The sequence below is a fragment of the Miscanthus floridulus genome, chromosome 14 (genome assembly GCF_019320115.1).
Source record: "Miscanthus floridulus cultivar M001 chromosome 14, ASM1932011v1, whole genome shotgun sequence".
NCBI lineage: Eukaryota > Viridiplantae > Streptophyta > Magnoliopsida > Poales > Poaceae > Miscanthus > Miscanthus floridulus.
In genome coordinates, this window is record NC_089593.1 from 76,561,495 (window position 1) to 76,627,162 (window position 65,668).

At 45.2% G+C, this 65,668-nt stretch overlaps 2 protein-coding genes across 2 annotated transcripts; one reads left to right on the forward strand and one right to left on the reverse strand.

The window, feature by feature from the left end:
• Positions 1 to 4,944: 4,944 nt before the first annotated feature.
• Positions 4,945 to 5,364, reverse strand: LOC136503794 (uncharacterized mitochondrial protein AtMg00810-like). Its single transcript, XM_066498760.1, has one exon. The coding sequence runs from the start codon at positions 5,362 to 5,364 to the stop codon at positions 4,945 to 4,947; it is 420 nt and encodes a 139-aa protein (XP_066354857.1).
• A 25,398-nt stretch (positions 5,365 to 30,762) lies between these two features.
• LOC136503795 (HIPL1 protein-like) lies at positions 30,763 to 57,663 on the forward strand. Its single transcript, XM_066498761.1, has 3 exons — positions 30,763 to 30,884; positions 54,678 to 55,206; positions 57,280 to 57,663. Exons 1-3 carry the CDS (start codon positions 30,763 to 30,765, stop codon positions 57,661 to 57,663), a joined length of 1,035 nt encoding a protein of 344 aa, XP_066354858.1.
• The last annotated feature ends 8,005 nt before the right edge of the window (positions 57,664 to 65,668 follow it).

Below are 65,668 nucleotides of genomic sequence, written 5' to 3' on the forward strand. Positions count from 1 at the left end.
CCGATACTAGTGTATTGTGTTGGTCCAAACAAATCCATGTGCAATAACTCAAATGCTTTACTAGTGCTCATCATGCTTTTCTTAGGATGGGTGTTTCCAACTTGTTTGCCGGCTTGATAAGAGCTACAAAGCTTATCCTTTTCAAACACAACATCTTTCAAGCCTTTAACTAAGTCATGCTTAACCAATCTATTCAATTGTTTCATTCCAACATGGCCAAGCCTTCTATGCCATAACCAACCCATGCTAGACTTAGTGAACAAGCATGTAGATAATCTAGTTTCACTAGCATTGAAATCAACCAAGTATAGATTCTCATATCTAAAACCTTTGAAGATCAAATTAGAGCCATCTACACTTATGATTTCTACATCTACCCCAAATATGCATTTGAATCCAAGATCACACAATTGAGCCACGGATAGCAAATTGAAGTTCAAGCTCTCTACTAGCAACACATTGGATATGCTCATGTCATTTGATATTGCAATCTTACCAAGCCCTTTGACCTTGCCTTTGCCATTGTCACCAAATGTGATACTATCATAACCATCATTGCCATTGGTGTTGATTGAATTGAACATCCTTGCATCACCGGTCATGTGTTGAGTGCACCCACTATCAAGAACCCAATGCCTTCCTCCGGCTTTGTAATTGACCTACAAAAGAAGATCAATTCTTTTTAGGTACCCAAACTTGCTTGGGTCCTTGAAGATTAGTCACTAGGCTCTTTGGTACCCAAATGGCTTTCTTCTTTGAGCCCATCCATGGTTTACCAATGAACTTAGCCTTCACACCATTTGTACCCTTAGTAAGCATATAGCATGAATCAAGCTTTATGAAGGATACATTAGCATTTTTGCTCTTGTTGTTGCATTCTTGCTCTTTATGACCCACTTGCTTGCAACTATTGCAAAACCGACCATTGTTCTTCACAAAACTAGTCTTGTGAGGAGCAAAGGCCGCCTTGCCTTTCTTGGGGGTATAGCCCAATCCCTCTTTGTAGAGAGAAGCTCTTTGGCTACCCAAGCACATAAGCAAGCGGTCCTCACCACCATAAGCCTTAGCTAAGGAGTGAGTGAGCTTAGTGACCTCCTTCTTGAGGTTCTCATTCTCAACCACTAGTGAGGCATCACAAGTGAGACCATCACTACTAGATGAGGTAGAAGTGGAAGTGCTACAAGAAGGATTAGTAGGAGCAACAATGATAGGTATAGATGGTGATGCATCCATTAAATCACAAGTTAAACCTACATTGCAAGTTTCAACATGCTTCTTTTTATTTTGCTCATCAAGCAAAGAGTAATGAGCCTTTTCAAGCTTTTTGTGAGCTTTGCCAAGCTTCTCATTGACTTCCTCTAGCCTCTCATGAGATGCATTGAGCTCATCAAAGGCTTGCTTAAGGGCTTTTAGTTCCTTACGCAAGCTTTTGCATTCCCTTCTCTTGATGTCAAAGTGTTCTCTAGCATCTCTAGCATGTCAATTAATTCATCCTTAGTAGGTTCATCATCATCACTATCACTATTATTTTCATTTTCATTTTCATTATCATCATCATGTTCTTCATCACTTTCATCATCACAAGTTTGTACCTTAGTGGCCTTAGCCATGAAGCGTGATGAAGAGTCAAAGAGAGAAGGCTTCTCATTGATAGCAATGCTTGCTAGAACCTTCTTCTTGGTGGTCTTGTTATCATCACTATTGTCATCATCATCACTTGAGGAAGCATCACTATCCCAAGTGACTACATATGAACCACCCTTCTTCTTCTTGAATGCCATCTTGTCCTTCTTCTCTTTCTTTTCTTTCTTGTCCTTCTTCTTGTCCTTCTTGTTGTCATCATCATTGTCGCTATTGTATGGGCATTGAGCAACAAGATGATCTTTGCTTCCACACTTGAAGCACCTTCTTGATTCTTCTTTGTTCTTGGATGAAGACTTCTTCCTCCTAACACGGTAGCCCTTCTTCACCATGAACTTGCCAAATCTCTTGACAAAGAGAGCCATCTTCTCATCATCATCATCATCCCATGAATCATCATCTTCACTTGATGTTTCTTGCTTAGCTTTGCCCTTGGATGATGTGGCTTTGAATGCCATGCTCTTCTTCTTGTCATCCTTCTTCTCATCTTTCTTCTCCTTCTTTTCTTCCTTCTCATCTTCATCTCTATATGTATCATCAGTCATGATGTCTCCCAACACTTGGTTTGGTGTCATGGTGTCCAAACCACTCCTTACTAGAATAGTGACCAATGTGCCAAATCTTGAAGGTAAACATCTCAAGAACTTGTGGGAGAAGTCCTTGTCCTTCACCTCTTCTCCAAGTGCTTTGAGATCATTGATAAGCACTTGAAGCCTATGAAACATCTCCAGCACACTCTCATCCTCCTTCATCTTGAAGCTTGAAAACTTCTCCTTGAGAATGTAAGCCTTTGCACCTTTCACGGCTTGAGTGCCCTCAAATGATTCTTCCAACTTCTTCCAAGCCTCATGAGCCATCTCAATATTCTTGATTTGCTCAAATGTTCTCTCATCAATTGCATCATGAATAGCACTTAGAGCAATATCATTGTTTTGGAGAAGCACTTCTTCGGCCACAGTGGGATTCTCCGGATCACCAATCTCAATTTTGGTTTCTATCACCTTCCACACCTTTCTATTGATTGGCTTGATGTGTGTGGTCATCTTTGACTTCTAATAAGGATAATTTGTGCCATCAAATTGGGGTGGCTTCTTGGTGTTGTTGATTTGAGCTATTTTAACACCAAAGGTTGTTAAGCCTCAAATAACGGTGACCTCGGCTCTGATACCACTTGAAAGGTCCTAATGGCTAGAGGGGGGGGGTGAATAGCCTAATAAAAATTTCTACAACAACACTTAACAAAGTGGTTAGACAATTATGAGGCGAAGCAAGTGTTGCGCTAGCCTACTTAAAATGCAAGCCACCTACCACAATTCTAGTTTAGATAGTGTCTATTCACACAATAGCTATGACACTACCCTATGTTAGTGTGCTCTCAAAGGCTAACTAAAGAGTCACACCAACCAAACAAGCAAGCTCTCACAACTAGCTACACTAAAGAGCTTGTCAACTAGTTTGCGGTAAAGTAAAGAGAGTGATCAAGAAGGTTATACCGCCGTGTAGATGATGAAACCAATCAATCACAAGGATGAATAACAATGAGGACCAATCACCTCGGAATCAAATAATGAACACAATGATTTTTTACCGAGGTTTACTTGCTTGCCGGCAAGCTACTCCTCGTTGTGGCGATTCACTCACTTGGAGGTTCATGCGCTAATTGGCTTCACACGCCAAACCCTCAATAGGGTGCCGCACAACCAACACAAGATGAGGATCACACAAGCCACGAGCAATCCACTAGAGTACATTTTGGCTCTCCACCGGGGAAAGGTCAAGAACCCCTCACAATCACCACGATCGGAGCCGAAGACAATCACCACCCTCCGCTCGATGATCCTCGCTGCTCTAAGCCATCTAGGTGGCAACAACCATCAAGAGTAACAAGCGAATCCTGCAGCGAAACACGAACACCAAGTGCCTCTAGATGCAATCACTCAAGCAATGCACTTAGATTCTCTCCCAATCTCACTATGATGATGAATCAATGATGGAGATGAGTGGGAGGGCTTTGGCTAAGCACACAAGGTTGCTATGTCAATGCAAATGGCCAAGAGAGTGAGCTTGAGCCAGCCATGGGGCTTAAATAGAATCCCCCACGAAATAGAGCCGTTGTACCCCTTCACTGGGTACTGATCGGGGTGACCAAACGCTCCGGTCCTACTGACCGGACGCTGCTCCTCAGCGTCCGGTCGCCTGATGGCGGCCACGTGTCTCCTGCGTTCAACGGTGATCGTTTGATCTCAACAGTTGAAATGTTGACCGGATGCTCCGACAGAGCTAACCAAACGCTAGACCCTCAGCGTTCGGTCGTTTACAGTAAGGGTCCAAAACATGTTTTTGCCGACCGAACGCGTCCGGTCATGCTTGACCGGACCCTACCAGCGTCCGGTCAGATGATGTCTCCTCTGTGCGCCTTACGTCAGCGTATGTCAGCACTGACCGGACGCACCCTGCCAGCGTCCGGTCACAGAGCGACCCAGTGTTCGGTCATTTGACCGACGCCAGCATCTTCGCTGTTATACCTGACCAGACGTGCCGGTCCAACCGTGGCCAGTGTCTGGTCACTCCCAATGACTTTTGTCTTTTCTGTCTAGGGCGCCGGTGGAGTTTCTTACCCTTGCTCCCAAACTTCACCACCCTTGATCAAATGTGCCAACCACTAAGTGTATCACCTTGTGCACATGTGTTAGCATATTTTCACAACCATTTTCAAGGGTGTTAGCACTCCACTAGATCCTAAATGCATATGCAATGTGTTAGAGCATCTAGTGGCACTTTGATAATCGCATTCCGATACGAGATTCACCCCTCTTAATAGTATGGTTATCAATCCTAAATATGATCACACTCTCTAAGTGTCTTGATCACCAAAACAAAATAGCTCCTATTGTTTATACCTTTGCCTTGAGCTTTTTGTTTTTCGCTTTCTTCTTTCCAAGTCCAAGCACTTGATCATTATCATGGCATCATCATCATGTTATGATCTTCATTTGCTTCACCACTTGGAGTGTGCTACCTATCTCATGATCACTTGATAAACTAGGTTAGCACTTAGGGTTTCATCAATTCACCAAAACCAAACTAGAGCTTTCACTCGCCCAGCAGCCGGTGCAGCCACACAACTTGGCACACCGCTATGGCCACCGCTACGTACTCTGCCTCGCACGTAGGAAGTGCCACCACCTTCTGTTTCAGCGACAGCCATGATATTGAAGCCAACCCAAGGAAGACGAGCACGCCAGAGGTGCTCCGTCGTCCGTCGATGTCCCCCACCATGTCTGCGTCGCTGAAGACAGTGAGCTATAGCCTACTCCCGCCGGTCTTGAGAAAGACGATCCTGTGATCCATCGTCCCTTTGATGTAGCGTAGTAGCCGCTTCATTGTAGCCCAGTGATCCTTTCTGGGATCCTCCATGAAGCGACTAACATAGCCCACGGCGAACATGATGTCCGGCCTCGTGTGGACTAGGTAGCGCAGACTGCCGATGATGCTTCGGTAGAGTGTTGCATCCACCTTCGCCGCGGTGCTGGCCTTCACCAGCTTTAGCCGCTCCTCCATTGGAGTCACGCATGGCTTGCACTCAGCCATGCCGTTCCGCTCCAATAGCTTTGAGGCATACATGCTCTGCCCGAGCGTGAGTTCCTCCCTCCCCTGTCTCACCTCGATGCCGAGGTAGTAGGTGAGCGCCCCGAGATCGCTCATTCGGAAACGAGCCGCCATCTCACGCTTAAAGCTACTGATGTCCTCTACACGCGCGCCAGTGACAATCAAGTCGTCCACATACACACTGACGACGAGCTCTTCCTTCCCCCGTCGCCGTGTGTAGAGCATGTGCTCGGTTACGCACCTCGTGAACCCAAGCTCACCCAACGCGGCGTCAAGCTTGGCGTTCCATGCTCTCGTGGGGCCTGCCGCAGCCCGTAGAGCGCCTTACGTAGTCAGAGCACCCTATGCTCCTCTCCCTTGACGGCGAAGCCTGGAGGTTGCCTAACGAAGACCGTTTCCGCTAGTTCGCCATTGGGGAAGGCCGATTTAACATCCAAGTGATGGATGCGCTAGTCCTTTGCTACTGCCAAAGCTAGTAGCAAACGGACCGACTCCATGCGCGCTACCGGCGCAAAGACTTCCTCAAAGTTGATGCCCTCGTGCTGTACAAAGCCTCGGGCCACGAGGCGCGCCTTGTGCTTGACAACGGTGTCGTGCTCATCCCGCTTGACCTTGTACACCCACTTCAGGCTGATCGGACGGCATCCTGGAGGTGGATCGACGAGCTGCCACGTCTCGTTTTCCTCGATCGCCTTCATCTCCTCCAGCATCGCCCGTCACCAGTTTCCATCACGCTCGGCTAGCGCGAACGTGGGTGGTTCCTCAGCACTAACGAGTAGCAGCTCTGGGTCATTGAGCAGCCTACCCGCCAAGCCTGAGGGATCTGTGCCGCCGACGATGTCTTTCAGCCTGCGGAACCGCACCTCCTCACCTTCGTGGTAGGCGTCCATGAACTCAGTGATGTCACTTGGAGGTGAGGCAAACTCAATCGGCGTCGATGGAGTTCCCTGTTCTGCCTGAGTGCTCGGCGGAGCACCTGGACAGCTCATCACAACTCCTGCAGTGCTCGGCACGACTACAGAAGTGCTTAGCCTCAGTCTTGGGGTTGCCGGTACCACTGCAAGACGTCTTGGCTCCACCACGGGAGTGCACGGCACCCGTCCTGAAGTGGTCGCCGCCACTACAGAACCTCCCGGCACCACTCTTGGCGTGCTCGACATCCCTCTAGGAGTGCTCGGCATCCCTCTAGGAGTGCTCGGCATCCCTCCCGAAGTGCACGGCACTGCCCCAGGAGTGTTTGGCTCTACCACTGGAGTGCTCAGCACTCCTCCCAGAGTGCTCGGCACCTCTTCCCCAACGTCTCCACTCCCGTGGATGACTAAGTGCTCGACGACGAAGGTGCTAGTTCAGCCGCCAGCTTCCCCCGTGCTTGGACTGCTCCAGTCCCAAGCGGCCTTCTCGTTGAACACGACATCGTGTGAGACAAGCACCTTGTCTCCGCGTGGGTCGTAGAGTCGGTACGCCTTGGTACCCTCCGCGTAGCCTAGGAACACCATCGGTGTGCTCCTGTCCTCTAGCTTGGTGAGGTTTGGCTTCGTCTTCCTGACGTGGCCGATGCAGCCGAATGTTCAGAGGAAGGACACGCCCGGCTTCCATCCATACCAAGCTTCGAACGGCGTCTTGCCCATCAGGGCCTTAGTCAGAGCGCGGTTGAGGATGAACACTGCCGTGGTCACCGCCTCCCCCTAGAACCTTGCCGGCATTCCCTTAGCCTTCATCATGGATCGAGCCATGCCGACCACCGTCTAGTTTCGTCGCTCCACCACGCCATTCTATTGTGGCGAATACGGCGCAGTGTGGTGTCGTACCACACCCTGTTCTGCGCAATACGCAGCGAACTCCACCAAAGTGAATTCGCCGCCGCGATCAGTTCTCAGCGTGTGAAGCTTCTTGCCGCTCTCGGCCTTCGCACGCGTCTTGAATATCTTGATCGCCGTCGCCGCTTCGTCCTTGCTCGTCAGGAGTTGCAGCCACATGTAGCGACTGCAATCATCCACGAGCAAGAGGAAGTACCACCGACCACCACCTGAAGCTGGCATGATCGGCCCACAGAGATCGCCGTGGATGAGCTCGAGAGCGTCCGACGCGCGATATTTTGCCGCTTTTGGGAACGACAACCTCCTCTGCTTCCCGGCCAGGCAGCTGTCACACAGCTCGCCTCCGTGCATGATGTGGGGTAGCCCTCGGACCATCTTCTCCAGCCGACCAAGTGCGTCGAAACTGAGATGTCCGAACCGGGCATGCCACAGCCACGGCTCCTCAGTATGCCTTGCCGCCAGGCACACCAGCTGCTATACCTTCAGGTCGAGCAGGTACAACCGGTTCTGGGACCTCTTCACCTTGGTAAGAAGTCTCTGCTCTTAGTCCCTGATCCTCAGGACTCCGTCCTTGATTAGTACCTCGCTACCACGCTCATCCAGCTGGCCAATGCTGATGATGCTCGAGCGCAGCTGTGGGATGTAATATACATCCGTTAGCGCGCGGTGCTCCTCGTTCTAGCACTTGAAGATGATGGTGCCGCGCCCTTGGATTGCCACCCTTGAGCCGTCACCAAACTTCACCGTACCGGTAACATCGTCGTCGAGCTCGAAGAAGGCTTCCTTGGAGCCCGTCATGTGGTTACTGGCACCAGAGTCCAGATACCACCGCTGCTCCTAGTCGATGCTCACACGTCCGAGGTGGACATGGGCGCGTGGTTCGTCGATGTTGACAGCCTTCAGGGCCTTCCCAGACCCTTCCACCGCCATCACCTCGACCCTCTCCTCGGCCTCGACGTCATGCAGTGCACAGAACATCATCATTAGGATAGTGGCCTCATCCTCATCATCGGCTTTTGCTAGATGAGCCTCAGCCTTCTTCTCCTGCTTGTGGTTTGGACACTCCCGTGCCCAATGGCCCATCTTCCCGCAGCGCCGACAGGCGTTGGGGTCGACCTGCTTCTTCTTCTCCGAAGAAGCCCTGCCGCGGCGCTTGCCATCGCCACCACGGCTGGAGTAGGCTGCCTTCCCGGAGCTCCTCCGAGCAGCCCACTCCTCCTCCGTCAGCAGCTGTTTGCCGCTTCCTTCGTTGCTGTCGCCTGCTCCAGGCGCTCGTCCACCGCTCGCAGATAGCCTGTCACATCCTCAATGGTGAGGGTGGACAAGTCCAGAATCATCTCTATGGAGAGAGCGATCTGGATGTACTTTGCCGGCACAGAGTGGAGGTACCTGGAGACCGCCTCCTCTTTGTCGATGGTGACGCCGTGGCTCTTCAGCTTGCTGATGAGCGTCTGCAGGCGAAGGGAGAAGTCCTCCACCGTTTCACCATCCTTGAACTTTAGGTTGGCGTACTCCTGCTTCAGAAGTTGGGCTGTCGCCTTCTTTGCGCGGTCGGAACCGACGCGCATCGCCGCAATAGCCTCCCACGCCTCCTAGCCGAGCTCTTCGCCCCCAACGGCTCCCTGTACTCTGCCGGTACAGCAGCGAGGATAGCCTCCAACGCTGACATATCATCTTCCTCAATATCGGTGTCCTTGTCAACAGCATTCCAGAGCCGTCGGGCTCTGAGCTTGACCTTCATGGTCACCGACCACTCTCCATAGTTGGTGCGAGTCAGCGTCGGCCAACTGGTGCCACTGACCTCCCGCACCGTGCGAACAACGACCTCCGGTCGTGGCTGGGCAGCCACAGCAGGGCCACTGCTGTCGCCCATCTCCGAACCGCCCGTCATCGCCAGCGGTTAGTCTGACAACAGCGTTTGTACGGCTCTGATACCCCTTGTTGGCCCACAGGATCACCGGCTCAGGTGAGTTTCCCACTCACCGGTCTTGCCGAGCACCCGCTAGTGTTGCCGAGCACCCACTAGCCGTGCCGACCACAAACAAGCATTGTCCGCCCCCACCCACTATGGCTAGAGCTTGAAGAAGAAGGGAGAACAGAGCATACACACACAGCAGAGACATCGGCGTTGGCCGGAGCCCTGTACAGGAGATGGCAAATCTGAACTCTCTTTACTGAGTTGCCGTGGTAGCCTATTTATACAACTCTATCCTTCTAGTCCTAGTACAACTGCCATGCTGCTATAGGAACTAGATAACATACAGGGCTGACTCTGCGCCGGCCTCTGCATGTGCCTACAGTGCTGCTGGTGAGCCGTGCGGTGCCTGCACCTACAACAGCTACAGTACCACAGCAGGGAACCCTTTTCGACGCCGCCTTCCCTTACTGTGTTCACACAAGGTAGCAGTGGATTATCTAACATCTAGGGCCATGGCCCTAGGCGTGGCCCAAAAAGTCCCTTATAGTATATGTAGTTATCCGGCTTGGTTCTAGATATTGGGCCAACTGTGTACACCCCAAACGACCCAGCATCTAGTATAGAGATAAAAGAGGCAGAGTATTAGAACCGGACCGGTGAGGCCATCGGTTCACTGGTCCAACCAATAAGAACCAGTTCAACCGCCGGTTCCATAGTTTTGGACCAGACGAATTGAACCGGTCGCGAAATATATTGAACCGGAGCAATATATATACATATAGTTGACTTATAGTATAGAAAAATAAGCACATAAATATTTTAATTGTATAATCACAATAGCTGCACTCAAAAATTAATGTGGCGTTTGAAATCATAGTCATAATATATAAGTTCTTACTTCATAATTCAAATTCAACAAACAGTTTTACACTCAAACACAACTTACCAAGTACTAAATAAATAGTACAGATCGACACCCACAATCACAAGAGCATAACAACTGCAACTCGGAATCAGTCAATTTTAAGGATCTGAGAACATGAGATTGAGAAGTCTTAGTACTATACTAACTACTAGTAGGAGTAAGTACTAACCGTTAGCCATAGTAGACGGGACGGGAGATAGCTGCTGTCGGCGGCCCGACGTCCCTACGCGGCTGCGCCCGCCCTGCAGCCATCTGGGCACAAGCTCACCATTAGACAGCAGAGGGCACCGACTATTGGAGCAGAGAAGCAGGGACCAGGCCACCAGGGAGCACCGGATCAGGCAAGCTGCAGCCTGCAGCAGCCGCGCCGCCGCAGTGCCGCACGCAGGATACGCTCGCCCGCCGCACCTTGTCCTTGCCCACCTCTGCAGCCCTGCAGGAGCAGGATCCGCCCGCTTCGGCCGCCCGTTGCGCGCACCCTCCTTTGCACCGCGTCCTGTGACCCACCGCCGCTGATAGCTGCCTGCGCGCGCCGCTGCCAGGAGCAGAGCCGCCGCCGCCGCCCCGAACCGCGACGAAAAGGAAAAGGTGAATTTTTTCCCTCCCTCAGCCGGTAAACATCACCCATTTTCACCGATTTACATTAATGCCCCTAAGTAGATAAGGTTGTCCAGAGTGCACAAAGGGGTAACTTAAAAAAAACCACCGGTTTGCATGGAACCGGCCAGTTCACCGATTCCTAAAAAACTGGCCGGTTCAACCGGTTTTTACCGCTTTGATTTCATAGATGGTCTTTTAAGTGAACCGGACCGGTCTAGGCTTTGGTTTGGTCTTTTAGCGGTCTGACCGCCGGTCCGGTCCAATCCTAATAACTATGATCGTGAGCGCGGCCGCGGCGCCCGTCTCCACTCGGCCGTTCCTCATCCTCGCTTCCTTTCCCACTCCGCGTTCTGAGTCGCTGCTAACCCTAGCGCCGGCGGCCGTCCTTCACCGAGCACCAAGCGCAGGTCCGCCCTCCACCCTTGCCCATTGGCTGCTGTCCTCTCCCGCGGTCTCGCCGGACGTTGGTTCTCCAAGCGCTAGTCCTCCCGGCCCCGGTGCCACTGCTCTGCCACCCAACACGGCGGCGGCCGCCTGGGCCTGGCCGCAGTTGCATTCCGCACGGCCACACTAGATGGCCCCACGCCTGGCAGGCCAACATTTTGGCGCAAGCAGACGTTAACAGCACCACACAACAGGCAGGTGCAGGCCACGGGCGCCTCTATCTCTATGGTCTGCTCGAGCACAGAGTACTAGTCTGTGCCTCTGTCCTCTGTTAGACTATTATTACTCGCCGATTGCAAGAGGATTAGCTGACCTAAGCCTTATATCAGTTATGTTGTGTATTCTAGCATGGAATTGAGATATCATCTGAATTTATGCATTTATAAGCTAGTTTATTATCTATTGTTGTTAGGTCCGGTGTGGTTAGTATTTAAACCGATGTGGAACATATATGCACTTTAATAGTGGCCCTAGGCATTAAAATCGACGATCTCCGCCACTCCTAGGCGACTTGAGTGGGTTAGGGCGTCGGGATCGCCTAGTGTGCAAATCCTGTCTCCTTCCTTATTCCCCTCCTTGATCCAAGTCCTTCGCTGGTAGGTTTCCGGCCCTGCTGATCGGTCTAGCTCCTTGATGGATACAATACACCTGCCGTACGTTACTCTCTGCAGCAGTACGTACTACCACAGCCAGTGGATGGATGGATCGAGCTGAGATGCATGCACTAATTATTCGCAATCATGACAGTTATTGTGTGCATGACGACCGCAGTGGTGCATGGAATGAATTCGTCGGCGTCTTGCATATCTGGGCACAAAGCCCGAGCCCGTGAGCCCGGCACGGAGCCCGCTATTTAGGCCCGGCCCTAGCCCGGCCCAGCCCGAAGGTCAATGGGCCCGGGCTGGCATGGCACGGGGGTGCAGGCCATGCTTGGGCCGCACCCTAGGCCCACAGGCCGGCACGGCACGGCCCGCAAAATAACGGCAGGCCCGTAGCGGCCCAACGGCAAGCAGGCGGGCGGCCGCCGGCCCAAGAACTCCCCCCTCCTCCCCATATATAAACCGCGACCCCCCGGCCCCCAGCCCCCCACCCCCACCCTAACCCTAACCCCATTCCCCTCCCAACCGCCGCCGCACTCGACACCCGCTCGGTCGCTCGTCGCTCTCGCTCGTCGCTACTCGCCTCCTCTCGTCGATCCATCTTCGGCTCACATGTGGAGATGTCTGGGTTTTAGGCAGCTGACGTTGCAACTTGCTCGAAACTTTCTCAATTTTTTACCAGGGCCTCCACATGTGATAACAAGACACATCGACAAGTTTCGTGATTTTCGGACATCGTTTGGATTTTATATAATTTAAATAAACTTCCCCCGCGAGTACATCGTCATGTTACGACAACATGATGCGCGACATTTCATGCCACTTCCTGCATACGGCCTCGACATAGCCTAAATATCATGAATACTATTTTTTGAATGACCAAATTCCATTATTTCATATACCTACAGTTCAAATTTGGAATAGTCGGAAAAATTCAATGAAACGAAAAAATTAAGGAAATATAGTTAAAAAACTCATAATTGTCCCAAAGTTTGAAATAGGGATATATTTACTGTAGCAAGTCCCCACAAAAAAAATGGGGTCAAAAAAACAAAAAAAAAATTGGCGGGTGCCACCCCGGGCACCCGGCAAAGAAGCCTTTGCCGGGTGCCAGGTCATGGGGCACTCGGCAAAGAAATTAAAAAAAATAAAAAAATTCTTTGCCGGGTGCCGTCATCACCTCGCACCCGGCAACGGCCCATGACTAAAAAGGCCGGCCCACGTCCCAACCCTAACCTATTCCAGCAGACGGTTCGACCCCGCGCCTGCGCTCCGCCGCCGCCGCCCTCGCGCTCCGCCGCGCCCGTGCCTCTCCCGCGCCTTGCTCTGTCGCCCAGTCCCGGCGACCCCGCGGCGCCGGCACCGGCAGCCCAGCGCCCGCGCGAGCCGCGCCCACGCCCGGCGGTGCTCGCCCCGGCGGCCGGCCGGCGCTCCCGCCCGGATCCGGCGGCCCCGCGGCCGCGGCCCCGCCCCGACGACCCCGGCGGCGCTCGGTCGGCGCTCCTACCTGGCCCCGGCGCCCCAGCCTCGCCGGCCGCGGCGGCCACGCGGCCCCACCTCGTCGGCCGTCCCCGACGAGGCCGGCTGCCCGTGGTCCGGCCGCCGGGCTCCTCCCGCCGCCGGCCAGCAGTAGAGGAGGTAGGTGGAAGAAGGGAGGAGGAAGGAAGAAGAAGAAAAAGAAGGGGGAGGAGGAAGAGGAAAAAAGAGAAGGGGAGGAGGAGGAAGAGGAAGAAAGAGAAGGGGGAGGAGGAAGAAGAGGAAGGTGCCGACCCGACCGCCCGTCGATCCCCACGCCGTTCCGACCGGCCGTTGATCCTCGCGCTGCTGCGGTCATCCCCGCCATCGTCGCCGGCCCTCGCTCTTGCCGTTCTTGCCGCCAAGGTAAGCCCTACCCTTGTAGTGTTAGTAGTGTTAGTAGTAGTTAGTTGTAGTGTTAGTAGTAGTAGTTAGTAGTTTTAGTTGTAGTGTTAGTTGTAGTAGTTAGTAGTATTAGTTGTAGGGTTAGTAAATAGTAGTAGTTAGTAAGTAGTAGTGGTTAGTAGTAGTAGTTGTTAATAGTTAAGTAGTTCTTACTATTAGCATTTTTAGTAGTTAAGTAGTTGTTAGTAGTAGTGTTAGTAGTAGTTGTAGGGTTAGTAGTAATTGTTGTTGTACTACTTCAATACTTTCATGTGCATGGAAAGAGAACTAAAGTACATGGCTCCTCTTGATATATTGGTGGTTGTTGGCCTTCGTGTCCATGTTTGGTATATATGTGGTTGTTGGCCTTCGTGCCATGTTTGGTATATATGTGGTTGTTGGCCTTCGTGCCATGTTTTTTGCAGGTTTTGGGAACCTCCCAGTGCAGGGGAGGTGCTGCCGAAATTTTGAGTTGACACTAACCATTTTTGCCCTTTTTTGCAGGAGGAGGACCTGTGGGAGGGACTCGGCGACCCCGATCGTCTTTGTCGGCGTTGCGGGTCTTCCTGCACCGCGTCGACTCGCCACTGCACTGACTCTCCACCGCCCCGCTACCCGGACCTCACCTCCACCCTAGGTATAACCCCTCTATCCGTATGTGGTCTTTGGTCGCGTAACCTAGTTAGGTGTCTCCCGTTCGAAAGAGATACGGTCGAAGATATGCGGACCTTTGCATATCTGCGACCGTATCTATTTCGGATTGTCCACGCTTTTTGGACAGCCCGCGGATGCGTAGTTGAGGTTAGTTTTCATGCTCCGCTCCGGTTCGAGACGGTGTTTCGGCATCACCTCTCCGTTGTTCTCCGGATACACACTCTCCCTTGCAGGACGTGTGTCGGGAGAACGGCGGGGAGGTGCTGCCGAAATTCCATCTCGGATAGGAGCGGAGCATGGAAAGTAACCTCATCTACGCATCCGCGGGTGGGATTAGGACCTATCCTCACCTATTAGAGAGTAGGGACACCGCGTAGATGCAATTGATGGTCACCTGTGGTGATGTTATATATGCTAGAGGATGGAGGACCGTCAGTGGATATACACGGGCCGGACAAGTCAGGGTGATGCCAGCTATGAATGGATGCAGAAGACCGATCGTTTCTTGAATCGTGCATTTGGCAAGGCCGCAAAATTCCTGAAAATGGCTTTGTATCCCTGCAGCAAGTGTGGTAACAGGAGAATGCTAGACAAGGAACTCATGGGTACACATCTGCACAAGAATGGGTTTACGCCGAACTACACCCGGTGGGTCCACCATGGTGAAGCCGATCGTATGAGAGAGGAGGTGGTGAGACAACGCGTCGAGGCTTTTGATGCTGATGCCGGGGTAGCAGACATGGTAGATGACGTTCACCAAGCATAGTTTGCTGAAGGACGTGAGGAGGCAGAGATGCAGGCAGCCGTAGATGCGTTGAAGTACATGATGGACTCGGCACAGAAACCCCTTCACGCTCATTCTGAGGTCTCCCAGCTGGATGTCATAAGTCGCTTGATGGGGTTGAAGTCCGATTTAAACTAGAGTCAAGAAGGCTTCGATAAGGTGTTGGCCGTGGTTGGCACCCTGCTTCCAAAAAACCACGTGTTGCCGAAGACCATGTACGACGCACACAAGCTCCTTAAAGCACTGAAGATGCCATATGAGCAGATACATGCTTGTTCGAACGGGTGTGTCCTATTTCGGGAAGAACTCAAGGAGGCAAAGTACTGTCCGAAGTGTAAAGCCTCCAGGTTCCTGGAGGTAGAGTCTGGTGACGGTGGTGGCCAGAAGACCCAGCTTAAGATACCCGCCCGAGTCCTACGGCACCTTCCCTTTGTGCCGAGGATTCAAAGGCTATTCATGACCGAGGAAACCGCGAAACAGATGACGTGGAACAAGAATGGCAAACGCTACCATCCTGACAAGATGGTGCATCCATCTGATGGTGAAGCATGGACCAGCTTTAATGACAAGCATCGTTTGAAATCCGATGAGGCTCGTAATGTACGTGTCGCGCTGGCAACAGATGGGTTCAATCCTTATGGCATGATGTCTGCCCCTTACACATGTTGGCCCGTGTTTGTTATCCCCCTCAATCTCCCCCCTGGCGTCGCCTTTCAACGACATAACGTGATCTTGACGTTGATAATTCCCGGGCACCCAGGGAGTAAGATGGGTGTGTTCATGGAGCCTGTGATTGATGAGTTGATCAAAGCTTGGAATGAAGGGGTATGGACATACGACCGAGCTACAAAGGAAAGCTTCAAAATGTACGTTTGGTACCAGTACTCCATGCATGACTTCCTGGCGTATGGGTTATTCAGCGCCTGGTGTGTTCACGGGATGTTCCCGTGCCCAATATGCCAGGAAGCTGTGAGGTTCATTTGGTTGAAGAAGGGTGGTAAGTATTCGTCGTTCGATCAACATCGTCAATTCCTAGATTCCAACCCGGGAACAGTTCCTTGAGGTAAATGAAGAAGAATAATACTGATTCGTTTTGAGATTAAGTAGCTTTCAATTGGTCGTCTTACATCTCAAATTCTTTATGACATGTAGATGATTCCATGGTGGTGCGAGTCCTTTGCCGACTGCTGGGAGATGATCGTGGACAGGTGGTTCACAGAGGGTTATATCCAGGAACACGAAGCCCACCGGGAGCGGGCTTTGCAGGCGACATGCCCCACACACCACCAAGGCAGCCGCAGCCTCGGCGCGTACAAGCAAGCTTGGGTACGTGAATTCATTTTTAGTATTCTGACGCTCCATTCTGCATGTTTCTTCTAATCATCTTGTTGTCTTTCTCGCAGTCGGCGTCGCATGGTGGCCAGCCTTTGTCCACGTTCATGGCGTATGGACTGGCCCGCAAGGGAAAGGCGACTTCCGCTGTCACCTTCAGCCTGGATGACCCACCCGAGTCGTACAGCAACCCGAGCGCCCACACCCGCATCAGCTCCTACGCGTCGGAGGCAAGGTCGGTCCAGGGGCCAGACTGGGATCCGAGCACCGACGACATTGATGGCACGACTATCATGAGGATCGGACAGGGCAAGAAGCATGGGCGGTACTGGCTTGGCGATGGCACCCTCGAGTCCGGCTCTGTTCCCTCCCTCTCCTAGATCCGAGCAAGTACCCCGAGCGGAGGCCCGGCCATACGCCAACGGCCGTCCCCTTCACAGTAGCGGGTCGACGCACTCCAGGTTAGTCCAGTTTAACTCTTCGTACATTGATCTTTACATAACTTAGTTACCTTTACATTACTAAAACATTCGATTGAAATGTTGCAGGCCGAGAACGAGAGGATGGCTCAGGAGCTGCGGGACCTGGCGGCGAGGACCGAGGTGGCCGAGCGGGAAAGACAAGCCGAGCGGGAGAGACAGGCCAAGCAGCTGGCGGAGATTATGATGTTCTTGCAGAACTTTGGGCAAGTAAACGGTGTACCTGTGCCGATGTTCGCTCCAGCGCCGCCACCAGTTGTAGCTAGTCCAGTTAGTATGAATCCATATTGCTTCGACTAGTGCTTTCATTAGATGACCCACTCTAAGCGCCTGAATCTCTTGTCCTTTATGCAGCCTCCGTCGGCGGGTTCGAATAACCCATCTCAGGCGCAAGCAGGCGGTGCCGAGTTTCCTTCACCAGGCACTCAGTTTCCTCCCCACCTTTAGTTTGCATCTCTTTTTCACCGCCTGATGGACATGTGATGCACTGTGATCCACTATCGACTTGTTTCGATGGTAATTGGACCTATTATGTTTGTGATGTCGTGTATGTGAGGTATTGTATTCGCGATGGGATATATATGTGTGGGATTGAGTTTGTGATGAGATGGATGTGATATATATGTGCTATATTGTCTTTGTGATGCTTCAGATGTGATATATATCTTTTATATGCTGTGTTCGTGATTATAGAATCAAAAAACAAAATAAAAAAAATTAATTTTTGAGGCTTTGCCGGGTGCCCTGGCCCTGGCACTCGGCAAAGCTGGGAATTCCTTTCAGAATTCCCAGCTTTGCCGAGTGTCAGGGCCAGGGCACCCGGCAAAGTTTTTTCAAAAAAAAAATTTTTTTGCCGGGTGCCCCATGACCTGGCACCCGGTAAAGAAATTACAAAAAAAAATAAAAAACTCTTTGCCGGGTGCCCTTGCGGTGCGACACCCGGCAAAGAAATTATAAAAAAAATAAAAAAATCTTTGCCGGGTGCCTCCCGGCACGGAACCCGGCAAAGAAAATTTGAAAAAAAAATTAAAAAAATCTTTGCTGGGTGCCTCTGACATGGCACCCGGCAAAGCAAGGGATGATGGAGCCGGTGCCGTAACGACCACTTTTCTTTGCCGGGTGCCGGGTTTGCACTCGGCAAAGTCTTTGCCGGGTGCCCGATAAAAAGCACCCGGCAAAGAAATCTTTGCCGACTAACTTTTTGCCGGAGGCTCTTTGCCGAGTGCTGCACCTGGCAAAGGCTTTGCCAAGTGCAAAGTAGCCTTTGCTGGATGCATTCGGCACCCGGCAAAGCGCCTGAATCCAGTAGTGAATCAAAATAAAAATGGCTGGCCCGACCCGAGGTGCATATATAAGAAGGGTTAGGAAGCGCGTGGTGTGGTAGCTAGGGATATTCCGGAAGAGTTTAGAGCCCAGAGGTCAACAGCCAGATCGACACAACATACAAAGTACTACTACTACTTGTTAGCTCCCCTCTGAAATAAGATCGACATAATAATTCCAGATCCAAATAAGCTTGCTCGTTACTACCTGCCTAGCCAAGTCAAGTAATGGAGCGGCGGATGATGATTCCCTCCGCAGCACTAGGACTCCTGATGATCGCTCTGTCGTGCTGCTGCTGCTGCGTGCCCCGCGTTTCATCCGTTTCTTCCTCGTGCCCAGACTCACGTGAGCTTATTTGAATTAGCTCTCCATCTTGTTGTTCATACGATCTTTCTGCTGCCTGCGCATCTTATCATCAGTTCGTTGCAGGCATACCGCACTACCAGAGAACAGACTTTAGAACGATGTTCTAATTTAGCATTAGCATCGGCATTTTTTGCCTCCGGGACTAAAGGTTCCTTTAGTCCCGGTTGATAATATCAACCGGAACTAAAGGTTCCTGCCCAACGGTCGTCCGCGGGGCAGGGATCTTTAGTCCCGATTTGGATGATGCCCCGGGAATAAAGATTAATCTTTAGTCCCGGTTTGGCCCCCTAACCAGGACTAATTATCCCGGCCTATAGATCAGCTCATTTCTTCCTCTCCGAGCCCGAGCCATTCCATTCAAACTCACTGCCTCTGTTCTTCAGCTTGCTTTCTTGCTCTCTCCCCCTCCATTGGTATTGCTCTTCGAGTTTGGAGGTAATAAACTTAATCCTCTTATGTTTTATCAGTAGCTTATCTTATTTTACGATGTAGATGCATGTGTAACTTTATATGTTGGACTTTATTATGATTTTATGTCATTTTTAGCTCAAAATCACATGATGATTTGCATATATGTTTGGATAAACAAAAGTTAAATTAGTTCATCAAAATCACTTGATAGTTTAGTATTGCTAGTATATGTAGTATATTTCATGGTTTAGTTAGATAAATAAATATTTTTATTTTTTTTAATATATTACTTTAGAAATGAGAAATTTACAATAGTTTGCAAAAATAACTATAGAAAGTAACTTGATATGGTGGATTTGATTATGATTTCTATGTCATTTTTAGCTCAAAATCACATGATGATTTACAATAGTAAAATCACTAGATAGTTTGGTATTTTACTATTATACATAGTACATATTTCATGGTTTAGTTAGATAAATAAATAATCTTAGTTTTGTTTAAATATATTATTTTAGAAAATGTGAAATTTACACTAGTTTGCAAAAATAAGTATAGAAAGTAGATGACAACTGGTACCGGATCCTCGGCCTCTCGTTCGGTTGCGAAATGACTGAGGCTAGAACTCCCTCTCATTATCTACGGCAAGTGTAAGCAAAAGATTGTGATGGAGTACCGAGTCAAGAGACAAGGACCCAACAAGGGTCGTGTTTTCTACAAGTGCCCGGATCGCGATGTGAGTTTCTTACGCATTTGATTATTATGGCTAATTGACCTGCTTTTCTTGAATATTTTTGACTAAATATTTTTTGGCTTTAATTTCAGTGGGAGGGCAATGGATGCTATGGTTGGTACTGGGAGGAAGATTATGCTACATACGTGCAGAATTCGGGTGCGCTTGAGGTAGCGGCTGCTGATGATGAGGCAGTGAGCCAGCAGGAGAAGCTTATTGATATTCAACAGACGAATGATTTGTCTATTTTAGTTGCGTACGGTCACGAAATAATTATGTTACTGAAGTGCATTGTAGTTTTAGTTTGTTTAGTGATAGTTGGGATTGCTTACGTTGTAGCCAGGCTTAGTTAATTAATCAACCGTGTGTGTGTCATCTATGTTGTGTAATAAAATACTTAATTATGTTCAAGGTTTTCATAATTTGTCATGTAATGCAGATTATGTCACGCCATTGGATGTACAATGCCGATCGCCGCTCCCAAGACTTTATTGAGGGCGTGCACTATTTCTTAGGTGTGGCCGAGGCAAATAAGTGGGATGGTTTCATGTGCTGTCCATGTGCCCTATGTAAGAATTTAAAGGAATATTCAAGCTCAATGAGTCTTCATTCACATTTGCTTAAGTCAGGTTTCATGTCAAACTATATATGTTGGACTAAGCATGGAGAAAGCGGGGTCATGATGGAAGAAAGTGAAGGAGAAGATTTAGACATTGATGACATTATTGCTCAGTATGGTGCCTTTGATGATACTACAATGGGGGGAGATGAAGAAGAGGTAGCGGCAGAAGATGATCTCGGTGATGCTCTTGGCGATGCCATTCGTGATGCACAACAAGAATGCAAAAGTGAAAAAGAGAAAGTTAAGTTCGAGCGCATGCTTGAGGATCATATGAAGTTGCTATACCCAACGGCCGAAGAGGGGCAAAAAAAGCTGGGTACAACACTGGAATTGCTACAGTGGAAGGCAAAGAATGGTGTATCCGACAAGGTATTTGGGAATTTATTGAACCTCATAAAGAAGATGCTTCCGAAGCCAAATGAATTGCCCACCACTACGTACGAAGCAAAAAAGGTTGTCTGCCCTTTGGGATTAAAAATCTAGAAGATACATGCATGTCCTAATGACTGCATCCTCTACCATGGCAATGAATACGAGAATTTGGATGAATGCCCGGTATGTAAAGCATCGCGGTATAAGATCAGGCGCGATGATCCTGGTGACGTCGAGGGTGAACAACGTCCTAGAAAGAAAATCTTTGCCAAGGTTATGTGGTATGCTCCTATAATACCACGCTTAAAATGTTTGTTCAGAAATAAAGACCATGCAAAGTTGTTGCGGTGGCATAAAGAAGACCGTAAGGTAGACAATATGCTGAGACACCCAGCTAATGGGTCCCAATCGAGAGCGATAGACAGGAAATTTCCAGAGTTCGCAAATGAGGCTAGAAACTTAAGGTTTGCCTTAAGTACAGATGGTATGAATCCTTTTAGGGAGCAGAGCACTAGTCATAGCACTTGGCCAGTTACTCTATGTATCTATAACCTTCCTCCATGGTTATGCATGAAGCGAAAGTTTATTATGATGCCGATCCTCATCCAAGGTCCGAGGCAACCTAGCAACGACATTGATGTCTATCTGAAGCCATTAGTTGAAGAACTTCTAGTTTTATGGAACAAACCAGGTGTACATGTCTGGGATGAGTACAAACAAGAACACTTTGACCTACGAGCAATGTTGTTCGTAACAATCAATGATTGGCCTGCTTTAAGTAATCTTTCAGGTCAGACAAACAAAGGATATAATGCATGCACACATTGTTTTGATGACCTTGATAGTATATATTTGAAAAGATGTCGAAAGGTCGTGTACCTTGGCCATCGTCGATTCCTTCCTTTGAATCACCAAGTAAGAAAGAAAGGGAAGCATTTGAAAGGTAAGCCAGACCACCGAAAGAAGCCTCATAACCGAACCGGGGAAGATGTACTCGCAATGGTCAAGGATGTGAAAGTAGTATTTGGAAAGGGACAAGGCAGCGAAACTGTTCCCAAAGATGCTAAGAGACACGCACCCATGTGGAACAAGAAGTCCATCTTTTGGGAGCTACCCTATTGGCAAGTCCTAGAGGTCCGCAACACAATCGACGTGATGCACCTGACAAAGAATCTTTGTGTGAACCTGTTAGGATTCATGGGTGTGTACGAGAAGCCAAAGGATTCACTTGAAGCACGCCAGGACTTACAGGGCATGAAAGAACGAGACAACCTTCATCCAGAGAAGATAGATGATGGACGTCATTACTTAAGTCCTGCTAGCTACACGCTTAGCAAAGAAGAGAGGGACAGCATGTTCGAATGTCTAAGCAGCATCAAGGTCCCATCGGGATTCTCCTCCAATATAAAGGGTATAATAAATGTGCCAGAGAAGAAATTCCTAAACTTAAAGTCACATGACTGCCACGTGCTTATGACGCAATTGCTTCCAGTTGCTTTAAGAGGAATTCTACCTCCACATGTACGTCTAGCCACCGTGAAGCTATGTGCATTCCTCAATGCAATTTCTCATAAGGCAATCAATCCAGTGGAACTAGCTACTCTATAGAATGATATGGTTCAATGTCTTGTCAGCTTTGAGTTGGTGTTCCCTCCATCCTTCTTTAATATCATGACACACCTCCTAGTTCATTTGGTGAAGGAGATTAGTATTCTTGGACCTGTGTTCTTACATAACATGTTCCCCTTCGAGAGGTTTATGGGAGTCTTGAAGAAATATGTGAAAGTCCGTTCTAAGCCTGAAGGAAGCATCGCCCAGGGCTATGGAACAGAGGAGGTCATTGAGTTCTGTGTTGACTTTATTCCTGACCTTGCCCCGATTGGCGTTCCCGAATCATGACATGAGGGGAGACTCAGTGGTAAAGGAACTTTAGGGAAGAAAACATATATTGGCATGGAAGACGATTATTTCAATAAAGCACACTACATAGTTCTTCAGAACTCGTCATTGGTGCATCTGTACATCGAGATACATAAGGAGTTCTTGCGATCCAAGTTTCCAGGGAAGACTGAAGCTTGGATTAGGCGTCAGCACATGGAAAGTTTCAGTGGTTGGTTGCGAAAAGAATGTCAAGGCGATAACAATATTGATGAGCAACTGTATTTGTTGGCTAGGCAACCATCGTGGCATATCCTCACGTACCAAGGGTACGAGATAAATGGGAATACATTTTACACAGTTGCCCAAGATAAAAGGAGCACCAATCAAAATACTGGTATTCGCATAGATGGCATAGATCCAAATGGGAATATACAAACATATTATGGCCGCATAGAAGAGATATGGGAACTAGACTACGCACCTAATTTTAAAGTCCCTTTGTTCCGGTGCCAATGGGTGAAACTGGCCGGAGGAGGGGTAACAGTCGACAAAGAGTATGGAATGACAACAATGGACCTCAACAATATTGGGTACAAAGACGAACCATTCGTCCTTGCTGCCGATGTGAGTCAGGTGTTCTATGTGAAAGACATGTCTACAAAATCAAAGAGAGGAAAAAACAAAGACATCAACTCAATGATCAATGAGCCAAAGCGCCACATAGTTCTTTCTGGGAAAATAAATATAGTGGGAATTGAAGACAAGTCAGACATGTCAGAAGATTATGAAAGAAATATCCGAATTCCACCCTTCATAGTGAAGAAAGATCCAAGCATCATGTTAAATGATGAAGACACTCCATGGTTACGACAAGATCATAACCAAGGGTCATACGTCAAGAAGAAATTCACTGTTGTGCCCGCATGATACAACGATGCATGTTTAATATATTATGTTTTAGAGACAGATATTATGTAATATGTTATGACTTCACATTGTAATATGTTTAATATATGTTTCAAATTTCACAAGTGTGTGATATAGTTTTAGAAAGTCTATATGAGATTCAAGAATTTGTGACTAGTGTTTGATAAAACTTTCTCAAATGGGAAAATGAGCTATGTAACAATTGTAGATCTTGCTGAGATGATCAAACTCGGTATTCAGAGTTTTTTCATCTAAGGTCATTCAGTGTCTCATTTGAGCAAGTTTGACCAAGTCAAATTTGGTCAAATGAAAAAACAACACTTTGACTCTAGTATTATGAACTCTAAATGACTTCAAATTGAAAAGTTTTGAATACGAAGTTTGTTAAACTCATCAAGATATACAATTGTTGTTTTGGTCAACTTTCCATTTGAGATAGTTTGGATGGTTCAAATTTGTGATTTTTAAATTTCGACGCCTACAAACTAGTTTTCGGAACCCTAGATTGTCTCAAATTGAAAAGTTTTGAATACCAAGTTTGTTCATCTCATCAAGATATACAATCCTTATATAGGCTATTTTTTCATTTGAGAAAGTTTGAACAAAATATAGTTCAAATTTCACAAGTGTGTGACATAGTTTTAGAAAGTCTATATGAGATTCAAGAATTTGAGACTAGTGTTTGATAAAACTTTCTCAAATGGGAAAATGAGCTATGTAACAATTGTAGATCTTGCTGAGATGATCAAACTTGGTATTCAGAATTTTTTAATCTGAGGTCATTAATATCTCATTTGAGCAAGTTTGACCAAGTCAAATTTGGTCAAATGAAAAAACAACACTTTGACTCTAGTATTATGAACTCTAAATGACTTCAAATTGAAAAGTTTTGAATACCAAGTTTGTTAAACTCATCAATATCTACAATTGTTGTTTTGGTCAACTTTCCATTTAAGATAGTTTGGATGGATCAAATTTGTGATTTTTAAATTTCGACTCATACAAACTTGTTTTTGGAACTCTAGATTGTCTCAAATTGAAAAGTTTTGAATACCAAGTTTGTTCATCTCATCAAGATATACAATTGTTGTTTTGGTCAACTTTCCATTTGACAAAGTTTAGATGGCTCAAATTTATGATTTTTAAATTTCGATGCCTACAAACTAGTTTTCGGAACCCTAGATTGTCTCAAATTGAAAAGTTTTGAATACCAAGTTTGTTCAGCCCATCAAGATATACAATCCATATATAGTCCATTTTTTCATTTGAAAAAGTTGTAGAACAAAAATACTATATTTTCTTTATTTTTATAGGTTCAACAAAAATTTCCTGTCATTTTGGTCAAAAACCGAGAAAAAATTGAAACATTGACGTTACAATAATGTGATAATAAATTTCCTATCAAATAATATTAGTTTTATTAATTTTAAGTTACAAATATATTTTTGCATTAACAAAATACTTAGTATTAGTAACATTTATATTCTATATTCATAAAAGAAATTAAAAACTTTAGGTTACAAAATTTTCCTATTTACAATAAATAATTAGTTAATCAATAGTATTTTTTAAAATAAATATTGCAAAGTATTGAAGTTGCTATAGAATTAATTGATTAACCTAGTATTAAACAAGGAGAACAAAATCAAAATCCCAGGCCTTTCCAATTACTCTGGCGGGCTGCCAAAATTTTCAGGCCTTCAGTTCCGGCCCAGGCCAGGAACCGGGACTAAAGGGTGGGCGGAGTTGTCCGCCCAAAAATACCTTTAGTCCCGGCTGGTAACACCAACCGAGACTAAAGCTCCTTTAGTCCCAGCTGGTAAGCCGAGCCGGGACTAAAGGAGTAAACGGTTGGACCTTTAGTCCCGGTTCGGCTTACCAGCCGGGACTAAAGGAGCTTTAGTCTCGGTTGGTGTTACCAGCCGGGACTAAAGGGTCCCGGCCTATATATATCGAATGGTTCCTGCCTGTTCATCTTCTACTTTTCGATCTACACGTCGATCTTGTCTCTGCCGCGCCCGGCCGTGTCGAGCTCGTCTCTGTCGCGCTGCCGTCGTCGTCTACCCCCGCCCGGCCGCGCCAATCCGCCCGCATCGCTTCCCGCCCGGCGGCCGTACGTCGAGCTCTCGTCTGCCGTGCCGCGCCATCGTCGTCTCGCCCGGCCGCGCGATCTCGCCGTCTCCGCCGTAGTCATACACCTCGCACGAGGTGCAGCTCGGCCCCGTGGCCGGCCAACACGCCCATGCCCGGCCCGCCATCCGCCCCAGCTAGTTTATTTAGATAGTTTTTTAGATAGTTTTTAGATAGTTTTTGATATATATGTTAGATTAAAATGTATTAAAATTTAATTAGTAGTTTATTCTTAGTTTTTTAGTTAGTTTTTTAGATAGTTTTTGATATATGTTAATTAGATTTAAATGTATTAAAGTTTAATTAGTACTTTATTTAGATAGTTTTTTTAGATAGTTTTTTATTATAGTTTTTGATATATTTAGTAATTATTATTCTATCTCTCTCTATATATGTGTTAGATTTAATTTTTTTTAGTAATTGACACATGCATATTTTATTAGTAATTCTATCTCTATATCACATGCATATTTTATTTTAGTAATTCTATCTATATATCACTTGGATATTTTATTAGTAATTCTATCTATATCACATGCATATCTAGAGAGAGATTCTATATGTATACATATGTACTTATTTCCATGTGTTGAGAGAGAGAGAGAGAGAATTGTATCTAGAGAGACATTCTATGTGTTATCACATGCATATCTAGAGATATATACATATGCACTTATTTCTATGTGTTGAGAGAGAGAGAGAAAATTGTATCATTCTATGTGTATATATACATGTACTTATTTCCATGTTTTTGGATCGAAAGTGTTTTTTATTCGATTCCAAAGCCTATACCTTATTATTGTTTATCCTTATGAAATATTATGTGTTATTATATTTAATTGGATTTAGTAATTCTATATGTGTTATCACATGTACTTATGTTATGTGCCATAGTAATTCTATCTATGTGTTATCTTGAAGATACAAATGGCTGCTCTGGATGATAACTTGAATGATGGCATAATGGCGGATATTATCAACGCCGGCACCAATGCGGATGTAGATGACACGAGTCAGTACTTTGCTGATTATGAGGATATCCTGACTATCCCGGTGGTTGAAGATCAACAAATTGTCGCGCAAAAAAATACTGGCGAGGTATATTCGATTATCTATCATCTCTTATAGATGCATACGTACGCATATTTGTTGTTAATCGTTGTGTTTCTACTCATGTAGCCGGTCTCTGGATCTACATCAACCACCGACAAGAGTAGGAAAGTCCGAGGGCCAAAAAAGCCATTAGAGGACCGTTTCATAATATCAGAATTCGACACCGACACCGGCAAACCATTGGGACCACATGCTCAGACATATGTCAATCAATGTGGGTTCATTGTAAGGGATAGGATCCCAGTTAGTGCTCGTGAATGGAAGCAGAAGATATCCGCTCCTAATGTTAGTTTTGTATCTGATCGTGACAAGAACCTAGCTTGGAGAGATATCACTCAGCATTTCACATTACAAGCAGATGATGCTTTGAAGGAGCTAGTGAGGGATTGGACAATGAAGAAGATGGCAACATTGTTCCAGAGTTGGAAGAAGACATTGTATAAAAAGTTTATCTTGACGAATGATACGTCGGATTTCAATGCTAAGGCGTTTGTCAAGTTGGAGTCCCATTGGGATGACTTCGTACAATACAAGACATCTCAAGAGAGTGAGGAACGTGTGATGAGGAATCAGCAGAATGCCTGATAGAAGCAATACCATCATCGCATGGGATCAGGTGGTTATAGGAGTGTTATTCCCAAGTGGCAAAACCTAGAAGCAGAGATTACTACCAAGGGAATCATACCTGAAACAATAGAGAAGAACTAGCCTCAACGCACGAAGAATTGGTTCTACGCTCATGGGGGAAGCCTAGACCCAGACACTAGCAAGCTAATTTTCGGCCAAAAAATTGAGAGAGCAACACAGAGACTAGCTCGTGCTAGGGAAAGAAGCTGATAGTGGTGTTTTCAAGCCCAACAGAGAGAAGGATGAATTGGCATATGCCCTAGAGAATCCTGAACACGGTGGTCGAACAAGAGGCTATGGGGCGATTCCGTGGCTACAAGCATTCCCAGTAGACAAGGATACCTACAGAAGCCACCAGAGAAAGAAGGATGAGGAGGCAGACCGAATCCGTGTATTGGAGCAATTTGTTAATGAGTCACGACAAGCATTGCTTGAATCATGTGAACGAGAAAAATCTCTTGAGGCAAGAATGCAGGAGGAGATCAAGAGGCAAGTGCAGCTAGCAATGAGTCAAATGCAATCGCAATCAACGCCGGGAGTCACCATAAGCCCCGTTGGTCAGATGAAAAGCAGTTGTGCTTCCACGGAGCTGCTAGTTATTCAAGATGACGCTGGGTTGCGCTTCCCTATTGATGACATTACCGAGCCTCTAACAACATGTGAGCTGCACATTCCAGATGGTAATAATGCATCAATCATGGTGGCTGTCGGGGTTGTATCTCTAATAGACCGAATGAAGACACCAAGAATCCATGGGTCAGTTATTCAACCTGGATATGCTAGCGTCTCGGTCGATAGAGTGCTCAAAGGTTACAGCAATGTTCCTCTTGACATTGAAGGCGGTGATGGGGAGAAGACACTAGGAGAAGCAGAGAAGACATTTATTCAATGGCGCAAACGCTTCATCATCATTCCTGGGGCGCCACCGCTTCCCCTACCTCACCCTAGGTACGAATGAAAGTGAATGAAATATTATTTTCCATTAATTTTATATTGGCTTCAAAAATAATTGACTCACAACTTGTTTTTGTAGCAGGGTCTCCCCTTAGCCTAGCCCAATCATTCATTCCCCATCTCATCACAGCGTCGCGGGGGGCGAGACGACTTCATCCCCACGGCGATCTCCAACTCCTACACCGGCCCCATCGCCTCCACAACGATCTCCAACTCCTACACCGGCCCCACCGCCTCCACAACAATCTCCAACACCTCCATGCCGATCTCCAACACCGCCCCCACCCCCTCCACAGCGACGCACTACAGAGACGTCTAAGGTCCCGGCGGCAAAGAAGACCCCAAAAAAAGAGTTATTTCTCAAGAAATACTTCCTGAAAAGACTGATGAGCAAATAGCAGCTGAAGAAGAAAAAAAAGTGAAAGATTTTTTTATAGATATAAAAAAGCAGAGACAAGCGAAGCTTAAGGAGAAGCCGTACTTTTACATACCACGAGATCTGCTGAGGCAGAAGGTCGAAGCTCACAAGAAAAAGATGCTTGAAGTTCGTAAGCCTCCGCCACTATCAGACTATGACCGCTCCCTCGTGAAGTCACATGATGCAGATAAGAAAAGGAAAAGAGCATCGAGGAAGGATGTCCCACAGCTCGGACAACAGAAGCAACCAATGCAAAATCTTGTTGTTGCTAATGAATATGGTTCCAACATAGAAGTCTATCGACCAGGCAACTCTGGAGAAGTGTCGGTTCAAGACCTTAATGCTTTTTTTGAACTAACTGGTTTAACCTTGGATCAATTGACGGGCAAAGCTCCAATCCAGAACCTGGAAGTTGATACCTGGAAGACTTATAAATTTGGCAAAAGTCTGTACAACCCTGCGGCTCTGAATGAATTGGGTACGCAAATATACTTGCTCAACAAGTGGTACATGCAGGCATGTGGCAGGGGTGAGGAGTGGATATTTGTCAGAATTAGAGACCATCATTACTTCCGTGGCGATGATATCTTACATATTAGTTTTGAAGAATTGCATCAACTATACCACATGGACGCTCTGGACAAATCAATCATTAGCTGCTTTTGTTTGTAATTGATTCTTACTTTTATTTAATAAACTCACTTCCATGCGTACATGTATATAATTATCCTCACATGTAACTTATATTTATATACAGATTCCAGATGTCAGAGCTCCAAAGAATACAAGACACCAGTGTTGGCTTCATTGATCCTTATATCGTATTCAAAACCGATATTATTGTCAAGGAGCAGTGGGTATCTGAAGCACAGAAGAATATCATGAGGTTCTTCGTGAAGCAGCACGACAAGACAACAATACTTTTCCCGTATAACTTTCAGTAAGTGTTAATAATAATGTAATCTACACATTTTATGTAATATCAATACAACTTATATGCATGTACGTGTGTGTATAAACCAATGCAGGTTTCACTGGATACTCATTGTCATTGAATTAAACTCAAGTCGGTTAGTAATCTTGGACTCGTTGAGAAAAGAGCGGACACTATACCAAGATATGATAGACATTATTCAGGGGTAATTTCGATCTCTCGTGCACAACTATTATTGAATAGACTTTGCCATAATTTATTAACGATCGTACATTATTGGTCGCACAGGGTTTGGAAAGAGTTTATTCGGCAACACCGCAAGGATTGCAAGGCACCACTTAATGTAGTTGAAATACCAGTAAGTTGTACTATATATACTTCCCCACGTGTTTAATTACTATATCGTACTTCAATTTACGTGTGAGATGATGAGAATAATCTTCTTCTCGTACAGTGGTGTTTGCGGCAGCAAACAGGTAATAACTTGTGTGGATACTACGTTTGTGAATTTATCACTGCACACATAAGAAGAACTCCTGAAGATGTCCTCAGAGTACGTATATATCAATTTTTATTTATTTTTAAATGAATATATATATATATATGTATTAATACTTTTTCTTTTATTTCAAATGCAAGACTGAATGGTTGAAACAAAGGGTCATGCAAAAAGACCATCTGAAAGCAGTTCAAGAGTCAATAGCAGGATTTCTTCTAGAAAAAATGCTAAATCCCAACGGCGAGTTCTACTTTGATCCTAAGGAATAAATGATGTAAATTAAATGTTTATTGATATCGTTATTTTCGAGAACAAGATTATGAAAGTGTTGTATATATACATATATATATCTATAATATATATAGTTTCATACTTTATTCAAATATAATAATGCTCGAGATGAGAATTAGATGTAATTATATGCGTGCGTGTATTTATATTAGCAGCGTAGAATCCGTACATAAAAATATATTATATATTAAACAAATATATGTAACTGAACTGAAAACAAATTAAACAAAAAAAAGAAAAAGAAAATGAACCTTTAGTCCCGGTTGGTAACATCAACCGGGACTAAAGGTCCCTCTTTAGTCCCGGCTCGATGACCCAGGACTGAAGGTTCCACCTTTAGTCCTGGGATCGTTGTCCCGGCGCAGTAACCGGGACTAAAAGTTATTACCGCCCGGAACAACAAGGCCATCCTGTAGTAGTGCCGGTGGTGCTCGGGAAATCTTCCCTCACCTTCTGTGACATGGTAAGCGGAAGTAGCTGCTGCCATGCCGAGGAGAACGCGGTGCTGAAGCAGGAGTTCGAGGCGATGAGCATTGCCGATGCTTCCTGCGCCGCCATAGTCAAGCACATCCTCTGTGCGAGGTATTGCAAAAGAGGTTGCTCGTCAATATCGCCGCCGTCGTTAGTTTATGCGCTTTTATTTCCTTGTTAATTTTCTGCTTCTTTTTTCTGTTTCATTCATGTGCTTTTTCAAGCATTCTTTTCCCCCTTCTTTCGGTTGGCTTTCTTGCTTGTTCATATCATTTCAAGCTCAACAGCCCAAACCCTAATTCTTGTCCGCTACCGGTACGACCACTGCCAAACCTCCGACCAGATAACGGCCAACAGATTAAGATCCAAATCCCCGTCGGTTCGCTTTTGCGCTGGGTCGCCGGAATCGGTACCTCCAGCCGCAAGCGAACAACTGACTTCCACGTCCAGGTGCGTGCATCCGGGTCACCCCGGCCTGATCCGCAGCCCGGACTCATCACCGCATACAGCTAACCTGCAGGGTCCAGAGCTGCCCCGGCCGGTGTCGTTGACACCATCTAGCGCCGTTGATCTTCCCACCGTGGGCCGCCACAGCCCCTCCCATCCGATCGACCGATGACCGATGCAAGCCCAGCCTCCGATCCGCACGGTCACACGCACGTTGATCTCATGATCTGTCCGATAGCCGGCCGCTGGCAAAACTGGCAACGTCAGTGCTGTAGAGTATGACGACGACGTACGTACGTGAACCCGTAATACACTACGTCAGATTTACACATTACTGCCGGCATCATCATTGTCGTATTTATGAGAACCGGCAGTGATATACCTTCACTACCGGTTATGAGCTTGAAAATGAAAAAATGATTGGGGCTGAGCTAAAACCGACAGTGAAGGACCACATCACTGTCGGTTTGTGTTTTGAACCGGCAGTGTTTTGGCGGGCACTCATCACTGCCGGTTTAAGTCAAGAGCCGATAGTGATTGGGCTCTATCACTGTCGGTTTTAGCCAAGAACCGACGGTGATAAGCTTACAACAGAAAAAGGCTGCAGCCGTCCTCTCCTTCCTCATCTCTTCCTTCCCGAGAACAGAGGCGCGCGTTTGGACCCTTCCCTCCATTGTTGCGGCTGCTCTTCACCATGAAGCTAGTGCTTGGATTTTGAAGAATGGCTTGATCTTTTTGCTTTAAGGTTAGTAACAAACATCAACTCCTTTGATTTTGTTGCTTAATTAGCTTCGTTTTGATGGCAACATTGCTTGATTTCGTTCTAGTTCTTTCTCCATTCTAGAGAGCACTTTTCTAATTGAACATTTGTGTAAGGCTCAAATTATGGTGAATCCAATATCCAAAAGGTTGGTGTCTATGAACACATTTAAATTCCTAGCTAATTATTCCATGGTGGTCAAGATCATCATTGTTAGTATGTGATGCTATAATTAGTTCTTAGAAGTAGAGTAGAATAGTTGTTCTTCAATATTGTGCAATAATTGTTTTTTACTACGATTTTTAATTTACAGGGTCGGGGCTACCAATTTTAATTTTCAAATAATTAGTGTACAATAATGTTTTTCAAAAATGGTACTTTCGAGCTACAATTGTTGTTCATGAAGCTCGATTTCTTATTAATTCTTTGTAATTACTGTCTCAGTATTTTTTTTTGTGCAAAGATGGATCGAGAGTGGATGCATCTGTCCCGAACGGACAAGCGGTACATGCATGGCGCCAGTCAGTTTATCACCGATGCAAAGCCCATGCTAGGAATGGAAACCCTGTCTTCTGCCCATGCAAAGATTACAAGAATCATAGGAACTTTCGTCAAATTGAGTCTATACAATCGCACTAGATTACCAGGGGGTTCATGCCAAACTATATGATATGGGCTATGCATGGCGACGTTGGTGTGAATGTTCTGTAGGAAAACGATAATGATGTGGACATACCTGACGTAGCCATCCACGATGCTGACGAGGAACCCGGTGTCAACACGGAACCTATGACCACAGTTAATAATGTGTTTAGGAACACGCTAGCTGACGACACCGAGGATAACGATGGCATTTCTCAGCTGCTACGTAATGTAGAGACCGGATGTCTTAGTGAAAAACAATTAAGAAAGCTAGAGAAAATGAGACAAGATGGCAAAACACCATTGTATAGGAATTGTCCAATGAGCAAACTGGAAGCCGACATCATGCTGTTAGAGTTTAAATCGACAAACGGATTGAGCGATAAAGGCTTCGATCAGTTGTTAGGTATAATAAGGAAAATGCTCCCAGAAAAAAATAAGTTGCCAGAAAAGACATACTTGGCCAAGCAAATAATCTGCCCCATCGGCCTCGAGGTTGAAAAAATCCACGCGTGTTCCAATGATTGCATATTGTACTGTGGAGAAAATACAAAGACTTGAACAAGTGCCCCAAGTGTGAAGCTCCACAGTACAAGGAAGGGCCGTCAGATGAGGGTACCAAGACCAGATGAGGTCCCATAAAGGTCGTTTGGTATTTCCCTATAGCTCCCCGGGTGCATAGACTGTTTGCATGTGCAAAGTCAGCTAAACTGTTGCGCTGACATGGCGAAGCGAGCGTAAGAAAGATACAATGATGAGGCACCATGCCGATAGGCATGACTGGAGGACTATCAATACTATATTCTATAAGGACATCGATGGAGAGGTAAGGCACCTTTGGTTTGCTTTGAGCATAGATGGGATGTATCCTTTCGACCAGGTTAGAAGCAATCATAGCACCTGACCAGTGACGCTCTGTATATACAACCTTCCACCTTGGGTCTGTATGAAGCGGTCATACATCCAGATGCCACTACTGATCCAAGGGCCAAGGCAACCTGGGAATGACATCGATGTGTTTCTGGAACCAGTGATCGATGAACTAGTGGAGATGTTTAAAAAGGGTGTGCCGGATGTTTGGGACGAGTACAAAAATGAACATGTCATGATCAAGGGAGTACTTATCGCTACAATCACCGACATGTTAGGTCGAGGTTCGTTGTCCGGAGAGAAGACAAAAGGCTATACTAGATGTGTCGAGTGCTTGGACGACACCGATGCGGTAAATATGCCAAATAACTCAAAGATAGTTTATATGGGACACTGTAGGTTCCTACCTAAGGATCACCCTTACTACATGAACAGAAAAGATTTCAACGGTAGTATTGAGAAACACTTAGCTCCAAAATATCGAGACGAGCCTGCGATACTTCGAGAACTCAACAAACTGGAGGTTGTCCTTGGCAAGGGGGACAATGCAATAGCAGCGCCTGATGGGAGCGTTTGGAAGAAAAAATTGGTTTTCTGGAAACTACCTTACTGGCCATTTCTGAGTGTACGCCACTGTTTTGATCCCATGCACATCACTAAAAATATGTGCGCTAACACTCTTAACACCTTGATGGACACCGGGGGACATCGAAGGATTCACTAGTCACACGCCTAGACATGCAACACTTGGGAATCAGGAAGGAGCTGCATCCCGTGGAGCTAGAGAATGGCCAGTTCAAACTTCCGATTGCATCATGGACATTGAAGAAGAAAGAAAAGCGTGCGCTTATTTCTTTCTTCAATGAACTCAAAGTCCCGACAGGCTACTGTGCGAACCCGAAGAGGCTAGTGAACATGAGAGAACTCAAGTTCAACTATGGCCCTATGAAGGCCCATGACTATCATATCATTATGACTCAGCTACTCCCTGTTGCCCCACGTGGTATCCTCCCTCCAAAGGTCCGCGCCCCAATCATAAAGTTTTGCTCGTTCTTCAACGCGATCTCAAAAAAGGTCATTGATGTGTCCACGCTAGAGCAGCTGCAGTGGGACATAGCCGAAACTCTCGTTAGGCTTGAGATGCATTTCTCGCCGACTTTACTTTGATATCTCATTGCATCTGCTCATTCATCTTGTTGACCAAATTAGAGCCCTTGGCCCAATGTACCTGCATCAGATGTTCCCTTTCGAAAGATTGATGAAAGTTTTTCAGGAGGTATGTTAGGAACAGATTCAGGCCAGAAGGGGGCATGGTTGAAGGATGGTCAACGGAGGAGGCCATTGGGTTCTGCACATATTATCTGGACATCAAAAGGGTCAGAGTTCTAGAATCTCGTCACGAGGGAAGACTACGTGGCAAAGGAACGATCGGGAAAAATCTGTTACAGTAGAGGACCCTATTTATTTCAGACAGGCACAATTCGCCGTTCTCCAGCAAGCCGAGGGTGTGATGCCATACATTGACGAGCATAGGGAATCGTTGCAAACTCTGTATCCGAGCAGGTCACAGGCTTGACTGGATAAAAAAACATAAGGAGGAATTTGTTAGCTGGTTGCGATGTCGCTTGCTTGGAATAAAGTTGGGTAATGAACTGGATGCCTTAGCCAAGGGACCTTCGAGTACATATCTTAAGTACCAAGGGTATGAGATCAATGGATTCATATTTTACACACAAAAGTAAGATGGAAAGAGCACATACCAAAATTGTGGTGTTCGTTTTGATGCTCGCGACGAAAACAGCAACATGCAGGCAACATACTATGGTTTCATAGAGGAGATATGGGAGCTAGCCTACGGTCTGTTGAAGGCAACTCTTTTTCGCTGCCAGTGGGTCTGGCACGAGGAAATCAACACTAACAGCGAAGGGTTCACTACCGTTGATCTCACTAAGACCGCATACAGAGATGACCCCTTCGTCCTTGCAAGAGATGTTGTGCAAGTCTTCTATGCAAGGGACAACAAGACAAAAGGAAGGCTAAAAGTAGTCCTAGAAGGGAAAAGGAAGATTGTCGGTGTCGATGGAGTGACAGACGAAGAAGACTACATGGGCTATCAGAAAATGCATCCATTCGGGGCGAACGTACCCCTACCTATTCTTCAAGAGGGTGACAAACCTGCTTACGTACGAATTGATCACAATGAGGCCCTCATTGTTGATGCACCTAAAGATAGTTAGATTGTTGTTAACTATATAATCATTAATGCAGACGTTGTATCAGTAATTCACACTGAATATTTAATTTATATTTTATGCGCATCTCTACAATTTAATTATTGACTATGTAATCAAATATTAAGATGATGTTCACAAAACACTATTATTTAATAATTATAGACCATTAATTAATTATCATAGAATTAAATAATCAAGACACAAATTTTTGTGTTATTTTAGAATATAAACTAACTGCATTATTTCTATTAATAAATAAATAAAGAAAAGCAAACTAACCAAACTCCCTATCCTAGCTCAGCGGTTAAGGCCGCGCACTCTGTACTCTGTGACCCGTGCTCGAATCCTAGGCGGGTCAAACTTTTTTGATTTTGCATTTATTATTTAGTAGTGCATTACGATGGGATAAAAGGAAAAAATAAAACCATTCTAACCGAACTCCCTATCCTAACTCAGCGGTTAAGGCCGCGCAAATAGGTCTTTGTTATCGTATATGGAATTTTAGTGTAAAGTCTTTGTTATCGTATATGTAACTTATTTATAATTTTTTTGTAATTTTTTATGTATTTTATTACTATCTAAATAAATATATCGTTGTTGTTAAAACTTTCCCGCTGTAGTATCTAAATAAATATGTCCTTTACATATATGCACCTTCATTGTTGGTTCTATTTAGAAACCGGCAGTGATAGTCACCTTCACTGTTGGTTCTATTTAAAAACCGACAGTGATAGTAACTTTCACTGTCGATTCTATTTAAAAACCGGCAGTGATGTCCATGCCCCCCTATATAAAACAAACTGCAGGCCACATACATCTATCCCACTCACACACGAACTCTTTCAGTCTCATTTCTCATGTTTCACTCTCACTTCTCAAGACATCCACTCTCTCTCTACGTGATTTGGTCATAGCTCCTGTATTTTCAATGGTATTGATATGTTGTCTTCTCCAATATTCTATCTATATTCATTTGATCTATATTTATATTCATGTTTCTTTGCATTCTACATTTATATATATTCTTATTCCTTGCATTCGATCTATATTTAATTATGTTGCCACATTTTACTTGGAAGAATTTTTTGTGCATATATTTTATGTTCATATTTTTTTTGCATTTTATCGATCAGGTGGTATGAACAACGGACCTCCCCCACCACAAGAACTAGGTTTCCACTCTGGCGATGAGTCATTCGCTCCTAATGTGGCCATTCCACGGTTCCCTGTAACAGCTATTGTATGAAATATTTTCCAATATCTTTTGTTTTTTTATGCTAACAAATAAGTGTAATTAGTTTAATATCATTATTGTATGCATATATGTCGCAGACTATATCCCCAATAGATTGGCCGCGAACAGCACTTAGCTGGTTCTTTATCTCGGACATCGTCGAGAACACGGCATCTAATGCAAGTGGTCGGCTATGGACGTGTGAACTCAGTTTTTCCATCCCTATGAGGGGTTCAAATCATCGGAACCATATCCACGGGACGTGATAAGTGCCCAATTAAGTGCCATGCGCATCTGTTTAGTGGCACTTCGACATATTTGCTATGATGTGCCTGATTTCTCGCATTTCAAGGCACTTGCTTTGAATGCTGGTGATATGCTCGTCCCGCAAGCAAGCGAATGGTCTGTGAGCTACAACCATGCGGATGTGGTAAAATGGTCACTTATACCTGAGTCGTGGTTATTTATTGTTTATTATTGTAATAACATTCTCTAATTTTTTTCTTTTTCTCCGCATACAGATTGCGCTCCAGGACCTTACCTATGCTACATGTGGCTTGTGGGCTGTTCTAGACCAAGCTACGGAGCAACTCGGGTATGATTGGGACTTCTGCAATGGAAATCTCGGTCATCTTACTATAGAAGGACGCCAGTACTGCATAAGGATTACTAATAGGGGCAGTGATCGTTCAGTAGGTTACATCTATGGCCGACCATTCTTTCGGTATTGTGAGGCACGAGAGAGTGCACTCATATGGGCATTGGACTTCATCGATACAAGCGGATACATAATCCGTTACATCAATTACCATATATGGCTACAGAGGCATGTTAGTGTGCATGGCCCGATCGATTCCAGCAGTGATTCCGATAGTAATTAATGTTTATTTAGCTAGGTTTTCAAGGTCGTAGTTTAATTGGGTTCTAATTTTAATATGTACGGCTTTGTGTGTTTAATTATTGTCATGCATGTAATTCGTGTAACATTTGTTGGGCACCTAGAAATATACATTCCGGTGTCGTATTGGTCTCAAAATTATTCTCAGACTTGCACGTGCCACGTGTGAAGGAAACACCAAGTTTAGGATTTTCCGGAGATGGTTTGCTACTTTCTGAGGTTTAATTGAATTGCCGCGCGACGACACCGTTTAATTATTTGTTGAACTGACTCTACCCACGAAAAGATTCGAAATGGTGCCAAACTTTTACACAGGCTCTAATGTGCCCTAGGGATAAGAATTTTGTGGAGGTGGATGAAAAAATCTATTGGGTCCAAGATAAAATTCACCATTGTTTGTCTCATTCGGCACAGAGAAAAATATAATAAATAAAAAAAGATCAGAAAAACCTCAGATCCTGTGTGGGGTCTTAATTTGGGTGTACATGCTTGTCAAAAAAATTCAAGCCATTTCGACATAGGCGGAGTATACATGCTTCACAGAGGTACCTGTGCCCTTTCATCGAACCATGACTATACACATATGTTATCAAGGTTTCTGTGGTTCATAGGCATTCCGGTGTCGGATTATTCTCAAACTTTTCCTTAGGCTTGCACGTGCCACGTGTGAAGGAAACACCAAGTTTGGGATTTTCCGGAGATGGTTTGCTACTTTCTGAGGTTTAATTGAATTTCCGCGCGATGACACCGATTAATTATAGGTTGAACTGAGTCTACACACGAAAAGATCCGGAATGGTGCCAAACTTTTACACAGGCTCTAATGTGCCCTAGGGATAAGAATTTTGTGAAGGTGGATGAAAAAATCTATTGGGTCCAAGATGAAATTCACCCTCGTTTGTCTCATTCAGCACAGAGAAAAATATAATAAAAAAGATCAGAAAAACCTTAGATCCTGTGTGGGGTCTTAATTTTGGTGTACATGCTTGTCAAAAAAAATTCAAGCAATTTCGACATAGGCGGGGTATACATGCTTCACAGAGGTACATGTGCATTTTAATCGAACCATGACTATACACATAGGTTATCAAGGTTTTGGTGGTTCATAGGCATTCCGGTGTCGTATTCGTCTCAAACTTTTTCTTAGACTTTGAAAGGTCCTAATGGCTAGAGGGGGGGTGAATAGCCTAATAAAATTTCTACAACAACACTTAACAAAATAGTTAGACAATTATGAGGCGAAGCAAGTTTTGCGCTAGCCTACTCAAAATGCAAGCCACCTACCACAATTCTAGTTTAGGTAGTGTCGAATCACACAAGAGCTATGACACTACCCTATGTTAGTGTGCTCTCAAAGGCTAACTAAAGAGCCACACCAACCAAGCAAGCAAGCTCTCACAACTAGCTACACTAAAGAGCTTGTTAACTAGTTTGCGGTAAAGTAAAGAGAGTGATCAAGAGGGTTATACCGCCGTGTAGATGAAAGAACCAACCAATCACAAGGACGAATAACAATGAAGACCAATCACCTCAGAATCAATGATGAACACAATGATTTTTACCGAGGTTCACTTGCTTGCCGGCAAGCTAGTCCTCATTGTGGCGATTCACTCACTTGGAGGTTCACGCGCTAATTGGCTTCACACGCCAAACCCTCAATAGGGTGCCACACAACCAACACAAGATGAGGATCACACAAGCCACGAGCAATCCACTAGAGTACCTTTTGGCTCTCTGCCGGGGAAAGGTCAAGAACCCCTCACAATCACCACGATCGGAGCCGGAGACAATCACCACCCTCCGCTCAACGATCCTCGCTGCTCCAAGCCATCTAAGTGGCGGCAACCACCAAGAGTAACAAGCAAAATCCGCAGCGAAACACAAACACCAAGTGCCTCTAGATGCAAACACTCAAGCAATGCACTTGGATTCACTCCCAATCTCACAAAGATGATAAATCAATGATGGAGATGAGTGGGAGGGCTTTGGCTAAACTCACAAGGTTTCTATGTCAATGAAAATGTGCAAAAGAGTGAGCTTGAGCCGGCCATGGGGCTTAAATAGAAGCCCCCACGAAATAGAGCCATTGTACCCCTTCACTGGGCACAACGCGGGCTGATCGGACGCTCCGGTCAAGTTGATCGGACACTAGACCCAGCATCCGGTCGCCCGATGTAAGCCACGTGTCATTCTGAGTTAAACCTGAGCCGCCAGATTTCAACGGCTATGAAGCGACCGGACGCTCCTGCACAAGTGACCGGACGCTCAGACCCCAGTGTCCGGTCGTTTCTAGTAAGCTCCCAAAACCGACTTCTGCCGACCGGACGCGTCCGGTCATGCCCGACTGGACCCTGCTAGCGTCCGGTCACACTGTGACTATTTAATATGCTGACCGACAACACGACCTGACACAGCCCTTCAGCGTCCGGTCGCTGAGCGACCCAGCGTCCGGTCAGTTGACCGATGCCAGCATCTTTGCGACCAACTCCATTTCACTTCTAACTTCTCCACCGTTGCTCAAATGTGCCAACCACCAAGTGTATCACCTTGTGCACATGTGTTAGCATATTTTCACAAATGTTTTCAAGGGTGTTAGCACTCCACTAGATCCTAAATGCATATGCAATGAATTAGAGCATCTAGTGGCACTTTGATAACCGCATTTCAATACGAGTTTCACTCCTCTTAATAGTATGGCTATCAATCCTAAATGTGATCACACTCTCTAAGTGTCTTGATCACCAAAACAAAATAGCTCCTATGGTTTATACCTTTGCCTTGAGCTTTTTGTTTTTCTCTTTCTTCTTTCCAAGTCCAAGCACTTGATCATCACCATGGCATCATCTTCATCAAGCTATGATCTTTGTTTGCTTCGCAACTTGGAGTGTGCTACCTATCTCATGAACACTTGATAAACTAGGTTAGCACTTAGGGTTTCATCAATTCACCAAAACCAAACTAGAGCTTTCAATCTCCCCCTTTTTGGTAATTGATGACAACTCTTTCACAAAGATATGAATTAAAATTCAATTGAATCCATGTTGCTTGCCCAAGCATATTTACCATGTGTAAAAGGATATGGACAAGTTTCATGAACCCCAAATGGTAGCAATTGCTCCCCCTACATATGTGCTAAGAGTTTGGATTGTAGCTTGCACATATGCTTAGATAGGAAATATAGGAGTCAATGTCTACCACATGATGCTAAGGTATAAAAGATGGACCTTTGAAGCGTGATACCAATAGGAGTGCACCAATATACCATCCTTAGCACCATGGTTAGCTCAATACCACTTAGAAATATTTGGAAATGAAAGTTATCTAGTGATTTCATTTCATCATTCAATCTAACAACTAGCATACATCACACAAGCATGGATATTTTTAAATTTAGAACTTATGCCATGCAAACAAACATATGAAATGCACATTCAAATGCACCATACAAGTTCATGAGCTTGCTCCCCCTACTTGTGTGCTCAAAATTTTAATTTGATCCCTTTCCTTTTTCACTTTTCTCCCCCTATGTCATATATCAAGTTATCCCTTTTCTTTTTCACTATTTTTACTACTATCTTTGTTTCTCTCCCCCTTTGTCATCAATGACCACAAAGGTTCTAAATATAGATAGTATTACTTGTAGGGTCGAGATTATCAATGTCAATCAATGGGGTGAGGATCATTTTCCCAAATTTGGTATAATCTAGATCATTTGCCAAAGATATTTAACTCGGTTTGATCCAAGGACGAGCTTCTTCACACCTCCAAATAAGGGTTATCTTGTACCATGTTGAGTTAAATACTTAGAGCTCATAGGTTTACAAGCCCATAAACATGTCATATGCTATCACTAGATCAAATCAAGCATAGAAGCAATAGTGATATCATATAAACATCAAAATCATTTAATTTTCATGAATGAGCCTAATAAAATAGAACCACTTGAAAGGTCCTAATAAAATTGAAAATGTGACTAGATGCACTAATCATGTCCTTAGCAAAGATGTAAGCCATGCCAATCAACTTTTACCTTGGATTGCTTGAAGGAGAGGCATGTCATGTAAATGGGGGGTGCATCAACACATATTTGAGAAATCCAATATGTTCAACTCATTCCTTAGCTTGCAAAACCTTTTCTCATCCAATGGCTTGGTGAATATATCGGCAAGTTGATCTTCGGTGCCTACACTCTCAATGCAAATGTCCCCTTTTTGTTGGTGATCTCTTATGAAATGGTGGCGGACATCTATGTGCTTAGTTCTTGCATGTTGAACCGGATTGTTGGTTAACTTAATTGCACTCTCATTGTCACATAGCAATGGCACTTTCAAGAACTTGATTCCAATGTCACACAAAGTGGCCTTCATCCAAAGTATCTGTGCACAACAACTACCGGCGGATATGTATTTGGCTTCGGCAGTTGATAATGCAACACTATTTTGCTTCTTTGATGACCATGAAACAAGTGATCTTCCCAACAATTGACATGTGCCCAAGGTGCTCTTCCTTTCAACCTTACATCCCACATAATCCGAGTCAGAGTAACCAACTAGCTCAAACTTTGCTCCTACGGGATACCACAAACCAACATTTGGTGTATGCTTCAAGTACCTCAATATCCTCTTTGTAGCCTTCAAATGACTTTCTCTTGGTGAGGCTTGAAATCTTGCACACATGCATACACTAAACATGACATTCGGCCTTGATGCGGTCACATAGAGTAGGCTTCCAATCATAGACCGATACAATTTTTGATCCACCATATTTCCACTTGCATCACTATCCAAGTTGCCATTGGTTCCCATTGGTGTGCTAATGACTTTGCTATCAATCATGCCAAACTTCTTGATCATGTCCTTGATGTACTTGCCTTGACTCACAAATGTACCATTCTTTAATTGCTTGATTTGAAGACCAAGGAACTAACTCAATTCTCCAATCATGGACATCTCAAACTCATTAGCCATCATCTTTCCAAACTCATCACAAAAGTCTTGATTGGTTGATCCAAATATGATGTCATCAACATAGATTTGCAATACAAATAGATCTTTTCCAATCTTCTTGATGAAAAGAGTGGTGTCAACCTTACCCATGGTGAACCCTTTAGAGAGTAGGAAGTCCCTCAATCTCTCGTACCATGCTCTAGGTGCTTGCTTCAAGCCATACAATGCCTTCTTCAACTTGTACACATGGTTGGGCTTCTTATCATCTTCAAAACTGGGAGGTTGCTCTACATATACTTCCTCATTGATGTAGCCATTGAGAAATGCACTCTTAACATCCATTTGATAGAGCTTGATGTTATGGGCACAAGCATAGGCTAGCAAGATTCTAATTGCTTCCAATCTAGCAACTGGGGCATATGTTTCTCCAAAGTCAAGACCTTCAACTTGAGTATAGCCTTGTGCTACCAATCTTGCTTTGTTCCTTACTACTATCCCATCTTGATCTTGCTTGTTTCTAAAGACCCATTTGGTTCCAATCACATTGTGTCCCTTTGGTCTTTCTACCATCTCCCATATTTGATTTCTTGTGAAGTTATTCAACTCTTCATGCATAGCATTTACCCAATCAACATCCTTCAATGCTTCATCTATCTTCTTTGGTTCAATGGATGATACAAATGAGAAGTGCTTACAAAATGATGCCAATCTTGATCTTGTTTGTACACCTCTAGAAATATCACCAATGATAGTGTCCAATGGATGATCTCTTGCAACATTGGTTGGTTGGAGGATTGGAACTTGATTGCTTGCACTTGCTTGATCATTGGGTTGAGATGATGTACTAGCCACTTGATCTTGTTCATTGTCATGAGATCCACTTGCACTAACTTGATTTGTATCATCTTGCACATTTGAGTTAGAGAGCACTTGCACTTGATCATCTTCATCATCATTCACTTGCCTAGGCCTCAATTCACCAACATCCATGTTCTTCATGGCATTTGAAAGTTGAATGCCTCTAACATCTTCTAAGTTCTCATTCTCTACTTATGAACCCTTGGTTTCATCAAATTCAACATCATGAACTTCCTCAAGAGTACCATTATCCAAATTCCAAACTCTATATGCTTTTCTTGTGGTGGAATAGCCAAGTAGGAATCCTTCATCACATTTCTTATCAAACTTGCCTAATCTTGTGCCTTTCTTCAAGATATAGCATTTGCAACCAAAGACCCGAAAATATGCAATGTTGGCCTTTCTACCATTCAAGAGCTCATATGGTGTCTTTTCTTTCAATCGGTGACAATAGAGACAGTTGCTATAATAGCAAGCCGTGTTGATAGCTTCGGCCCAAAAGGATTGACTCACATTGTACTCACTAAGCATAGACCTTGCCATATCAATGAGTGTTCTATTCTTCCTCTCAACAAGGCCATTTGATTGTGGAGTGTACTTGGTCGAGAATTGATGTCTAATTCCAAATTCATCACACAACTCATCAATTCTAGTGTTCTTGAACTCACTACCATTATCACTTCTAACTTTCTTGATGGTTGTTTCAAATTCATTCTGAATGCCTTTGACAAATGATTTGAATGTTGCAAACATATCACTTTTGTCCACAAGAAAGAATACCCATGTGTATCTAGTGTAGTCATCCACTATCACAAAGCCATATTTATTACCACCGATACTAGTGTATTGTGTTGGCCCAAACAAATCCATGTGCAATAACTTAAATGCTTTACTAGTGCTCATCATGCTTTTCTTAGGATGGGTGTTTCCAACTTGTTTGCCGGCTTGACAAGAGCTACAAAGCTTATCCTTTTCAAACACAACATCTTTCAAGCCTCTAACCAAGTCATGCTTAACCAATCTATTCAATTGTTTCATTCCAACATGACCAAGCCTTCTATGCCATAACCAACCCATGCTAGACTTAGTGAACAAGCATGTAGATAATTTAGCTTCACTAGCATTGAAATCAACCAAGTATAGATTTTCATATCTAAAACCTTTGAAGATCAAGTTAGAGCCATCTACACTTATGATCTCTACATCATCTACTCCAAATATGCATTTGAATCCAAGATCACACAATTGAGCCACGGATAGCAAATTGAAGTTCAAGCTTTCTACTAGCAACACATTTGATATGCTCATGTCATTGGATATAGCAATCTTACCAAGCCCTTTGACCTTGCCTTTGCCATTATCACCAAATGTGATACTATCATAACCATCATTGCCATTGGTGTTGATTGAGTTGAACATTCTTGCATCACCGGTCATATGTTGAGTGCACCCACTATCAAGAACCCAATGCCTTCCTCTGGCTTTGTAATTAACCTACAAAAGAATATCAATTCTTTTTAGGTACCCAAACTTGCTTGGGTCCTTGAAGGTTAGTCACTAGGCTCTTTGGTACCCAAATGGCTTTCTTCTTTGAGCCCATCCATGGTTTACCAATGAACTTAGCCTTCACACCATTTGTACCCTTAGTAAGCATATAGCATGAATCAAGCTTAATGGAGGATACATTAGCATTTTTGCTCTTGTTTTTGCATTCTTGCTCTTTATGACCAACTTGCTTGCAACTAGTGCAAAACTGATCTTTGTTCTTCACAAAACTAGTCTTGTGAGGAGCAAAGGCCATCTTGCCTTTCTTGGGGGTATAGCCCAATCCCTCTTTATAGAGAGAAGCTCTTTGGCTACCCAAGCACATAAGCAAGCGGTCCTCACCACCACAGGCCTTAGCCAAGGTGTGACTGAGCTCATTAACCTCCTTCTTGAGGGTCTCATGCTCAACCATTAGTGAGGCATCATATGTGAAACCATCACTACTAGATGAGGTGGAAGTAGAAATGCTACAAGAAGGGTTAGTGAGATAAAAAATGATAGGCTTATAAAATGATTCATTAATTAAGTCACAAGTTAAACCTACATTGCAAGTTTCAACATGCTTCTTTTTATTTTGCTCTTTAAGCGAAGAAGAATGAGCTTTTTCAAGCTTTTTGTGAACTTTGCCAAGCTTCTCATGGGCTTTCTCTAGCTTCTCATGAGTTGCTTTGAGCTCATCAAGGGCTTGCTTAAGGGCTTTTACCTCCTTATTCAAGCTCTTGCATTCCCTTCTCTTAATGTCAAAGTGTTCTTTAGCATCTTCTAGCATGTCAAATAATTCATCCTTAGTAGGTTCATCATCATCACTATCACTATCATTTTCATTTTCATGTTCATTATCATCAACATGTTCTTCATCACTTTCATCATCACAAGATTATACCTTAGTGGCCTTAGCCATGAAGCATGATGAAGATTCGAAGAGAGAAGGCTTCTCATTGATAGCAATGCTTGCAAGAACCTTCTTCTTGGTGGTCTTGTTATCATCACTATCATCGTCATCATCACTTGAGGAAGCATCACTATCCCAAGTGACAACACATGAACCACCCTTCTTCTTCTTGAATGCCATCTTGTCCTTCTTCTCTTTCTTTTCCTTCTTGTCCTTCTTCTTGTTCTTCTTGTTGTCATCATCATTGTCGCTATTATATGGGCATTGAGCAACAAGATGATCTTTGCTTCCACACTTGAAGCACCTTCTTGACTCTTCTTTGTTCTTGAATGAAGATTTCTTTCTTCTTGCATGGTAGCCCTTCTTCACCATGAACTTGCCAAATCTTTTGACAAAGAGAGCCATCTTATCATCATCATCATCATCCCAAGATTCATCTTCTTCACTTGATGTCTCTTGCTTAGCTTTGCCCTTTGATGATGTGGCTTTGAATGCCATGCTCTTCTTCTTGTCATCCTTCTTGTCATCTTTTTTCTCCTTCTTTTCTTCCTTCTCATCATCATCTCTATAAGTATCATCGGTCATTATATCTCCCAATATTTGGTTTGGTGTCATGGTGTCCAAACCGCTTCTTACTAGAATGGTGACCAATGTGCCAAATCTTGAAGGTAAGCACATCAAGAACTTATGGGAGAAGTCCTTGTCCTTCACCTCTTCTCCAAGTGCTTTGAGATCATTGACAAGCACTTGAAGCCTATGGAACATCTCGGGCACACTCTCATCCTCCCTCATCTTGAAACTTGCAAACTTCTCTTTGAAGATGTATGCCTTAGCACCCTTTACGACTTGAGTGCCCTCAAATGATTCTTCCAACTTCTTCCATGCCTCATGAGCCATCTCAACATTTTTGACTTGCTCAAATGTTCTTTCATCAATTGCATCATGAATAGCACTTAGAGCAATGTCATTGTTTTGGAGAAGTACTTCTTCGGCCGCGGTGGGATTCTCCGGATCTTCAATCTCAATTTTTGTTTCTACCACCTTCCACACTCTTCTATTGATTGACTTGATATGTGTGGTCATCTTTGACTTCCAATATGGATAATTTGTGCCATCAAATTGAGGTGGCTTCTTGGTGTTGTTGATTTGAGCTATTTTTACACCGAAGGTTGTTAAGCCTCAAATCACGGTGACCTCGGCTCCGATACCACTTGAAAGGTCCTAATGGCTAGAGGGGGGGGTGAATAGCCTAATAAAATTTCTACAACAACACTTAACAAAATAGTTAGACAATTATGAGGCGAAGCAAGTGTTGCGCTAGCCTACTCAAAATGCAAGCCATCTACCACAATTCTAGTTTAGGTAGTGTCGAATCACACAAGAGCTATGACACTACCCTATGTTAGTGTGCTCTCAAAGGCTAATTAAAGAGCCACACCAACCAAGCAAGCAAGCTCTCACAACTAGCTACACTAAAGAGCTTGTTAACTAGTTTGCGGTAAAGTAAAGAGAGTGATCAAGAGGGTTATACCGCCGTGTAGATGAAAGAACCAACCAATCACAAGGATGAATAACAATGAAGACCAATCACCTCGGAATCAATGATGAACACAATGATTTTTACCGAGGTTCACTTGCTTGCCGGCAAGCTAGTCCTCGTTGTAGCGATTCACTCGCTTGGAGGTTCACGCGCTAATTGGCTTCACACGCCAAACCCTCAATAGGGTGCCGCACAACCAACACAAGATGAGGAACATACAAGCCACAAGCAATCCACTAGAGTACATTTTGGCTCTCCGCCGGGGAAAGGTCAAGAACCCCTCACAATCACTATGATCGGAGCCGGAGACAATCACCACCCTCCGCTCAATGATCCTCGCTGCTCCAAGCCGTCTAAGTGGCGGCAACCACCAAGAGTAACAAGCAAAATCCACAGCGAAACACGAACACCAAGTGCCTCTAGATGCAAACACTCAAGCAATGCACTTGGATTCACTCCCAATCTCACAAAGATGATGAATCAATGATGGAGATGAGTGGGAGGGCTTTGGCTAAGCTCACAAGGTTTCTATGTCAATGAAAATGTGCAAGAGAGTGAGCTTGAGCTGGCCATGGGGCTTAAATAGAAGCCCCCATGAAATAGAGTCGTTGTACCCCTCACTGGGCACAATGCGGGCTGACCGGACGCTCCAGTCATGTTGACCGGACACTGGACCCAGCGTCCGGTCGTCCGATCTAAGCCACGTGTCATTCTGAGTTAAACCTGAGCCGCCAGATTTCAATGGCTATGAAGCGACCGGACGCTCCGACACAAGTGACCGGACGCTCATACCCCAGTGTCCGGTCGTTTCCAGTAAGCTCCCAAAACCGACTTTTGCCGACCGGACGTGTCCGGTCATGCCCGACTGGACCCTACCAGCGTCCGGTCACGCTGTGACTATTTACTGTGCTGACCGACAACATGACCGGACGCAGCCCTTCAACGTCTGGTCGCTGAGCGACCCAGCGTCCGGTCAGTTGACCAACGCCAGCATCTTTGCGACCAACTCCATTTCACTTCTAACTTCTCCACTCTTGCTCAAATGTGCCAACCACCAAATGTATCACCTTGTGCACATGTGTTAGCATATTTTCACAAACATTTTCAAGGGTGTTAGCACTCCACTAGATCCTAAATGCATATGCAATGAATTAGAGCATCTAGTGGCACTTTGATAACCGCATTTCAATACGAGTTGCACTCCTCTTAATAGTACGGCTATCAATCCTAAATGTCATCACACTCTCTAAGTGTCTTGATCACCAAAACAAAATAGCTCCTATGGTTTATACCTTTGCCTTGAGCTTTTTGTTTTTCTCTTTCTTCTTTTCAAGTCCAAGCACTTGATCATCACCATGGCATCATCTTCATCATGCTATGATCTTTGTTTGCTTCGCAACTTGGAGTGTGCTACCTATCTCATGAACACTTGATAAACTAGGTTCGCACTTAGGGTTTCATCAATTCACCAAAACCAAACTAGAGCTTTCAGACTTGCATGTGTCACGTGTGAAGGAAACACCAAGTTTGGGATTTTTCGAAGATGATTTGCTACTTTCTATGGTTTAATTGAATTTCCGCGCGACGACGCCGATTAATTATAGGTTGAACTGAGTCTACCCATGAAAAGATCCAGAATGGTGCCCAACTTTTACACAGGCTCTAATGTACCCTAGGGATAAGAATTTTGTGGAGCTAGATGAAAAAATCTATTGGGTCCAAGATGAAATTCACCCTCTTTTGTCTCATTCAGCACACAGAAAAATATAATAAATAAAAAAACTGATCAGAAAAACCTAAGATCCTGTGTGGGGTCTTAATTTGGGTGTACAAGCTTGCCAAAAAAATTTCAAGCCATTTCGACATAAAAATACATATGCTCCTATTTATTCAGTATATAAAAGAATTTTTTTAATATATATAAACATCATTGTCGGTTTCAAAAAACCGGCACTGATGAGAATAAACTGATAGTGATACTGGTTATCACTGTCGGTTTATTTTAAAAACCGGCAGTGATATATAAAAAATTAAAAAAAATTGTGCCAGCCCTCGGGTTCGAGCGCGGGTCTCGGGCTGCAGAGTTCAGAGACTTAACCGCTGCACTAGTATAGGATGTGTGCCAAGGGTTATTTATTTTTTCCTTTTGACCTTTAGGCCGCTTAAAAATTATAAGGGAAAATTTGCTATGGGACACTCCACTTAGAACAAAAAAATTTGGGCCGCCTGAGACTCGAACACGGGTCTCGGGGGCTAAGTTGAGGGGTCTTAACCGTTGCGCCACTAGGAGGAGTTCGAAAGAAAATGAAAAGTTATCCTACTTAACACCTAAGTTAACACCTAACTACTACACAACATCACTGCCGGTTTGGGGAATGACCCGGCAGTGATGTACCCCATCACTGTCGGTTTGCAAGCAAAACCAGCAGTGATGAGCTATTTTCCGAAATAAATTAATAATTTATAAAATAGAACAAAAAATTTTGGACCACCTGGGACTCGAACACGGGTCTCGGGGGCTAAGTTGAGGGTCTTAACCGTTGCGCCAGTAGGAGGAGTTCGAAAGAAATAAAAAAGTTATCCTACTTAACACCTAACTTAACAACTAACTGCTACACCACATCACTGCCGGTTTGGGGAATGACCCGGCCGTGATGTACCCCATCACTGTCGGTTTACAATCAGAACTGGCAGTGATGAGCTACTGGTATAAAAGAGGCGCGGGTTGAAATTATCCAAATTCATTTCAACCCCGCGCCAACCCTCCCCCCGTGTCGCCGGAGCACCACCCCGCGCCGGAGCACCGCCCCACGCCGTCTACCGCCCCACGCCGGAGCACCGCCCCACACTGTCCACCGCCCCACGCCGGAGCACCGCGCTGTCTGTGCCAAGCCGGAGCACCGCGCCGTCTGTCCCACCGTCGAGGCCTTCAGGAGCGCGTGGATAGCTGCTTTCCCACCCGCACGGTGAGTGCGTGGCTCACTGCCCGCTACGTGTCTGATGAAATGTCCCACATCTGCTTACTTGAATCAGTTTTATCATGCAGTGTGTGCTGTCATACAGTTTGATCACGCAGTTGTGAATGCTAGAACCTAGGTTTGCCACATAGTGTGTGCTGTCTGTTTCTTTGTGTTTCTGGACGCATTGCTAGTAAGTAGTACATTGTTACTTAGTAGCATGTTGCTCAGCTCTATTCATCAGTATACTGATAAGAACAAAAGCGTAATTTTATTTTTGGTTACTAGGATAAACATAGCAGGGACTCGTAATACTTGACAGAAATTGCTCTCTGAACGTTAATGGTAGTTTGATTTCAATGGTGGACAGTTTAGCAACCAGAAGGACTTCTAGCAGGATTTCAAGAAATACAAGTTATCCGAGGAGTACTTAGAACTAAGCAGGAAGAATAAGGAGAATTCGTAGAAAGCGACGAATCCTCATCATCTTGGCTCTCGTGGCTACGCCAAAAAGATGCCAGAAGTTGAAGCAGAACTTTAATAGATGGATTGCCTTGCTGAGGAAGGTGTTCCGGTTGAGACCGTCGATTAGGAGCCCAGATCGGTAATATATTGTATGGGGAGGAATGTACGGCACACCGAGGATGGGGGCTTTAGCTCCTCAAATCAACCCATGAGCGAACTCATCCAGAGGATCTCCCAGGTAACTGAGGAGGTAAGGCAAGGGACTCTCACTTCTAATAGGGAGAAAGACGTGCTCACCCAAGCACTCGGAACCAAGGAGCACCCTGGTCGCACTAGAGGAACCGGTGTTGTTCCTTGGAAACTAGCATTCCCCCAAGAATCTAACACTTACCGGAGCCACTCGAGGGGTAGAGCGGAACAGGAGGCAGAGTATTTGAGGTGACTAAAAGAGATAGAAGACAGAATGGAAGCACGGATTGAGGCGACCGTTGAAGCACGAGTCGAGCAAATTTTGCTGTCTAAGGGGTCAGTAGTACAACAAAACCCTACTCCTACTGCCTTTAGCCCACAGTTTAGGGGTCGCAGCAGCTGCAAATCGACCCTGCTCGACGAAGAAGAGGCGAATGTGCCTCATCCGGTGGACGACATCACTGAACCCGTCAATGTCAAGTTGTACATCCATCAGGAATGGACAAAAGACAAGGTGGCACTTGGCCAGGCCTGGCCTACAGGAAACGGGACAATTAATGGCCGCCCAATTCCACTGGGGTACGCTCGCGTTACCATTGACAGAATACTTGATAAGAAGTATAACAAGATACCCATTGAGTACCCCGTAGCGGAAGACAGGCCAAAACTTGATCATAACAAGGGCTCTCAAGTGGCCTAGCACAAGTGCTTCATTAAGCTTGACCACCAATTGTCCTCTGATGATGAGGACGACTACGAGTCTTCGCCCACCCACGATGATCACTCACCATCTCCCAACAGAGATCACTCCCCTCCTCATCCAGAGCCATCACCCCCGAGAAGATAGAGGTCTCCTTCTATTCCTCCTCGTTCGACTCCATCTTCATCAGCCCCAAGAAAAGAGACTCCTCCTCCTCCATCTTCATCAGCGCCGGGAAATTATAATTCTCGTCATCATCCTCCTCCTCCTCCTCCATCTCAGCCCAAAACAAGATCAAGGACATCATCGCAGTCGCAGAAAAGGTCCTTGGATTCGGTCGCTAATGCTCCCAAAGTGGACCAACAAAAAAGAAAAAGGTCATTCAGTGGCAGCGTTACCACCTTGATGAAAGAAAAATTTACAGCACACATCTCGAAGGAAGATTGTCTTAGTTTCTTCAATCTCTGTGCCTCACTGCCTCCATTTTTGTTGAAGTCCGAATTCGAAAGGCAAACACAGAATAAATACGCTACAACAAGAGACAAAGAAATACACAATAAAGATTTAAGGAACATACAGAAGTTAGTCGAAGACAACCCTGATTTAATCATAGAAGAGGCCGCGAACATCTATTATGATGTACAAGGGACGGGAACACCGGCAATGAAGTATGAAAGGGGCAATCTTTTAGTTCCCGATCATGAGTATAAAAATCTGACAACATATATGCGCCAGTTACATGAATATTACATGGCTCAAGCAACAGAGACGGACGACTTTGGTTTTGAGGTTATTATCTGTTCGCCACATGTTTTCCAATATCCTAAAGAAGAGAAGTTTGATGTCGAGTGGGAGTGCTTGTTCCAGCTATACCAGAAACGCTCTCTCGATGTTCAAATGTTGACGCTGTGGACTATGTAAGTACCCTACACGCACGATATTATAATTAACTACTCACTCGAGACATAAATTGTTAACTTTTGAGAACTTCCCATGATTTTATGTAGGTGTATAGCAAAATTTTGCATTGTAAAAAGCAAATGGGATCACATAGGCTTCTTGGACCCCTTGCGAGTCAATGAGAGGACATGTCTCGGCCTCTATGGATGTGACGTGGAAGACCTGAAACAGAGATGCATTGCTGTTTTCGACGAATTCACGATGAAGAACAAAACCCACATACTTCTAGCCTACAACTGCGAGTATGTGTTCTCGGCTTTTAATTTTATGCTTCTTTTTTTGTTAAGATTATTCGATAATTAGGATTCTGTGATTGCAGCAACATTTCGTCTTCATTTGTGTTAATCTTGCCAAAAATCTGATCGAGGTGTGGGACTCGAAGAAAAAACCATTTCATCATCTGGATGCACCGGTCGCAGTGCTGAATTAGTAAGCGATCCTAATAGCATATTATTTTCTAATCACACATACCGCTTTCTAATGTTTCTCCTTTTAATGTTGCTCAGTGTCCGAAGAAGACATATCGGTGGGAAGCCGGTCCCATTCACGGTTATCGAAATGGAGGGGAAGTACCTATCACAGCCGGCGGAAAACAATGAATGCGGGTTTTATGTAATGTGGGCAATGCTTCGCCGGTTAGCAACAAACCGGCAATGTTGTCGTAACCATCAATGTCGGTTAACCGGCAGTGATGGTTACGACAACACTGTCGGTTAGTTGCCGGTTAACCGACATTGATGGTTACGACAACACTGCCGATTTGATCCAAGAACCGACAGTGTAGGCTTGCTCAACACTGCTGGCTTGAGCCAAGAACCGACACTCTTGAAGCAACCGTCACTGTCGGTTGGGACTATAAACCGACAGTGTTGTTCAACTGGACACTGCCGGGTGAAGCCAAGAACCGACACTGTTTCCTGTAGATCAGTGTCGGTTTTCAAGGACCGACAGTGATGTCAACCCCCCATAACTGCCGGTATGCCACTGTCGGTTCAAAATTTGGCAGTGAAGTGGGGTTTTAAACCGACAGTGATGTTCAGATCTGGGGTAGTGATAAGAAGGAAGAAATCAAATGAATGTTATGCCAAAAAAAAACATTTATACATAGTAACAATAACGTTTGGAAGATTGGCATGCCTACTTTAATTAACGTGTTGGAGCGCAAAATTCATGGTCAACGTTTGTCCTTCCTTGAGCCTGTGGTAGTCCCCCATGCTAGATTGTAATTCTTCCTTGGAGCTTGTTCTGCAATGAAATGGAGAGGAAAATAAAATAACTATGATTACATGTGAACTCACACTTATCAAGTTTACATGAGAAATAATCCAGAATTCTTGCAAAATATTGTGTAAAGGGTAGCCGACCTTTCTTGTAGTATTCAGTATTGCAGTGGTTCAAACTTTTTCTAGCTCTTTAATCTGCAGTTGTTAGAAAACTATTAACAACACCTACGCCTCAACCCGGCCAGCAACAAAACTATCACTATGCCAGAAAAGCACATTAGTGACGCGTCTAGATAGTCATTAGTGACGCAGGAAAAACACGTCACTTCTATTGCGTCTCTAATGTGAAAAGATTAGTGACACGTAAAAACACGTCTATATGGATCTGTTTAACAGGCTCAACACACGGAAATTTTAGTTGAAAGTTTGCAGTTATTGCCCGTTGTTGGTTTTAAAAGGGGCCCAAGCTTGCATGGGCTGTGGACAGTTGTCTTTCCCAGCCAATCTTGAAGTGTTGAATTTAACTTTTGTTTCCACTCATGCAGAAATGCATCCCGTCTCCTTCCGGGCAGAAGCTTAAGATCAATGCAACGCGACCAACGACTATCCCTCTCCGGTGCTCCTCCCCGCATTCGTCCAGCTCTGCTCGACATCTCAGCAGCACTGTTTCTAGTTCCCCACAGCAAGAACCTACGTGCTTCGAGGGAATCGCCGCAGGCTCCTACAGCAGAATGGCCACACATCCAGATGGCTAGCCGGATCTTCCTGTCTACCCTGGAGGGTGAGATCTGGCTGGCATCGGTCCCTGCGAGAGGATCCGGAAGCGCCCTCCAGATCAACGGCAGCCCGTTTCTGGACCTCACAGATCGGGTGCTCCAGCTGGTGGGCATCACGTTCCACCTGGAGTTCGCCACCAACGGCCGCTTCTTCGTCTCCTGCACCTGCGATTGCAGCACCATGCCCAGCTGCGCCGGTAGCTGCTCCTCTGCTGCAGGAAATTGCTCTACGCCACCATCCCAGTATCAGCTCATTGTCTCCGAGTTCTCTGCAATGAGCGGCGATGACTATTCCAAGGTAAATATATAACATGCCCCCATTTACTCCTTGTAAGATTTAACTAAAGATTCAAGGATTTTCCTAGTGTCTTTGTTAGATAATCAAGTTCATCATCAAGATAGCTATATATATGTTGACAAATAAATATAATCGGGAGAGTTAAAGAGACTATAGAAAATCAAATGCGATAAAAAAAGATCAAATTTAGAGCAAATTAGACAAACTCGGAAAAATCAGTCCGGGTCGGTTTTGGCTGAGTGCTCCCCAACCAAATTTAAAACCAGCATAGGCCGGTTTTGTAAGTCCGAGATTTTTTTTGGAAACTCAATCGGTCTCGTAGGAAACATGTAAATTGCATGTGAATAATTTTTTTATTGAGATAAGATCACCCACTCCATTTATATGAGACAATCACAACTAATTGAGAGATTTATCTACCCAATCGGCCAAAAACCAATTTATTCATCTACCTCAAGCTCTTCTAACCCTCAGCTGTTCTGCACTTCTCTCTGGGATTTGTGGACATCCTAAGTGGCCTTGCCGACCCTAGGATACCCGGCCACTACTATAAAATGATTTCACAAGATGGAGATTATTATTTTAAGTGACGACACATTTATGCGTCTGCCTCTATAAATATTTTTAGGAGACAACGTTTTGGAAGACACAAAAAATATGGCCGTCTCTGAAAAATGATTTATACAAGCGAGCATCCTAAGGTGTCTGCCTCTGTTGCACATTTTATAGAGGTGGTCACCTTAGAATGCCCTTCTTTGTAAATCGATTTTTAGAGAAGAACACCTTAAGATGCCCGCCTCTATTATTAACAGAAGTGGCTATTCTAAAGGATTGACTCTAAAATCAATTTACATATACAGACATCTTAAAAGGCAGGTCTCTAGAAATAGTTGCATCAAAAAAATATTTTATAACTTTTCCGTACCAAGTCAGATGTAGACACACTTTATATCATAATTTTAGCACTTGACGAGACCTACAACTTTATAGTTGAGAAATTTCTTATTTGAATTTTCTTACGTTTGGGATTTAAAACTTTTAGAACCCAAAATACTGTTTAAAGTCAATAGATTTTGATAAAAATTAATTTTTTTTAACAAACTTAGATGTTGGCATGGTTTTACCAAATTTATAGTGATCACTTGAATCTACAACATTGTAATTGAATTTTTTTTATTTGAAGTCTTTTATGTCCCAAATATGTATTTTAAGTTCATAGATTTTGAAATTCAAAATTTAGAATTTTGAAACAACCTTGAATGTTCACATAGTTAATACCAAAGTTGTAGTGTCTGATCTGATCTACATGCTTTCTCTTGATAAGTTTTTATTCAAAGTTTTTAGTGTCTCAAATATTTGTTTTAAATTCATATATTTTAAGATTTGAATTTTTCAAACAATCTTGGATGGAGACACATTCTGTAATAAAGTTGTAGAGCTTGACAATTTTTCTTTTTTTAATTTGAGTTTATCTAGTAGCCAAAATATTCAATACAAATTGTGAAAATTGTTGATACAAAACGATAGCATCCTATATATACTAAAAAATGATTGTGTGTTGCAATGGTAAGCAGATGTTATTGTTGAGTGGAACGTTGTGAATTCAAGTCTTGAGAAACACCAAATTTTCTGGAAACCATTACCGGAGGGCCTCTATAAATGACATTAACTGAGACAGGCATCTTAAGTTGCTCGCCTTCGTTAATCACTTTACGGAGGTAGGCATGCCGATCGCCTTTGTAAATGGTGATTAATAACAGTGACAATTTGTTAGAGGCGAATGGCTTGCCCGACTTTGAAATTTAAAAAAAAATGCATGCATTCGAAAATCCTCTCTGTAGTAGTGCGTTGTTCGTCTTTGAGATGGGTCTTCGCGGAAATGTCCGTGGGTGTTTTGTGCTAATGAGCATCAAATCAACCTCACCGACCCCTGGTTTGTCTTGCCATTTAGACCTCGCTCCGCTACATGCATCGGCAATGTGTGGCCCAGACAATCTAGCCCTTGTTGATATATGATTTGATTTGGTGTCAATAATATCTATGCTAAACTATTCCCCGTTCTTGTGCCTTAAGGAGACTCGTGCTGATCCAGCTCAAGTCAGGAGGGTCTTTAGCATGGCGTTACCTCTACAACACCGCACATCCTACGACCAGGATGTAGGCCAGATTCTATTCTGGCCAATCGACAATGATGATTATTATTACTACCTCTACCTCGTCGCGGGGCATAGTGGGGAGGGAGATCTCTGCAAGAAGAATACCTCAAATTGTGGAAAAATCATCAAGCTGAACGTCGACAATTCAACTACTCGGAAGATAGAGATTTTCGCCGTGGGTCTGAGCAACCCCATGGGGTGCAGCTTCGATTCTGCATGGCCGTCCAACTTCTGCTGTGCGAACGTGGACCAGGTATACATGCATACACTACTGGATTCAGGCGCTTTGCCGAGTGCCTAATGCACTCGGCAAAGGCTACTTTGCCCTCGGCAAAGCCTTTGCCGAGGGCAGCACTCGGCAAAGAGCCTCCGGTAAAAAATCCGTCGGCAAAAAATTCTTTGCTGAGCGCCTTTTATCGGACACTCGGCAAAGTCTTTGCCGAGTGCAATCTCGGCACTCGGCAAAGAAAAGTGACCGTCACGGCACCGGTTCCGTTAGCACATGCTTTGCCGAGTGTCATGTCAGAGGCGCTCGGCAAATATTTTTTAATTTTTTTTTCAAAATTTCTTTGCCGAGTGCCCTACCGGGGAGGCACTCGGCAAAGATTTTTTTTTTAATAATTTCTTTGCCGAGTGCCCTGCCAGGTCGGCGCACGGCAAAGATTTTTTATTTTTTTTTCGTAATTTCTTTGCCGAGTGCCCTGGCCCTGGCACTCGGCAAAGAGGCTAATTTTTTTTTGATTCTATATTCACAAACACAGCATATAAGAGATATATATAACATCTGTGACATCAGAAACACAATATAGCACATATATATCACATCCATCTCATCACAAAGGCAATACCACATATATATCACATGTCGATCACACAATATCTCACATACACGACATCACAAGCATAATAGGTCCAATATCCATCGAAACAAGTCGATAGTTGATCACAGTGCATCACATGTCCATCAAACGGTGAAAAAGAGATACAAACTACCGGTGGGGAGGAAACTGAGTGCTTGGTGAAGGAAAAGTGTCGTCGCCTACTTGCGCCTGAGATGGGTTATTCGAACCCGCCGACGGAGGCTGCATAAAGGACAAGAGATTGCATCTGTTAGAGTGGTCATCTAATGAAAGCACTAGTCGAAGCAATTTGGTTTCATACTCACAGGACTAGCTATAATTGGCGGCGACGGTGGAGCGAACTGCGGCACAGCTACACCGTGCATTTGCCCAAAGTTCTTCAGGAACGTCGTAATTTCCACCAGGTGCTTGGCCTGCCTTTCCCGCTCGGCCCGCTCGTCCTGTCTTTCCCGCTCGGCCCGCTCGGTCCTCGCCGCTAGGTCCCGCAGCTCCTGAGTCATCCTCTCGTTATCGGCCTACAACATTTCAATCGAATGTTTCAGTAATGCAAAGGTAACTAAGTTATTTAAAGATCAATGTACGAAGAGTTAAACGGGACTAACCTGGAGTGCGTCGACCCGCTGCTGTGAAGGGGACGGCCGTTGGCGTATGGCCGGGCCTCCGCTCGGGGTCTGTGCTCGGATCTGGGGGAGGGAGGGGATCTCGCTGGGCTCGAGGGTGCCATCGCCTATCCAGTACCGCCCATGCTTCTTGCCTTGTCCGAGCCTCATGACCATCGTCCCATCGATGTCGTCGGTGCTCGGATCCCAGTCTGGCCCATGGACCGACCTTGCCTCCGACGCGTATGAACTAATGTTGGTGTGGACGCTCGGGTTGCTGTAGGACTCGGGCGGGTCATCCGGGGTGAAGGTGACTGCGGACGTCGCCTTACCCTTGCGGGCCAGACCATATGCCATGAAATTGGAGATGGACTGCCCACCATGTGACGCCGACTGCGAGAAAGACAACAAGATGATTAGAAGAAACATGCAGAATGGAGCGTAAGAATACTAAAAATTCACGTACCCATGCTTGCTTGTACGCGCCAAGGCTGCGGCTGCCTAGATGGTGTGTGGGGCCTATCGCTGCCATACGCCGCTCCCGCCCCGCCTCGTGGTCCTGGATATAACCCTCCGTGAACCACATGTCCACGATCATCTCCCAGCAGACCCGATACGACTCGCACCACCATGGAATTGTCTACATGTCATAAAGAATTTGAGATGTAAGAATACCAAATTAAAGCTACTTAATCTCAAAACGAATCAATATTATTCTTCTTCATTTACCTCAAGGTACTGTTCCCGGGTCAGCGTCCTCTGTCTTGCCTATGTCTTGGTGATCTTCTCACCAAGGTGCATGGCGTAGTACTTGACGATGCAAGTGAGGCGCTCCTCGTAGTGCATGTGGGTGATTCGTTTCCTGGCACTTTTCACCATCACCTTCTCCACCCTATCCTCCTGTCCCTCTTCACATCTGAAAAAAGTCTGCAGACAGACACAATGTATCAATTCATTATGTCAAAAAAAGTCAAATGAATGCGATGTATTGATCAAAGTTGTGTGAGCGAGACTTACCCAGAACTCTCTCCTCACCCGCTCCTGCTTATCTCCACATGCATCGGGGGCATCTTTGTAGTGGTCCCATGATTTGGCTGGCTCAGTGTTCCCCTTGTGCGTGACAATGCCGGGGTAAAAGTGCCTGCACACAAGACCCAGGATGTGGTTGGAGTTGCGTGAGTCACCAGGCGACACAACCAGCCAGTGCCTGCACAAGTCATTAACAAACATTATTAGTTTCTCTGATAATTTTCAACAGGTTATATGAAGTAGCTGTGATAAAATCTAAAGTTACTTACCTGTCCCCCTGGGGGTGGATCACTGGGCGTAGGGGAAGAAGCGGAGGCCTAGGGAGTTTCGAGGGACCTCGCAAGTAGATCCTGGCCACAGCAGAGGAGTCTGAACCAACTATGCCTCCAGCCTCGCCGCCCTGTTGTGCCTCGTCTCCCTCGTCGTCCGTCTATCGAACCAGCTCCTCCTCGTCCGAGGAGTTCGGGGTACGGCACTCCTCCTCTGGCACATCACGCGGCCTGACTAGAGGAGGCCGGCCCCTCCTGCTACCGCTGCCGCTACCGCTGCTCCTGGCCCTCTGCCTCCTCCCGTCCGACGACCCCTCTTCTGCATCCGGATCTGCATCGCGTGCCCTCATGAACCTCGAGTTCACGTTCCTTGGCACACGACTGCCCGCCATCTTTGTTCAATTACCTGCAATTAAAAAGAAACAAACAAGACATATTAGTACATATGTTAAAAATAGATGCTAAATAAATAAACAAAACACGATTACAAAATAACATAGTATTACATGTATTGAAGTAATCATCATTATTGGGATTATCTGGATCATATGTCTCGTCATCACTATCAAAATTGTCTAAATAAACAACACTGTCCGAAGGTTCAATGTTGCCTTCATCGTCATTGTCTGAATGTAATCGCTCAAGCATTTCTATGTCCTTGGCATTTTGCACCTTATCTCCTTCTTCCTCGTCATCGACCCTTTCATTGTCTACTTCCATTCCGATCGCCTCGATTAAGTCTATCACCAACCTCCCTAGTAGCCCATCTTCTTGATAGAACTCTCCTTCATATGTGTTTGGGTTGAAGTTGTAATCTTCATCGTTTGGGACAGCTAGTCTACCATGTGGCGATACCTGGTGCACAATAGCCCAACCCTTAAGAGCCTTGTTGCCTTGGCACGCGTATGGCAAATAATAAACCTGCACGGCCTGGTGAGCCACAATAAATACATCTTTTCCTTGATAGACAGAATCTTGTCGAATCTCGACTTGACCAATATTAGGGCTCCGTTTCGTTAGTCGAGGATTGAACCAGTGGCATTTGAACATGATGAGACGAAGAGGTTTCGAACCATAAAATGAAAGTTCATAGATTTCTTCGATTATGCCATGATACTCGAGGCCATCAGTGCCAGGAGTACAAACTCCGCTGTTTGTGGTTTTTCGATGGGGCCGAGCTCGCTTGTAGCTTGCTATGTGAAAGCGATATCCATTCACATCATAACCTAAATAAGCTTTCACCTTATTGTCGAAGCCATTTGCAACCTGTCTCAACTCCTTACTCATAGTTGCATCGGTTTGGGCCTGCAAGCGCAAGAATGAAAGATTGCCGGACTAAGTACGCGAAACTCGAAATCTCGAACTAGGTACGAGGTAAATTGGACAATACCTTTGTTTTGAACCAAGAAATGAAATCAGGCCTCCCTGCTCCCGGACCCTGTGAAAGAAGGGTATCGGTTTGCCGTGGGGTAGGACCCCTTGGTTGATGCTAGGATACACGAATAAATTCCCTGTGCAAACGAGAAAGAATCAGTTGGATGCAGAATAGTGACGGCGTATTAAAACAAGTTCATTGAGAACTTACTCAATGAACGGCTTCACCTTGGTTAGGTTCTGCAACACATATAGCATGATACTGCGCCACTCTTCATTATCCAACCTCTTATTGGTCGATCCACTTGCGCTTCCGAGTTGCCCTTGGAAAAGGCTAAGGTTGGATTCATTCTCGTCAGCATTGTAGCGAGGGAGTGGATTATGCACGCTAGGAAGGTTCGTTGTGTAGTATAGCTGTGTGAAGTTTGTCACCTCCTCCAGAATGGAAGCCTCTGCAATGGAAGCCTCAATTTTGGCTTTATTTCTACATTTTTTGTGAACGGCCTTCAGACATCTCTCGATTAGATAGCACCAACAGGCCTGCACGGGCCCCCCATACGTGCCTCATACGGGAGGTGCACAATCAAATGCTGCATCGATAAGAAGAAGCCGGGTGGAAAGATCTTCTCCAACTTACAAAGCAACTCAGGTGGCACTTTCTCCAAGTTTGCAACCATGGTCCGAGATAGCTCCTTGGCACAAAGCTAGCAGAAGAAATAGCTCAACTCTGCAAGCACTAGCCAGACATGCTCAGGAACATAGCCTCGTACCATCACCGGAAGAAGCCGCTCAATCCATACGTGGTAGTCATGACTTTTCATCCCGTTGACTCGCATAGTGCCTAAGTTCACTCCCCTGCTCAGGTTCGCTGCATACCCATCAGGGAACATTAACGCCTTGATCCATCATAGTACTTCCCTCCTTTGTTCGGGTTTCAAGACGAAATCGGCCTTAGGCCTTTTCTAGTTCTTGCCGTTTGCAGGAGGCCGCATCTCTTGCTGTGGTCTATCGCACAACGTCGCCAGGTCCACTCTAGCCTTAGGGTTGTCCTTAGACTTGTCAGTGTCCATGAGTGTTGCTCAAAGTGCCTCGGCGATATTCTTTTCAGTGTGCATTACATCAATGTTATGGGGCAGTAGGAGGTCATCGAAATAGGGGAGCCTCGTCAAGCTGGACTTATGAGTCCACATGTGTTGCTCACCATATCCCACAAAACCACCTTCTTCATTGGGCATGAGAGCATCTATCTGAGCATGAACCTCGGCACCAGTCTTCAAGTGCGGTCTAGGGTCCGTGACTGCGACACCTTTCCTAAAGTTCTTGGTGTCTTGTCGGAATGGATGGTTGGAATCTAGGAATTGACGATGTTGATCGAACAATGAATACTTGCCACCCTTCTTCAACCAAATGAACCTCACAGCTTCCTGGCATATTGGGCACGGGAACTTCCCCTGAACACACCAGGCGCTGAATAACCCATACGCCAGGAAGTCATGCATGGAGTATTGGTACCAGACGTACATTTTGAAGCTTTGCTTTGTACCTCGGTCGTATGTCCATACCCCTTCATTCCAAGCTTTGATCAATTCATCAATCACAGGCTCCATAAACACACCCATATTCTTCCCTGGGTGTCCAGGAATTATCAACGTCAAGATCATGTTATGTCGTTGAAAGGCGACGCCAGGGGGGAGATTGAGGGGGATAACAAACACGGGCCAACATGTGTAAGGGGCGGCCATCATGCCATAAGGATTGAACCCATCTGTTGCTAGCGCGACACGTACATTACGAGCCTCATCGGATTTCAGACGATGTTTGTCATTAAAGCTGGTCCATGCTTCACCATCAGATGGATGTACCATCTTGTCAGGATTGTACCGTTTGCCATTCTTGTGCCACATCATCTGTTTCGCGGTTTCCTCAGTCATGAATAGCCTTTGAAGCCTCGGCATGAAGGGAAGGTGCCGTAAGACTCGGGCGGGTATCTTAAGCTGCCTCTTCTGGCCACCACCATCACCAGACTCTACCTCCAGGAACCTAGAAGCTTTACACTTCGGACAGTTATTTGCCTCCTTGTGTTCTTCAAGAAATAGGACACACCCGTTCGGACAAGCATGTATCTGCTCATACGGCATCTTCAGTGCTTTAAGGAGCTTCTGTGCCTCGTACATGGTCTTCGGCAACATGTGGTCCTTTGGAAGCAGGGTGCCAACCACGGCCAACACCTTATCGAAGCCTTCTCGACTCATGTTCAAATCGGACTTCAACCCCATCAAGCGACTAATGGCATCTAGCTGAGAGACCTCAGAATGAGCGTGAAGGGGTTTCGCCGCCGAGTCCATCATGTACTTGAACGCATCTACGGCTACCTGCATCTCCGCCTCCTCACGTCCTTCAGCAAACTGTGCTTGGTGAACGTCATCTACCATGTCTGCTACCCCAGCATCAGCATCGAAAGCCTCGATGTGTGGTCTCACCACCTCCTCTCTCATACGATTGGCTTCACCATGGTGGACCCACCGGGTGTAGTTTGGCGTAAACCCATTCTTGTGCAGATGTATACCCATGACTTCCTGGTTTTGCATTCTCCTGTTACCACACTTGCTGTAGGGACACAAAGCCATTTTTGGGTATCTAGCGGCCTTGCCAAATGCACACTTCAAGAAACGATCGGTCTTGTTCATCCATTCAATGCTGACATCACCCTGACTTGTCCGGCCCGTGTACATCCACTGACGGTCCTCCATCCTCTAGCATATATAACATCTCCACAGGTGACCATCAATTGCATCTACGCGGTGTCCCTACTCTCTAATAGGTGAGGATAGGTCCTAATCCCACCCGCGGATGCGTAGATGAGGTTAGTTTCCATGCTCCGCTCCTATCCGAGATAGAACTTTGGCAGCACCTCCCCGCTATTCTCCCAATACACGTCCTGCAAGGGAGAGTGTGTATCCGGAGAACAACAGGGGGTAATGCCGAAACACCATCTCGGACCAGAGCGGACCATGGAAACTAACCCATCTACGCATCCGTGGGCTGTCCAAAAAACGTGGACAATCTAAAACAGATACGGTCGCAGATATACAAAGATCTGCATACCTCCAACCGTATCTCTTTCGGACGGGAGACACCTAACTAGGTTACATGACCAAAGACCACATACGGATAGAGGGGTTATACCTAGGGTGCCGGTGAGGTCAGGGTAGCGGGGCGGTGGAGAGTCGGTGCAGTGGCGAGTCAACGCGGTGCAGGAAGACCCGCAGCGCCGACGAAGACGATCGGGGTCGCCGAGTCCCTCCCATAGGTCCTCCTGCAAAAAAGGGCAAAAATGGTTAGTGTCGACTCAAAATTTCGGCAGCACCTCCCCTGCACGGGGAGGTTCCCAAAACCTGCAAAAAACATGGCACAAAGGCCAACAACCACATATATACCAAACATGGGCATGAAGGCCAACAACCACCAATATATCAAGAGGAACCATGTACTTTAGTTCTCTTTCCATGCAGATGAAAGTATTGAAGTAGTACAACAATTACTACTAACCCTACAACTACTACTAACACTACTACTAACAACTACTTAACTACTAACAGTACTAATACTAAGAACTACTTAACTATTAACAACTACTACTACTAACCACTACTACTTACTAACTACTACTATTTACTAACTACTACTACTACTCACCCTACAACTAACACTACTAACTAATACTACTAACCACTACTACTTACTAACTACTACTATTTACTAACTACTACTACTACTAACCCTACAACTACACTACTAACTACTACAACTAACACTACAACTAACACTACTAACTACTACTACTAACACTACAACTAACTACTACTAAACACTACTAACTACTACTACTACTAAACCTACAAGGGTAGGGGCTTACCTTGGCGGCAAGAAACGGCAAGAGCGAGGGCCGGTGACGACGGCGGGGATGACCGCAGCAGCGCGAGGATCAACGGGCGGTTGGAACGGCGCGAGGATCGACGGATGATCGGGTCGGCACCTTCCTCTTCTTCCTCCCCCCTTCTCTTTCTTCCTCTTCTTCCTCCTCCCCTTCTCTTTCTTCCTCTTCCTATTCCCCCTTCTCTTTCTCCTCTTGCTCCTCCCCTTCTCCCTCTGCTAGCCGGCCGTAGAGCACGGCG

Excerpts from the sequence above, each read along its gene's own strand:
- LOC136503794 (XM_066498760.1), bottom strand. The coding sequence starts at position 5,364 with ATGGCGGCTCGTTTCCGAATGAGCGATCTCGGGGCGCTCACCTACTAC.
- LOC136503795 (XM_066498761.1), top strand. The coding sequence starts at position 30,763 with ATGGTAAGCGGAAGTAGCTGCTGCCATGCCGAGGAGAACGCGGTGCTG. Across the intron at positions 30,885-54,677 it reads AAGCACATCCTCTGTGCGAG|AAATGCATCCCGTCTCCTTC; the intron begins GTATTGCAAAAG and ends CCACTCATGCAG. Across the intron at positions 55,207-57,279 it reads GCGGCGATGACTATTCCAAG|GAGACTCGTGCTGATCCAGC; the intron begins GTAAATATATAA and ends TTGTGCCTTAAG.